General features: G+C 41.7%; 2 protein-coding genes and 1 long non-coding RNA gene across 3 annotated transcripts in view; 1 reads left to right on the forward strand and 2 right to left on the reverse strand.

Moving 5' to 3' along the window:
- The window catches only part of LOC102081876 (stonustoxin subunit beta), an 8,665-nt gene extending 2,793 nt beyond the window's left edge, over positions 1-5,872 (reverse strand). The window contains exons 1-3 of the mRNA XM_019356834.2: positions 5,857-5,872; positions 4,985-5,158; positions 1,650-1,823 (exon numbers count right to left, since the gene is read on the reverse strand). Of these exons, the coding sequence (XP_019212379.1) occupies positions 1,650-1,681 (32 nt within the window). The 5' untranslated portion in view covers positions 1,682-1,823; positions 4,985-5,158; positions 5,857-5,872. The remainder of the gene's footprint in view (positions 1-1,649; positions 1,824-4,984; positions 5,159-5,856) is intronic.
- A 20,866-nt stretch (positions 5,873-26,738) lies between these two features.
- On the forward strand, positions 26,739-35,664 carry LOC102081961 (E3 ubiquitin-protein ligase RNF135-like; the record flags this gene model as incomplete). Its single annotated transcript, XM_025905259.1, has 4 exons — positions 26,739-26,755; positions 29,044-29,217; positions 29,609-29,831; positions 35,089-35,664. Coding segments are annotated over 4 exons (990 nt in total), but the record flags the coding sequence as incomplete, so codon positions are not given.
- Positions 35,665-49,417: 13,753 nt separating this feature from the next.
- On the reverse strand, positions 49,418-50,338 carry LOC112846167 (uncharacterized). The gene is made up of 2 exons (XR_003219017.1): positions 50,160-50,338; positions 49,418-50,027 (listed from the first exon to the last, which is right to left on the reverse strand). It is a non-coding gene; the product is annotated as an uncharacterized LOC112846167 (long non-coding RNA).
- Between the last annotated feature and the right edge of the window lie 21,751 nt (positions 50,339-72,089).

Here is a 72,089-nt window from a genome sequence, read left to right on the forward strand (position 1 = left end):
ATCTTTTGGCAATATCACTGCCCACTTCCTTCAAAAAGATGCAGATCTTATCTTGTGGTTCAAAGACCATGGATAGCATCTTCCCACGGGACAGCCATTAGAATTGCTGTGATACAAAATGGCTGTGTGGTTCATCGCATCCGGGCTTTCACAGGTTGTGGTTTGATGTAGTTGACTGTTGCAATGGCATCAGTCATTATGTCATTCAGCTCAGGACTCAGCTGTTTAGACACCAGTGCTTCACAGTGTATCTTACAGTTCATCCACTGCACATTCGGGGAGACGTGCTTGATAAGTGATTGCAGCCCTCCTCTTTCCCAGCCATAACCTGCGCCCTGTTTCCCCACACAGTCCTCCTATTTCAGATAAGTGTCTTTCAAGTAAGAGTCTGTGATTTTAAACAGTTCTTCTGCAGTGGCTCTGCCAGGAACTTGTTTGCAGAAAAATTCCTCCCTCATCTCATCTTCATCAATGAATCTGAAATACATTATCAGTAAGCGGTCTTTGTTTGTGGCTTCATCCATCTGCACGAAAAAAGCGACTGTCACACACCTTATGATTAAGCTGCTCCTCTATGTCCTCAGACATATCATAAACGCACATGCCGACTGTATTATTGGACAGAGGACTGGCCCGTAGTTTACTGGCTGCTGTGTCATCATTCATAGTTAATAAACATAAACATATCCTCCGCAATTGTGTGCGGGTAGACGTTTTTGTCTGAAAAAGTCCACTGATTTGTCTTTGTGCTCTGGATGATTTGTCTCTAAGTGGCGTTTTAGCTTGTTATGCTTTAAACTGTCACAAGCTAGCACTTTAAGACAGACAACACACTGCGGCTTCTCTTCACTAACCACTGTTGTGCAGGTGAAGCCAAAGGCAAGATGTGCTTGATCATATTTTCTAGTCTTTGGCCTGGGAGGAAGTTGGATTGCAAGCATATTTGGGTATGCTTCAGCTTCTGCTTTGTGTTTGTGTGGAAGCTCCATCGGGTTTTCAAAGAAATGTATAAAACTTATGGTTGGCATGCATAACTGTGCCTAACAAAACTAGTGGTTCAGAGGTTGCTTTCAGTGAAACACTGGTTGTACACATTGTTAGATATGTTGTACCTAGAACTATTCTCAGCTAGAGTTATTCATGCAAAACCCTCAGGGACTTGTAGGGTTTGGAGTTGGGGTAATGTTCTTGTTAACCTACAGGTTAGATTTCTCTACATTTATGTCATACATTATACTACTTATGTATAAATATCTGTTGATGCACAGCTCTTGTTTTGCACTCTAATAATTCATACTAATGGGTAGTTCTGACCATTTTATGTTGCATTTTAACATCTTTATGGCCAGTGATGTGTAGAATGCAACAAGTTTGCAACTTTGGACCTTGTAATCATTCTAAATTATAGAAAGGAATAGTAATGGAGATGGAAGATAAGATCTGGGAAGGATACCCAGAAAGTTATGCAACTCATGGGTTGTACTTCATCGACGAGGGGTTGTTAGAGGCTCCTAACTCAATAAAAGACAGGGCCCAGAAGGGCAGTATCTTTCACTTTACTTGATAAACTGGACTAATGTTTCTTCTGTGAGCACAGGAACAATTGAAAGAAATGTTTCCAGCTCTTCTACCAGACATTCTCTCCATACCTGAGAGTGTCTAGTCTCCAGGATGGATCCATCAATCCTGCCGACAGCAGTTTTAGTCCCGAGTCTCCGGGCTGATTGTAGCTCAGATCCAGCTCTTTCAGATGAGAGGGATTGGAACTCAGAGCTGAAGCCAGAGAAGTACAGCCTTCCTCTGTGAGCAGACAGCCTGACAGACTGCAAACACACCACACAACAATTCATCCATAAACAATTGACTTATATGCTTAATTTTCTTCATTTTTTCAGTTTATTTCTGCTTTATTTATAGTGGGACAATTTTATTTTATTTTATTTTGTAATAATCCACATCTGTTTTTAAAAATTCTTGGAACTAGATGTGTGTGCAAAATTGTAAATTTTGGTATCGATCTGATATGAAGTAAACAGGCTTGTGTTGCCTGAACCGATACCAATAACAATACATATACCTTTAACTTGATGTATAAGTGCACGTTATACATCAATCAGGCACAATATTAGGACCACCTGCCTGACCTTGGGTTGTTTCCCCTGGCATACTGCTTAATGTCATCCACGTAGAAGAGGTGGTTAATAGTTGCTCCATTCCATGCCTGGCATCTGTAGCCAGTCATTGATAATCTGACTGAGGGGGTTCAGACCTATGCAGAACAGGAGTGAGCTGCTGTTCTCATATTGTTCCCCTGCCAGTAACAGCACACCTGATGGTTCACTGGAGAACAGCTGGTTTATTCTGCTGGCTTCTATCCCTCTTGTATAACTCTTTAGGCAGTTAGCCAAAGCTGTGAGTCTTTGCTCGGAGAGGCCATAGAAAAAGACTTTCAGACTGCCTCAAAGAGATTCTGGCAACCTGTCAAGTGTCATGGTCCTGGGTTATTCTACCCAGTGTTTTTGAGTTTTCTTGTATTTTCTGTCATTTTGTATTATCTTTAAGTCATGTTGTTATTCTATGGGTTTATTCTATTGTCCCTGGTTATTCTGCTTAGTTTGGTTTATTAGATTTCCCCTTGTGTCTTTGCCCTCAGTGTCTCCCCCTGTGTGTCTGTGTTTATACAGTGGTGTGAGTCCTTGTGCCTTGTTTCCCCGCCTTGTGTTTTATTCCATCTTGTTTTCCCAGCCCGTCATGTCTCTGTCTCATGCCTCTCTCCTTCGTTCCCTCTCGTCTGTCTCTCCTCCACTTGTATCTGGTTACCTGTTTTATTGTGAAGGTCTTGTGTTTCCATCTACGTTCTGTCTCGCTATGATTATCCGTGTCAGCTGTGTTCCCCGTGTGCTCCCACATCCCTTTTATCTTTCTGCGCATTTATGTCAGCGTCTCCCTCAGTTCCATGTCGCAGTCTCCTTCATACCAATCTGTGTATTCTGCCTGCTAAGCCTGCCAAGTTTATTTTGTATATTCAAGTTTAGTTTTTTCTCGTGTCCAGCAATAAAGCTGCCTTTTTGAGTTTAAGTTTCATCTCCGCGATTGAGTCTGAATTTTGAGTCCTTTCCTGCCTGCCTGCACAGCAGAATACTGGAAAGAATACTTCGAGGACCTCCTTAATCCCACTGACATGTCTTTCATAGAGGAAGCAGAGTCTGGGGATAAGGGGGACAACTCCTCCATCACGAGGCGTTAGGTCACTGAGGCAGTTAAACAGGCCACTGTACTGGATGAGATTTGCCCTCTACAATTTGCTTCTACAATGTTGCAGGCGATCGTGGCTCAAGAGTTGGGAGTTCGCCTTGTAATCGGAAGGTTACCGGTTCGAGCCCCGGCTCGGACAGTCTCGGTCGTTGTGTCCTTGGGCAAGACACTTCACCCGTTGCCTACTGGTGGTGGTCAGAGGGCCCGGTGGCGCCAGTGTCCGGCAGCCTCGCCTCTGTCAGTGCGCCCCAGGGTGGCTGTGGCTACAACGTAGCTTGCCATCACCAGTGTGTGAATGTGTGTGTGAATGGGTGAATGAGTGGATATGTAAAGCGCTTTGGGGTCCTTAGGGACTAGAAAGCGCTATATAAATACAGGCCATTTACCATTTACCATGCAGATCAGGGGCGGTACCTTTGGATTGGCAGCCTGGGGTACTGAACAAGTGGGATCGGAGGGTGTGCTCCAATTATAGAAGGATCACACCCCTCAGTCTCACTGGAAAAATCTATGCCAGGGTGCTGGAAAGGAGAGTCCATCTGGTAGTTGATTTTGAATACTGGAGTAACAATGTGGTTTTCTTCCTAGTTGCGGAACACTGGATCAGCTTTTTACCCTTTTAAGGATACTTGATGATGGATGGGAAAAGCATGGCTGTTTATCTATCTCTCTATCTATCATGATGATGATCAAGCAGGCAGGTATGACGAAAAGATTAAAGTTCATAAAGATAAGTAGCAAACTAAATCGACAAAGCATAAACTGTAAATGTGGCACCAGGGGACATGGATGAAACGGGAAGGAGAATGGGAGAATATAATCACCTGGGATGACATCTGGTATGCAGAACCTCAGGGCATGCAGTTCGTGCTCCGAGCTGTGTATGACATGCTACCCTGTCCAGAAAGCCTGCTTATCTGTGACAAGAGAAAGCATCCAACATGCCTTCTCCACCCAGGTAAGAGTACACTGCATATCTTCAACAGCTACCCAAAATCCCTTAGGGACAGTAAACAGGTCTGCAGTCAAAGAAAAATCTCCTTTTAATGGCTGGAGTGAAGTCTCAGCCAACCTGTGAACATTCAGCCAGCTCTCTTCATCTTTAGACTGGGACCAGCCAGTCTTACTGACGCCAGATATTCCTCTCTAAGACCTACAACTCTCTTGGCATCAGAGGAGCTGCAAAGAGGAAGGCCATAAAATCTGTCACTGAGGCTGCAAAAAGAGCCTTCAGGTGGATTTGGATTAATAGGTCCAAATCGTGGACCAGTGCAGCTGGGACATATGTCAAGGTCTGATCAGGCCTGACTGAGTCATCTAATCAAGGCTGTCCTAATGTTGCAAGGCCCAAAACACCCGATGACCTCAAGAAAAATCAATGACAATATATCTCAGCATATCTATGGATGTCTCTACAATATACTTTTTTTTGGTATTCTAACTAAATGCAAAATGTAGCTTTTCTCTTATGTATTATCAGATTCTGACTTGCTATCTAAAAATGTTTGATATGCAAATTTTGTGTTAGATTTGTTTGAATAAATCAAATTTATGCAATGATCATTTAGAGATCTATGTCTATTTTATGTTCATAGCATACCAATTTCCTTTCATTGTTATGAACTGTAGCTTTAGGAATTAGATTTAGGACTACAGAAAAGCTGTCTATGCAAAAATAATTATTCAGAAATTCAGATTATTTTAAATGAAAGTGGAAAAGTTTGCTTACCTGAGAGTTTCCAGTGTACAGCACAGACTCTTCAGTCCAGTAGAGAGAATCTTCACTCCTGAGTCCTGCAGGTTGTTGTTACTCAGATCCAGCTCTCTCAGATTAGAGGACTGAGAGCTGAGAACTGAGGACAGAGCTTTACAACTTCTCTCTGAGAGGTTACAGCCACCAAGTCTGAAACACAATAACATTTGTGATTTAAAAAAACAAAGCACTGTATGGTTTACCTAAGACCTATTGTCTGTGTGTTCAACTTGGCTATATGCAATATATCAAGATTTCTGGCTCAAAACACTTTGGATATCAAGGAGAAGGTGAGATATGCTATTATTGAAAATAAAACAATGTCTCATATCATGTTGCATCACCATTTACCTGCCCTTACCTTCAGTTACCTCTAGTAACTTAAGTAGTGAAGGTAGTTTGAAAGAGATGATAGGATGACTCCACCTCAGCAACAGGACCACTCTGAACATTAGCTTGCTGAGTGTGTCTGCTCTTGGAGCCATCTTCAGGTCACATATTACGCACTCCATGTGTGACTGCAACCATTCTCCATCTTTCTTTGAATTGTACTAATTACTAATGGATAAATAGTCATGAAAATTTCCATATTAATGGTCACGAAATTGACCTCATAACCCATTGTTAGTCCACTGTGATCATTTTGCTCATTATGGAAAAGTACTGTTTCTAAAATTGTGGAAATCTGTCAACTGAAACTGAGGAAGTCACTTGACTGACAAAACATCCCTTCCATGGAGAATTTTACATTCAGATGGACAGAATCAACTTTACAAGATTATTAAATGTTGATTCTATTAAGTAGAATCACATTTTAAAAATAAAGGGATGAGCACATATTTACTTACAGAGCTTTGTTGGAGGCTTTGACCACTGGTAGCAGCCTCAGAAGAGCCTCCTCTGAAGCAGAGTATTTCTTCAGGTCAAACACATCCAGATCTTCTTCTGATGACAGTAAGATGAAGACCAGAGCTGACCACTGAGCAGGAGACAGTTTATTTGTGGCGAGGCGTTCTGCTTTCAGGGACTGTTGGAGTTCCTCCACTAGAGAACAATCATTCAGTTCATTCAGACAGTGGAACAAATTGATGCTTTTTTCTGCAGGCAGATTCTCACTGAGCTTCTCCTTGATGTACTGGACTGTTTTCTTATTGGTCTGTAAGCTACTTCCTGTCTGTGTCAGCAGACCTCGTAGGAGAGTTTGGCTGGTCTGCAGTGAAAGACCCAGGAGGAAGCGGAGGAACAAGTCCAGGTGTCCATTTGGACTCTGTAAGGCCTTGTTTACAGCACTCTGGTAGAAGAATGTAGGATCTCTTGTTTCAGACTTCTGGGAGGTTGTTTGTTGTTCATCCAGCAGATTGAGTCCAGAGTTGATGAAGGTCATATGGACATGAAGAGCAGCCAGAAACTCCTGAACACTCAGATGGATGAAGCAGAACACCTTGTCCTGGTACAGTCCTCTCTCCTCTTTAAAGATCTGTGTGAACACTCCTGAGTACACTGAGGCTGCTCTGATATCGATGCCACACTCTGTCAGGTCTGATTCATAGAAGATCAGGTTTCCTTTCTGCAGCTGATCAAAAGCCAGTTTTCCCAGAGACTCAATCATCTTCCTGCTCTCTGGACTCCAGTGTGGATCTGTCTCAGCTCCTCCATCATACTTGACCTTCTTCACTTTGGCCTGAACCACCAGGAAGTGGATGTACATCTCAGTCAGGGTCTTGGGCAGCTGTCCTCCCTCTCTGGTTTCCAGCACATCCTCCAGAACTGTAGCAGTGATCCAACAGAAGACTGGGATGTGGCACATGATGTGGAGGCTTCGTGATGTCTTGATGTGTGAGAGGATTCTTTTGGCCTGCTTCTTATCCCTAAACCTCTTTTTGAAGTACTCCTCCTTCTGTGGATCAGTGAACCCTCTGACCTCTGTCACCATGTCAACACAGTCGGGAGGGATCTGATTGGCTGCTGCAGGTCGTGTGGTTATCCAGAAGCGAGCAGAGGGAAGCAGTTTCCCCCTGATGAGGTTTATCAGCAGCACATCCACTGAGGTGGACTTTCTAGGGTCAGTTAGGATTGTAGTTTTGTGGAAGTCCAGAGGAAGTCGACACTCATCCAGACCATCAAAGATGAACACAACCTGGAAGTCTTCAAAGCTGCAGATTCCTGCTTCTTTGGTTTCAGTAAAGAAGTGATGAACAAGTTCCACCAAGCTGAACTTTTCCTCTTTCAGCACATTCAGCTCTCTGAAAGTGAATGGAAATATGAACTGGATGTCCTGGTTGGCTTTGTCTTCAGCCCAGTCCAGGGTGTATTTCTGTGTTAAGACTGTTTTCCCAATGCCAGCCACTCCCTTTGTCAGCACTGTTCTGATTGGTTCATCTCTTCCAGGTGAGGCTTTAAAGATGTCTTCTTGTCTGATTGTAGACTCCAGATTGTCCAGCTTCTTGGATGCTGTTTCAATCTGTCTGACCTCATGTTCATCATTGACCTCTGCAGTCCCTCCCTCTGTGATGTAGAGCTCTGTGTAGATCTGATTCAGAAGGGTTGGGTTTCCTGCTTTAGCGATCCCCTCAAACACACACTGAAACTTCTTCTTTAGAATAGACTTAAGTTCATGCTGACTCCACTCAACGTCCCTAATTAAAGTTCCTAAAAGAGTCAGTAGACAAAAGCCTCACTATGAATTATTATATGCACATATTTTGAATATATATGTCCATTTAGTGAAACAATAGTAAAGATTCTATTCATCCAGCAGCTTAAATCTTTGAAGAAATCCTCTTACTGCTCTGTAATTCGTCAGCCAGCTCTTCCTGCTTTATTCTCCTCAGGATATGCAGTGTGATCTTCACAAATGATTCTCTGATGCTATTCGGCTCTTCATCCTCACCCGCTAATGCACAATTATTGTCCGTCTGACTTGCTAAGCATTCTGGGGAATCTGGACACAGAACCTTCTGGATCTTCTTAAGTTCTTTCTTCACAAAAGTGACCATTTTGTCCTCCAAGAGCTGCAATGGAATACTTTATGAATGAGGGCGGAGTGGGAGGGTGAGGTTGCTGTACCATAGATACTGAGAAAAAACAGAACAAAATGCAAGCAACAAGAGGAAGAAAACAGAGACATGCAATATTGTATGTGTCCATGAGAGTAACAGAAGAGAACAGCTTAAGCTCACCCCTGAACCTAACTACAAGTAAAAAGGAAATTTGGAAGCCTAGTCTTAAGTCAGGCATCTTGCTATTAAAAACTGGTATCTGATTTTAGAGGAGACGATCTTGACAGCTATTCCTCCCATTCTACAGTTAGAAACTTGAGGAATCACAAGTAAACCTGCAGTCTGACAGCGAAGTAACTGGTTGATATAATAAGGCAGTATGACCTCTGTAACAAAAGATATGATTTTCAGCTAACGTGAATATATAATATATATATGACATCTCACCTCTGCAGCCTTTTAATAACTCCCCAGTGCAAACCCTGGGTTGAACATTTTTACATCACTAAAATTGTCCGCAGTAAAGGCTTAATTCATAGAAATCAGTTCAGTGATGTGCAATACCAAGAGTCCTAATGAAATCCAAACCCTGCCCTGTCTTTAACAAAAAAAAAAGAATAAAAGAATCAGACGTATTTTTCGATCAGACCGGCACTGTTCAAAATGCCATAGATGCCATATTTCATGACAAGACCAAGTTTTTTCTGTAATGTTTTCTAATTATCTATCTAGGCAGATAGTTTATCGGACACTACCATTAAAGCCAGCAGTTGAAGGATGACATGTAACTGTTCAGGTCAAATTAGTCAGTGGTCAACAACACCACAGTTTTATGTTGTTTAGGTTTTCCCAGCTTCCGGCATTTATGCTTTCATTTAAACAGTGTTGAGTTGTACTTCTAATACAGTGAGCTTCCAGTAATTAAAAAAAAAAGTATGTTATATGGACAATAATTGCTAAGAGGGAAAAGGAATAACTACACATCTCAAAAATTATGTCATGCAGTTTAGAGGAAGCAGAGGTCTGTCAAGGACAATCGGATCTACCTTCTGAACTAAAACCCTTGCATGTAAAAGTAGTTGTTGTACATATACAGACCATAAATATGGAGTCCAGGTGTGTTTGATGCTGCTGCGCAGACTGACCACTGGGAACCTCTGAGCTCTCTTGGTCCACTCTGTGGAGGAATCATGAAGATCAAGAATAATACAAAATATAACCAAGTAGTTAAGATGCTGGTGTTCCACATCCCTAATAATAATAATGATAATAATAATGATGATACTTTTGTCTAATACCTTGTTAGTATCTTGCTCTCGACTATTCTATTATTGTCGTTTGCTTGTATTTCTTCTTTTTCTCTTATTTATTGCTGCTCTTTTTGGTAAACTACAAGCACAGTCTAACTCAAAATTACTATGGTTGTATATTATTATTAAATTTACTCAGGTATTTTCTTGTGATGTAGCTGAAGCTGCTGGACCTGCAGGAGTGTTGATGTGATCAGATCTAGTGTATGACTGGCTCAGGTCGACAGCTCTGAATTGAGTCCTTCTACACTATTACATGTGACACAGTGACAGGAAGTTCATTCATACATGAGTGGATCGAGATCTGGCAGGAAAAAGTGGAACCTCCTCTGTATGAATCCCGCACACCTCCTGATCTGTCCGATTGATCCAGAGAACAGCTGTCTGAAGATTATACACATCACTCTGGTAGGCATGCTGCCAACACCAGGCTGGATCACTGCTTCATGTTTTAAAGGAGGTTTCTTTATCACCCAGTTCATTATAGGAACAAGAACCTCATCAGATCACATCTCTGTTACACTGAAGGTGAAATTACATTTAAAACTGAAAAATGATGGAGATGAGTTTCAGAGAAATCAAAGTCCAAACGTCTTTCTTCTTCAGAGTCGCAGGGGGACTATAACCTATCCCAGCAGGAGACACACTGGATAGGTCGCCAGTCGTTCGCAGAGTTTAAAATGCAAATGGTTTAATAAAATCTATAAATATCTTTTTAAAATCCCAAACAAACAAATGAAATGAAATTAGAATAACATTTCCCCATCAAAAATTATTCAACTAACAATAAATTAGTTTATAAAATCTAGCCTAACCCTGATTAAATATTGAGTATTACTCTATGTTAGATAAGGTTTTTGATTCTACTCTATATCAAATATTTTGTGTTCCTATTCTGCACATGTTATAGATCAGCTGTAATATTAATATTAATTATTCCTTGGATGAACAGATGTCCAAAGTAGGGACACCTGAACAGGCAATGAAGTACAATACTGAAATTCAGAAAATGTAACAATGTTATCAATATCTTTTTCAGCACTGTTGGTATAGGGCCAGACAAGAAAACAAACGACAATCTTATACTGAAATAACTTTTCCACAACTGCAATATGAGACATGATCAATATAAAGCTGATATGCCTAATTCTGTCCATGTTTTGACAGACAACATAGGAGAACATCAGAATAGAGCTTCTCCGAACCAGTCATGGTTGGAACAGAGTTAAAGCCATGTCAGTTTACGCTGACTCACTCAGCATAGGAGGAACAGCCCACAGCCACACATCTGCTAACCTCTGGGCTGCTCCAGCCAAATACAGCACTATGTTATGAGTAACATACTGAGTAACAGCATCACCGAATGTGACACCAGAATGCACAAGCCTAAGGCTCAAATAACGAGATAACATAAACATTTTTTTTTTAAATTTTGTTCATATTCATCTGCAACACCTCAAGCTTTTTAATAGTCAGCTGTCTGTGAAGCTGGATTTAAGAAATAAGCCTTTAAAGTCAAAGTATATATAGCATGTTTAGCATTATCTTGCGCCGGTACAGAACATGATGTCACCTGTTTTTTGGTTCCTGATAACAGACTCTTCTTACTTTATATTTGCTGACAGTTAGGTGTGGGGGTGAGTGGTGGTGTACCCAGTACCCACTGTCATCAAGACAAGAAGTTCCTTACCATGCATTGAGAGTTGCACCTTAAATCCAGCACCCTCAGAGTGTACACTAAACATAAGGAAGGTGGCCGATGACTAGTGAGTGTCAGAACTATTGGAGGAAAACATGAGCACGAACATAACTTCCTGTTTGCTGAAGTGGATTTTCAGTAAACCAAAGGGTTGTTTATAAAAGAGAGTTTAAATGGGATTGAGGGAATGACGTGTTTGCACTGCAGTTTATATCCAACAACATCAGGCAGTTAAATCAAAGCTCACCTCTCTGCAGCAGACAGAGGCTGGGATTTAAAATCAATGGGCCGATCTGCAGAACGGTCACTCTTTAAAGACACACAGCTGGGTTCAGGTTCAGGTCCAGCAGCTCTCTCATAAATCCTATAAGAAGAAAAATGTGTTTTTTATTTGCACTGACAGAAGCTGATGAAGACTAAGAATACCTTCATCATCCCAAAGAGAAACTGGTTTGCAGGTTGAGCATGAGCAGAAGGAAACTCCAAACTAGTGTTGGCAGTGTGAGAACAGAGCGCCACCCAGAGGCAAACACAGTCATTTACAGAGTGCAGGACTATTGATGGTCCGACTGTGAGCAGGAGTTTAAATGTACATGTTCAACATGTTTTACAGAATAAAGGAACTCCTCACTCAATGACTTCCTTTGACCAGGAAACAACATCAAGAAGTTTATTTAAATCAAACTGACATCAGAGAAATCAAATGTTACTAACAGCTCACCTCTCTGCAGCAGACAACTGCTGGCTTTTAAAATCAATGGGACGATCTGCAGACCGGTCACTCTTTAAGGACACAGAGCTGGGTGGAGGTCCAGGTTGGTTCCTGTGAATAATGATGGGGCAGTGATGTGAGTGCTGAGCTGTGACATGGAGAAGAGTCATGGACAGTTAGAGATGGTCATCTCACCTCTGAGCTTTGGTCTGGCTCTCATGTTCCCCACACAGAGTGGTTTTAGAGGGAGGGACTCCCTCCTCTCTGTCCTCACACTGATCCATGCTGCTGAAATCAAATCAGCTAACACACACTTTTTACCTTCACCTGCAGAGGAAACACAAATCATTCATGTGCACATCAACTGAGAGCTGCAGATGTGATGTCTGATGTGTTGGACTAACATCCATCTGAGACACAGCTTTCATCATTCAGCCCTGTGTATACATGTGAATTTTTTTTTATTCAGAAAGATGGAGTTTGTGTTTCAGTCATGTAGTGACTCTTGCTGCTTAACTGTACGAGGTTAGTTAAACACTGTGAAACAGATCATACAGATCAAGAAGAAACTGTTAAAGACAGGGAGGCATCCTTTACAGCAATTGTTACAGTTATTGATTGTTCCATGTTTATTTCAGTATAGTAGTGTTCAATTCTTTACAGTTTTTAATGTCCTCTTAAAAGTATTCTGGTGTAAATCAATGAACAAATCAGTCCATGTTTACCGCAATCTTTCTGAGTGATTTCACAATGATGGTTCTTTTATACCCAAGCATTTTGCTAAAACAAAAAAATACTTTTTAAATAATATTTTTTTTTTTAAAGAACTCGAGTAATTGGGCATATCATGAACAAATTCCATCTTAAATATTAATCATTGGAATTAAGGGGATATGGTAACAAAAACACACTGGAGCTGAGCTTACCTTTGACGTCATCCTGTACACTCCCTTTACTGCTGAGCTACCGCGTTGTGTCCTCGGAAGTCTGCATTCCCGAGCGAACTTATAAGAACTAGAATTAGGGAAGTATGAACTTCCGTGTTGAGATTAGACTTGGTCAAACGGTCCGCACCAGCTGTAAACATAAAGAATGTCATGGAAGTTATGACGCCTCTCTGCATTTCTACACGGTGCTGAGCTACCAGCCAGGCTAAAGTAAGACCATTTGTCACTGGTCTCCTTACTGCAGTCAGCCGCCATCGCTATGCTAGAGATAACATCATCAGCAGATTTGTGCTGGAACTAAGCTGCACACAGTTGATCTTAGCCAGGAAAACATTGCAGACTGCTAACACTACCTTCACATGGAAACGATCAGCATCAGTCACAAACACCAAGTTCAGGAAGGAGGAGCCGTAGAAAGAAGGAAACACGCAGAGACATTAGCGTCATCTCGGGAATACCCAGCTGGAGCCCCGCCCCTTCTAATGACGTTAGTCAGCCTATGGAGACTACACATGAAAAACCATCATCACTCTGAATTTACAGCTCATTTTCACAGGTTTATTTTTTTCAAACTGTAGTTATGATACAGGATATTTAATTTTAGTTTTCGAAAGTTCAAATGCTTATAAAAACTACAAAGTGACAAGTTTGATTGTATATTATATTTAAATTAAATAATAATAATAATAATAATAAAAATAGACGCAGTACAGTTATTGCACGACTGTAACTTTGTTTTTTCTAAAGAGCAGACATTATATTTTAAGGATCTGAATGTTTTTTGTTTTGTTTTTTAGTTACAGGAAAAGGCAGCCAGGAATAACACAAGGTGTGTCTTTTTAATGCCAAGTCCACAACTGTAAAATATTCCAACAAGCCACAAACCAGGCAGGAACACATGAGAGAAGCTTACCAGACAGGGACAGACATGACAGGTGACAAAGGGAACCCGAAGCTTTATTTACAAAAGGATAATTAAGGAAATATTGAACAGCTGGTTGGGACAAATCAGGGATACCAAAATGCAAGGTCCATACATAATTCCAGAAAAGTTGGGATGTTCTTTAAATTTGAACAAAATGAAAACTAAGACTTTCAAATCATAAGAGCCAATATTTTATTCAGCAAAAAACAAATAATATAACAAAAGTTTAAACTGAGAAATCTTTTAATTTAATGCACAAAATGAGCTCCTTTGAAATTTGATGCTTGCTACAGCTCTTAAAATAGTTCGGACAGGGGCATGTTTACCCCTCTTCTAAAACACTATTCCATTTTTCTTTTATACCTTCTGTTTTGTCTATTATATTGTACTGTACTTTGGTAAACTCTTGTTGTTGTTTTTTAAAAAAAGTGCTATATAAATAAACGTGAACTTGGTGTAGCATTGGTGTTTCTGGAGTTTTGGTGTTGGAATTAAGTCCCATTCATTTTGCCTGGTTTCCAGGTTTCCAGCTGCTGAACAGTTTGCTGTCATCTTTGACATATTTTTCATCTAATGATGCGCCAAATAGGTGAAAGATCTGGACTGCAGACTGGCCAGTTCAGCACCTGGACTCTCCTCCAATGAAGCCATGCTGTTGTAATAGATGCAGTATGTGGTTTTGCATTGTCCTGCTGAAATATGCAGGGGCTTCCCTGAAATAGACATTGTATATGTTGTACATATATGTTGCTCTAAAGCCTTTATATGCCTTTTAGCATTCATAGTTCTTTTCAAAACATTTTTGATTGATAGTTGTTTATTGATGAGCATTCAAATCTCTCAGTTAATACAGAAAAAAACATGAGATAAGGCTAATCAAAAGGTATTGGCGAAAGCACATGCTTGTTATGCCAACCCTTTGAACAAAAGATCATTCAGCAAACAGCTCATTTACATAAGGCTTGGAACAAAATAGCAAAACAAAATAATAAAAAAAAAAACCTTCCATTTAGATAAGTAAATACAATTCATAAATTTTATAACAATAATCTAAGCCAAACAACCACGAGTTTCAGTATTGTCATTATTACTCTTCTTCATTCTTTATTTCTATATTTTTTCTAATATTCTAAATGTAAACATGTTTTTAAATGAGGGAAATGAACTGCACCTTTTTTAATCACTGTGATAACGATTCCACAAAGCATGTATAATGATTTCTTGTTTAAGACATCATTTGTTTTATGGAGAATAGCAATAGTTGTTGACATTTTTGTTTTCACATGGTTTATATGAGTGTTCCAACAAAACTTATCATCAATTATCACTTCAAGAAATGTATTTTCATACACTCTTTCAATTTCAACTCCATTTAACCTTAATTGTAGCCACATTTTTATTTCTCTTGGTTCAAAAATAATAAAAAAAAATTTGTTTATGTTTAATGATAACTTATTTATATCAAACCAATTTTTTAGTATATTTAACTCCTTTTCCACTGTAGTCAGAAGCTGTTCTAGATTTTTACCTGAGCAATACAGAGTGGTATCATCAGCAAACAAAACACATTTTAACAGTTTGGAAACATTACATATATCATAAAACGGAGCCCTGAGGAACCCCACAAGTTACCTTCAACTGATTTGAGTTTACATTATTGGGTAGCACTTTCCATTACAGCTCGGTAATAAACGGGTAATAGTAGGATAACAAGGGGAAACAAGAGGGTAATAATGTGATAATTCCTAAGTTATTACTATGCAAATACCAATGTAATAACCATGTAATATCCAAGTAAAATCATGGTAGTGACAGTGGTTACAGTTGAATAATATTACCCTGAAATGTATGTAATAGGATAATAGGGACCCCAAAACTGGGGGTAACAATGTGGACATACAACTTGGTAATAAAGTGGTAATAGTGGGGTAACAAGAAAGAAACAAGAACATAATATTGTGGTAATTCCTAAGTTACTCCCACTCTATGACCTGTGGTAGCTTCTATGTAAGCAGTCTGCCAGTAGGTGCACTTTCAATTTGCTATCTGGATAAAGACAAAGAAATGGGGTGCCAGCTTCTAGCTTTAGCCACTGTTTGCCTCCTTTTTGGCATGCCTCATAGATTTTAGTAGTATTTAGTGAATGTGAATGTGACATTTAGTGAAGATGATAACATTCAGACAGGGATTCAGTCCCAGTGATTGTGTCACTATAGATGAAGAACCTGTGACATTCAGGGCTATGTTCACATTTCTACAATACATATCAAACAAGTCCATCAACTACTGCTTAAAGATCTTCTGGGTTTGTGATGCACGCATCCCCTCTGAAACATCTGGAAAGGTTTCCACAGGGCAAACGGGGAAGAAGTTCAGAAGAATCTGAAGAAAAACATTGTCAGCCGTTGTGTAGTAGACTCACAAACACAAGATGCAACATAACCACAGATAACTGTTTTCCAGTGTGCCTCTTCCACAGTGTTGTACTACCCTTGAGTATGTTTGAAAATTGGAAACGTAAATTTTTTTTTTTTTGAAAATCTCAAAAATGCAGAAAAAATGAGAAATATGTGACAGATGAAATTGTTCTTGGGTGGACCAAAATATCTGGCTGTTTGGTTTCTCCCATGTAGAGGTCTGAGCACTCCTCGCTGTACTGCACAGCAAACAACGCGTTGTTGAGTTTGTGTTTGGGAGTTTTGTTCTTGGGATGAACCAGTCTGTGTCCGAGTGTAAGGCTGGCTCTGGAGTGAACTGGGACGTTGTGTTTGGAGAAAATTCTTGGGTTTCTCTGATTAATATCTGGGACTCTCCACCATTGGGTTTGAAAACTGAAGAATCTTCTCAGATGATAGGTGAAACATCTTCAAGGAACTTAAACAAGTCCAATCTCTCTTCTTTGCAGTCTCCTGAATGACAGACAACCTCCACAGACAAAGACTGATGGTGTGACAGATTCATCAGTTTCTATGTGGCTGCTAAAGTCCTGCCTCTCTGTCACCTGATACTGTTTCAGTCTCACCTGTGTCTCTGAAGCCTTTTTCAAACAGTCCTCACAATCAGCTTCACCCTCTGTTGCTGGCTAATCTCTAACCTCTCATTTCTTTGTGTTTCCAGATGTTGTCCAGCTGTTCTTACTGTTAGAACTCCCTATCAGATTTTTCTTCTTTTGGACCAAGGAAACCTGTCAGATCAGATGTCGTCAAGAAGGAAACCTGTGAATGCTGCAGCATTTCAGCTAAAATACTTACAGGAAGTTACAGCTCATCTGGACTTAGCAGCTCACCTGAAGGATAGAGCACCCTCTGCTGGTTGCTCCATGTCTTCTTTTTGATTAAACAGAAAAACGTTTTTTAAATTTTAAATTTTTATTTTCTTTTAACCTTTTATATTGTCTATATTGTCTTTGTTACTTAACTTTATGTTTATTTTAATATTTGTGTACAGCGCTTTGTGATGCCCTGTCTATGAAAAGTGCTTAATAAATAAACTTTACTTACTTACTTCTTCTCCTGATGCTCATTTGTAAAGAAGAAACGTTACTTTTACTCTGTTATATTTGGCAAAATTCGACTTGTTACTTTTTTTTTAAATAATAAATTTCACAAATTAGATAATACTACTCACAATGGATCATGCCAACAGTGGAGTTACCTGTTACTCTTTCACCCATCAGATTTAGCCATACAGTCACATGACCAGTTATAAACAGAGCGGCCCAAACCTTCCAAACTAGCGGACACTGAAAGATGAAACACATCAAAACATGACAGAGGCAACTGTCTACTCTAGAATTGAAGAGGATGAACACCCTTGGCCTCATATACAAAGCATGTTTCGTTTAAAAGTAGCACAAAACAATATATAACTCTGTGCCTTCAGTATGAGCCAAAACAAACCGACATTTCAGTGTGAAAAAACTCAACAGCTACCCTGAGGAAACATGTCGCGGTAAGTTTGCTCTAAATTTCTTCCTAGCTGTGGTTAAGTGGATGTCAGTCTTATGTTACAGCAGCTGTGTCCAGCTCGATTCCTCAACAGTCAGTGTACTGCAACTTTTTGATGTGTCCCTAGTCCAACATACATGCATTAAATGGCTGAAATGCCACCTCAGCATGCAGTCAATTACTATTACTACTACTGCAACCAACGCTGAAGGAGAGAGAAATAACATTGTGGAAGAGACATAAATTGAGGAAAAAATCACCCTTAATGCATTTATAATATATTTAGAACAACAAATTTAATTTCTTTTAGCAATTATAGTTTTGGGGGGGGGGGGGGTGGGGGGGGTTTAACGGCACAACGCCAACCCTCCTTATTTATCCAGGCTTGGGACTGGCAAAGTGACCAGAAATAGGCACTCTTTTTGTGTGTGTGTGTGTGTGTGTGTGTGTGTGTGTGTGTGTGTGTGTGTGTGTGTGTTTTAAATAGCTTGTGATTCACAAAAAGTAAATGTGAAAAGTAACAGTAAAAGAAGAACATTTCCCATCATAACATTGTTAATAAACTACATTAACAATCAAAATGGACAAAAAAAGAGACAAAAGAAAAAACTGTGGCAATTTGAAAAATGATGGGAACTTATCTGCTCCTATTTCAGGCAAATTGTTTTTTTGGTTTGTTTTTTCAGACATCCCTGCACACACACTGTGGTGGCTCACAAAAAGAATAGGTCATCCATATTCTGGTCAAGGTTTTCTATGCCAGGTTCAGGCATTTGTGGTAGGGTGAGCAACATAACTGCTTGCCTTTCTGTAGAAGTCACCACTCACCACTGCTGTGATGTTGGTCTGTGAATGCCTCACGTGTTGTTTCCGTCCTGCTCAAAGTATTTTCACCTTCCTGGACTTTGTGTTTGTTATGCTGAGTGTCTCTGTGTGAAGCTCCATGTAAAGGTAAGTGAAACAGTCTGTAATGTTTTCCTGGCTAATATCAGCTGTGTGCATCTTAGTTTCAACACAAATATGTCACTCCATAGTTCACAGTAGTGGACTCACAGCTGACCAAATCAAGCCAAGTGTTAAATGCTCCCCTGCCTTTTTGTGTGGATGTAATTTTGTGTTAAAATTAAATGAAAAGGTCTAAATGATGATTTCTATTATAGACTGTCTGATGCTTCAACACTGACCTAAACTCTTCACCTGGTGTTTGCAGGCATCTTTTATATACCAGCCAAGAGTTTTGTCTTCAATTCCTGGAAGTTTCAGCTGCTGTTTACATAAACATTTATTGTCCTGGATGTTTGTAGTTTGAACGACAAAGGACATCATGAATCAGTTTGAATTTTTTCGGAGATGCTGTGCAGAAAAATAATAGTGAAGACTGTTTGAGTTCTCAGCACATTGTGGAGTTTGTGGTTCAGCATGTGGGGCAGTTTGTAGATGAAGATAGCAGCTCTGTAGGTCAACAGTTTGATTTTTGAACCGTGTTTTTAAACCTGTTCAGTCTAGTAGTTGAATGAAGCAGAAGTCTGGTCTGAATGCTTTGTAGTGCTTGCCATATTTGCTTTCACAAGAATAGCATCATACTCTCTGTAGGCTTCTCTTCCAAATGTTTTTGTTTTATTTGTTTACTTTATTTTATTTTCACATCATTATCTAGTGGATACTGCTCCAGGGGCTAAAAGTCAGATTGGCAAAACATAAGCAGAAACCAGAGAAAAAGAGATGAGAATGGTGGTGGGTGAAGTAAACAAACACACTAGGTATCCAACTGCTGCTTATATATAAAAGAAAGCACACTCAAATGATACACAGCACCCAAAAAAAACAAAACAATGAAAAAACAATAATGCCAAATCCCCAGGAACTTGAGGTGGTTAAAGAAAGAACTGAATATAATAATAAAAGAGGACGGAGGAAAGTGGAGGTGTCAGGGGACCACAGTCAGCGGACAGCTGACGCCGCTGGGGGCCGGTTCCCCAGACCCTTTAGAATCACCTGAAACCAGGTAGAAACCCTATCACACCTCAGAGAAGCCCAAGCCAGCCTGGACCACAACCCCCAAGAGAGCAGGCCTGCTAGCACACTAACATGCCCACCCAGGCACCCCTGGCCCATGAAACGATCAAGTGCTGGACTGAGTGTGTGTGCAGCAGCGACCAGTGCAGAGCAGCAGGGGGTGATCCCCCAGCATTAATAACAGCTCATAACTAGAAGTGATCCCGGGACGCAGTTAACCAGCCACAGACCCAGCCAACCCCATCATCAGTTGTAAAATCATCCATCCATCCATCCATCCATCCATCCATCCATCCATCCACTTCCGCTTATCCTTCTCAGGTTCACGGTGGGTGCTGGAGCCTATCCCAGCGGTCGAAGGGCGGGAGGCAGGGTAGGGCTAACAGAAAGGGACAGACAACCATTCGCACTCACATTCACTCCCGCATTCACACCTATGGGCAATTTAGATTTTTCAATTAACCTATCCCCACAAAGGGCAATATTGTGGGGCTTAGGTTGTAAAATGATGCAATGCAAAAAATATTGTTGATGGTTTCTGTTGTCAAATAGTTGTTGCTGCAGCTAAACTAAATAAAGGTTGAAATTCAGTCTTTGTTAGCGTTGATTTTCTGATGTGATGAATGTGCAGCTAGAAACATTTGCAGTTGGTGAGGATGGGTTGAAATGTTGACACCATGATCAGCAGGTGAGCTGGAACAGCAGATTTCCTCTCTGTGTCAGGATTCAGAGACTTTTGTAGACTTCTGATCACTTCTTGTTAGACTGTAAAACTCTGACTAAAATGATCTTGCTGACTTCAGAGAGGATTCAGGCTTCACAGTAAAATAAAAGAGGAAAGTTGTAAGCGTTCCTGTGCAGTGACCTACCTCAGACAAACAGCAGCTTCGTTGCATTTAAAATGGCCTGGTAAATGGTAATCGGTATAGCGCTTTTACTAGTCCCCCCTAGGGACCCCAAAGCACTTTACACAACCAGTCATCCACCCATTCACACACTGGTGGAGGCAAGCTACAGTTGTGGCCACAGCTGCTCTGGGGCAGACTGACAGAAGCGAGGCTGCCATATCACGCCATCGGCCCTTCTGGCCAACACCAGTAGGCAACGGGTGAAGTGTCTTGCCCAAGGACACAACAACCGAGACTGTCCAAGCCGGGGCTCGAACCGGCAACCTTCCGATTACAAGGCGAACTCCCAACTCTTGAGCCACGATTGCCCACCATTTAGTTCATGTTTGTCTGTGTGGCAGGGCACGGTAGACGAATACATCTGCAGGGCATCCGCAATCACGTCTCGCCGGGTTAAAAGATTGAACTGGCTCCTATTATGCTGTTGTTGTTGATGTGTGTGGCTGGAAGTGCCAGAGCTGCACCCGAGTGCGCACAGCAACCAGTAATAAAGACATGCTGCAAACCATGAATGTGTACGCGGGTCTGCAGTAGGCTCATTACAGTCTGTTTAGACACAATCACTGCTGAATTTTAGTGTCTCGGCTCCACAAAACTCTTTCATTCACCATCCCAACACTGAGAGGGATGTCAGAGACATAGCCGCATCTTCACCTATCTCCCTAAAAAAGCCCCTGGAGCTGATAAAGTACCAGAACACAAACAGAAGAAAAGATGTCGTTTTAGGAGCTCAGAAGGAACCCACTTCAGTTTTCTTCCACAAAAGTCTTTGAGTAAAAGTTTCAGCAAAGCAAATATTGAAAGATCAGAAATGAAAAGATTAAATCAATCGCATAGATGACCTTTGACCTCCGAAGAAGCAAATAGACTGAGCTTCTTCTGTTTTATTCTTGAACTCATCCTATTCTGTGCAACAACAGCATGCATAGCAACAGCTTAGCAACCACACTTCTTGCTTTTAAAAATCTGAGCATGTAAGTGGGACACATACGAAACTGCTAACAATTGCAGGACTGATCACAGGAAGTGTATATATTTGATGAAACCATTTCCTTTTGTAACACAGGCAGACAGCTTTGCTCTCGGCTCTGTGGGTTTGCAGGTTTAGATCTGATTTGTCTGATTGTGACTTCCTGTCCAACATGTTTAGACCCAAATAAAAATTTAGCTGTTGCTTTATACAATATACAATACAGGTTCTATGAAACTGAACTCTTCCAAAATGTTCCTTAAATTCAACAAGTAACAAAATGTAACAGTAACAAAGACTAAAATTTATTTCAAACAGTTTCAGTAAAACATCCTATTAAAACTGACTCTGTGCATATTTACAAATATGCAAACCAGTGTAAAAAAGTAAATATGTAATGAGTGTTATACATATACAGTTGGGTTATTGGAATTTGGTATTGCACAGTGGTGGTTCATAGGGGAAATGAGAGCTGTGTTATCGGTGCATGTGTGAGTTAAGGGTGGTTATGGCCTTTTGGGAAGAAACTGTTTTTGAGTCTGTGGGTTTTTGTGCTGATGCACCTGTAGCGCTTCCCTGAGGGAAGCAGGCTGAACATGTTTTTTGGGGGTTTTTTGTTTTTGTTTTCGCCTGTCCCGTTTGGATCTTTTGCCATCAGAATTATTGCCTAAAGGCCAAGAAAAATGCCCAACGGATTTACTTTACCAAGTGGATCATCCCAGCCTTGACGTATTGGTCCATTGATTGACCTTTGTTTATATTGTTTATTTTATTTTCAGTTGTTACATATGGGCCAGACATGACTGGGGGAAGGGAAAGGGAAAAAGAAAGAGGGTGAGGGAAAGAAAAGCAGTGGGGAAGAGGAAACATGTTTTTTTTTCCACAATGATGCCTCTTGTACATCATCTTATTATCTTTTGGGAGACGCCTGTGTCATTTCCAGTCAAGAAATAACTTGCTGGTTGAATAAAAGTAACTTTAAGTCAAAATTTGCCAGGGGTATGAATAATTATGGGCTTGACTGTATATAAGGTAAGCAGTTTTAAAGTCCCTGCTGTAAGTAGCTCACACGAGAACAAGAACAGACGGTAATGAGAACGAACCATGTTCGCACAAAAATGAGAATGTAATCTGCTATGAAACAGAGAATAAATTATTAGTAGATGTGATGAGACTGTGACCATTTGCATGTTATCATGTTCTACAGATCAAAGATGGAGAAGGCCTTGCCACTGCAGCTTCTGGAAATGTTGAAGAAATTGGGTGAAGAAGAGCTCAAGCTTTTTCACTTTTACCTGCAGTATGAACCTGGAGATGATTTCCCCAAAATCTATAAGTGCCAGCTGGAGAACGCCAACAGACTGGAAACATTAGAAGTGATGGTGCAGGTGTATTCAGACCATGTGATGGATGTGGCGAGGTCGATTTTAGAGAAGATGAATGAAGGTCAGTCAGAGGAAAAATAAACATTAGACACTCAGTACAGTATGCAGACATTATATTGTCACAATTTATTTTATGAATGCATTAAACTTTTATTAAATTGTGTTTGACTATTTTTCTATTATTTAGTAGCCACACAGGTTTTAATGTTTAAAAAGACTGATCATTTAAGGCACACTTTACTCAAACAGGAAGTCCTTCAGCCCAGGCAGCTTCATCAGTTTTATCAGAAGGTAAGAATTCATCAGTTTGTCTGAAGAGGCATTGATAAGGCAGAAACACGTGAAGCCTGAGCTGACCAATCAGAGCTTAGATTGTTTCCATGTGGTATCTCTGTAGCCTCAGCTCTGTAGTTCGACTAAAGTTTGAGCTCTTATGAATGAACAGCTGGTTGGTCTAATATTCTCTAACTGTAGTTCACCGGCTATAACAGCAGTTACCTGACAAGCTCTGGAATTAAATCTACTTAAAACAGAGGATTGGTTACAAAACTATTGAGATGTGAAGATGGTTCATAGTAGGGGTGGGTTTCAATTATCAATTTTCCCATTAAAATCGATTTTAACTTGAAAAACGTGATATCCATTCATTAAAGTCCTGAATCGATTTTAAATATAAATGTATTTTGCCAGAAACGCCAGAACCTCAGGTTAAAGTTTTTATTTCAATGACCACCCAACAGCCAAAACAGCCAAAAAGAACCCTCATTCTGCACAAAGACATAAACACAAAGTACGGACCGAATGTATCAAAATCTGGGAGATGTCGGCTTTCTCACACAGACACGCCTTCAGGGCTGAAAGCCGACTTACAGATTCTGATGCTGCAGCTGGCAAAAGCTGCAGCATCAGAACCAGCAGCAAAAGAAGATCAAAACAACATTAAACTCATCATTAACCTTTAGCTTTACTGGAATACACATTAACAAGAGCCAATGAAGAGAAGCCAATATAGGAGAAATATGCTCTCTCTTTCTAGTCCCTGTCAGTAATCTTGCTGCAGCATTTTGGATTAACTGAAGGCTTTTCAGGGAGTTTTTAGGACATCCTGATAATAATGAATTACAGTAGTCCAGCCTGGAAGTAATAAATGCATGAACTAGTTTTTCAGCATCACTCTGAGACAGGTTATTTCTATGTCTAATTTTAATCAATCTAATTGTTAATTTTATATTGAATTTTAGAGATATTGCATAAATGGATGGAAGCAGTCCTACAATAGTTAGCAGTGTTACAACTACTCTTTCAATAAGTTTAGGAATAAAAGGAAAGTCGGAGGATGACCTATGACTAGCTAAAATAGCTGGGTCAAGTGGTGGCTTTTTAAGTAATGGTTTAATTACTGCAAGCATTAAGAGATGTGGTACACAGCCAATTAATAGGCAGAAGTTGATAAATTGTCTGTAATGGTTAAAATTTTATTTATGAAGAATGAATGAGAATTCATGAACTCACTACTAGATGAGGTTAAAGCTTGGCTCAACCAACATCTGGCATTTTGTCAGGATTCTTCCAGCAGCTGGTCCACTGGTTGAATTGATTTTTTAAAACAAAATGTATATAGTGCTAAATTACAGCAAAGCAAATTTATATTGTAAGGCGAAAATGCAATAATACTGCTCAAACTGAACAGTGAAGGAGAAGAGTGAGAGAGATGACTAAGAGAACATTAAACTCACTTTTACTGTCGCCAACATCACTCTGATACTGGTGTTGTGATCCACCAAGCAGGTCCTGAGTACCATTCCACCACGTGGCCAGGCCCTGTCTGTGAGGAGGTTGCATGTTATCCTCATGTTTGCATAGATTCTATCTGGATACTCCAGATTCCTACCACCATCCAAAAATATGCAGTTAGTTGGATTAGGTTAATTGGCAATTCTAAATGGCCCATAGGTGTGAATGTGAATGTGAATGGTTGTCTGTCTCTCTGTGTTAACCCTGTGAAAGACTGGCGACCTGACCAGGGTGTACCCTGCCACTTGCATTATGACATCTGGGATAGGCTCCAGTCTATCTAGTTTTTCACACTGTATGAACCACAAATGACACATCATTTTATCTTCTCTTTCTAATTAAGAATCTCTTCAAAAGTGTCAGCTTAAACTTAAATCTGCACTGAGGAAGAAGTTCCAGTGTGTGTTTGAGGGGATTGCTAAAGCAGGAAACCCAACCCTTCTGAATCAGATCTACACAGAGCTCTACATCACAGAGGGAGGGACTGCAGAGGTCAATGATGAACATGAGGTCAGACAGATTGAAACAGCATCCAGGAAACCAGACAGACCAGAAACAAGAATCAGACAAGAAGACATCTTTAAAGCCTCACCTGGAAGAGATGAACCAATCAGAACAGTGCTGACAAAGGGAGTGGCTGGCATTGGGAAAACAGTCTTAACACAGAAATACACCCTGGACTGGGCTGAAGATAAAACCAACCAGGACATCCAGTTCATATTTCCATTCACTTTCAGAGAGCTGAATGTGCTGAAAGAGGAAAAGTTCAGCTTGGTGGAACTTGTTCATCACTTCTTTAAAGAAACCAAAGAAGCAGGAATCTGCAGCTTTGAAGACTTCCAGGTTGTGTTCATCTTTGATGGTCTGGATGAGTGTCGACTTCCTCTGGACTTCCACAAAACTACAATCCTAACTGACCCTAGAAAGTCCACCTCAGTGGGTGTGCTGCTGATAAACCTCATCAGGGGGAAACTGCTTCCCTCTGCTCACCTCTGGATAACCACACGACCTGCAGCAGCCAATCAGATCCCTCCTGACTGTGTTGGCAGGGTAACAGAGGTCAGAGGATTCACTGACACACAGAAAAAGAAGTACTTCAAGAAGAGATTCAGAGATAAGGAGCAGGCCAGAAGGATCATCTCCCACATCAAGACATCACGAAGCCTCCACATCATGTGCCACATCCCAGTCTTCTGCTGGATCACTGCTACAGTTCTGGAGGATGTGCTGGAAACCAGAGAGGGAGGACAGCTGCCCAAGACCCTGACTGAGATATACATCCACTTCCTGGTGGTTCAGGCCAAAGTGAAGAAGGTCAAGTATGATGGAGGAGCTGAGACAGATCCACTCTGGAGTCCAGAGAGCAGGAAGATGATTGAGTCTCTGGGAAAACTGGCTTTTGATCAGCTGCAGAAAGGAAACCTGATCTTCTATGAATCAGACCTGACAGAGTGTGGCATCGATATCAGAGCAGCCTCAGTGTACTCAGGAGTGTTCACACAGATCTTTAGAGAGGAGAGAGGACTGTACCAGGACAAGGTGTTCTGCTTCATCCATCTGAGTGTGCAGGAGTTTCTGGCTGCTCTTCATGTCCATCTGACCTTCATTCACACTGGAAGCAATCTCCTGGATGAAGAGCAAATGTACTTCAAGTGGTCCAAATTATTTAAAAAGAAAAAGAGTTTAAAGTCACTCTACCGGAGTGCTGTGAACAAGGCCTTACAGAGTCCAAATGGACACTTGGACTTGTTCCTCCGCTTCCTCCTGGGTCTTTCACTGCAGACCAATCAGACTCTCCTACGAGATATGTTGCCAGAGAAAGGAAGTATCTCACAGATAAATCAGAAAACAGTCGAGTACATCAAGGAGAAACTCAGTAAGAATCTATTAGCAGAGAAAAGCATCAATCTGTTCCACTGTCTGAATGAACTGAATGATCGTTCTCTAGTGGAGGAAATCCAACTATACATGACATTAGGAATTGAAAACCTGTCTCCTGCTCAGTGGTCAGCTCTGGTTTTCATCTTACTGTCATCAGAAAAAGATCTGGATGTGTTTGACCTGAAGAAATACTCTGCTTCAGAAGATGCTCTTCTGAGGCTGCTGCCAGTGGTCAAAGCCTCCAACAAAGCTCTGTAAGTAAATTTGTAATCATCCTTTACTTTTAACATGCAATTGAGTCAGTAATTTATGACTTCAGACTTTCTGGGTTTGTATGACCTTTTTTTTTCATAAAGTATCAGAATTGCTCTAATACAACTTGAACCTTTTTATGGCTCAAGGACTCCAACTCCACCGTAAACTACGGCAGCATAATCATCAGTGCTGTTGTATTATCAATCTTTGTTTGAAAACTGGGGGACTGCATGTACGTAATGTTGTCATATTTATTATTCATATGCATGCTCCTAGATACAGTACATTTGTACTGCAAATCTATTTTTAGTCACAAATGTTGGTGTTGCATGTACATGGTGACAACTGAGCACTGCCGGTCATGCATTTAACAAAGCATTGCATTATGTCTGTGAAGGTTCTGTGAAGGCATTGCATTGAGAATTTTTTATACTCGAGTTTTTTAATTAGTCAATGAATCATTACAGCCATATAACCATCCGTAGTTACACTGTTTTGAATTTATTCATTAGTGATTACTAAAATAAGCCTTCCACAGTGTGTGTGTGTGTGTGTGTGTGTGTGTTTCGCTTGCTGGTGTTTTGGTAAATGGACTGATTCTTATATAGTGCTTTTCTACTCTCCCGGAGTACTCAAAGTGCTGTATACAACATGCCTCATTCACCCATTCACACGCACTCATACAAGCACTTTTAAACTCAAGTGCAACCAATAAACATTCATACTCCGATGAATGCATCGGGCAATTTGGGGTTGGTATCTTGCCCAAAGATATTTGGCATGCAGACTGGGGGGAGCCAGGAATCGAACCACCAACCTTCCAATGAGTAGCTGATCTGCTTTACCACCTGAGTCACAGCCACCCTCTTTGGCCTTTCCCCCCACCCAAAAGTGGTACAACGGATAGCTGTCTCTCCTTGAGCCCAGTTCTCCTGTTGGAAAGTGAGGATTCTCAAATTGTTGGTGCAGAATTTGATGCAGCATCTCAGTTCATCTTCTATCTAAACCAAGCAGTTTTTGTCATGTGCTGCTGTGGCAGGCAGAATGAAGATCCAGAGATGGACTCAATAAACTCAAAGAGGCAGCTTTAATTGCTGTGACAAAAACATTCAAAACCTAAACTGGGAACTATGAACTAAGAACTTGGGAAAAACTAGGACAAGCCAGGGACACAAGGAGTACAGGAGTATGCACAGCAATGTGGCACAACGTCACAATGGGCAGAGGGATACAGAGGGGCAACGAGGGAAGTGAAAACACATGGGGAACACAGCTGGGGTTGATCTAACATAATGAAATAGGAAGCAAAACTCAAGAAACTCAAAACTAATAGCCATTATTATCACTGTCTTTAAATTAAATGATAGACTGCTGCTATAGCTTACCTGGTTAACACTAGATTTACTAAACTTGAGCAAATTTGCGTAACTTCCCTCAACCCAACACCTACTAGAATTACTGACTTTTTTATTTTCTGGTGCAAGTCCCGAGGTGTTATTCACCCCTACTGAGATTTTCACAGGTCGTCAGCTCGTTTCTCCTCCTGCTTTTGTTGTGCAAACCACCCATTATCGTTGAGGCCTGGCACATTTGCATTTGTTTACTCAGAGTAGCTCAGATCCAAGGCAGGCCAATGCCTGCCCATGTACTGAAGGTTAGAGGCGTGAGTCCAGTGCCTGTGTTCGAGTCTGTTTGTTTGTGTCACTCTCCTTTTTCCTCCCAGCCTGTCTTCTCTGCCCTCTTCCCTATACAGTAAGTACAAAATGCCCAATATTCTGAAAACTCTCGCCTTTCCAATCTAAAATCACCAATGTTCTCTGAGTCAAAAATCTTTTCAAAATCTCAAATGATAAGGATCCACATTGGCAAAGTTATTTATTTGTTGTGTTCCACCGCTTATTTTTACAGCTGGAATAGAGTATGAAAATCTCTAGGCTGCCAAAATTACACCAACTTAGAGGATTTCCTTACAGCATCGATGTAATACTTACTGCAGAGAGATGTCTTCTGTAATCTTTGCTGTTAACGCTTGTGCGGTCCACTGCTATATTTCAGTATCAGGCTCTAAAATGTACAAATGGATCTGATAAGATTACATTTCCAATCATGAGCCAGAAATTATGTTTTTAGTAGATTCACAGTTTGTTTTCAGGTCTTCTGAATCAGAAGGTGGAGGACGTTTAACTCAGAAGTAGTATGTTGAGATAGAAGAACATTTTTTTAATCAAGTTATTTAGTTTACTAGCATTTTAGAAATAAAAATTCATTTCATTGATTTTTTTTTCAGACTGACTTACTCTAACCTCTCAGAGAGAAGCTGTGATGCTCTGTCTTCAGTTGTCAAGTCTCAGTCCTGTATTCTGAGAGACCTGGACGTGAGTAACAATGACCTACAGGATTCAGGAGTGAAGCTACTTTCAGCTGCACTGGAGAGTCCACATTGCATGCTGGAAACTCTCAGGTCAGGATTCAAACTTTTCTACTTCGCATCATTTAAACTTTGACTTGTAGTGACCCACTAGAGGGCTCCACTCACACCCAAGCTGGGAGGAAGGGTTCTGCTGTGTTTGGGCGCAATATGCTCAGTTCATGTTTGGAGGTGAATAAAGTTGGAGTGTAAAACCAGAGCTCCTGTGTCGTGTGTCACATGCCTCAATAGACTAATATTATTGCATAAACAAGTGGTCTTTATAGAATTGTCAAATGATCCTTTGGGTGGATTATACTCTTTAACTTTTTTCTCACATATTTCTTTGTTCTTTACTTAGGACTTAGGGTTTTCATCTGTTTTAGTAGCTTTCTTTTCAAACGTGGATTGAGAGAGTCTTGTTGCTTTTATTGTGTGTCTGCAGTCTGTCAGGCTGTCTCATCACAGAGGAAGGCTTTACTTCTCTGGCCTCAGCTCTGATCTCCAACCCCTCCCATCTGAGAGAGCTGGACCTGAGCTACAATCATCCAGGAGACTCAGGAATGAAGCTGCTGTCGGCTGGACTGAAGGATCCAGGCTGGAGACTGGACACTCTCAGGTATGGAGAGGAATGTCGAATAGAGGAGGAAGAGCTGGAAACCTTTCACGTGTCCTTCACTTATTTGCTGTTTTTTTTCCATGTAGATGTGTCATGAACAATCATACATGCAGGAATATTTTCATAAATAGAAAAACTAGTCTGGCTAGATAATAGACATTAGTGTAGGTTTATGTAGGGGGTCAGGATTAACAATGATAACTAACCACCACCTCACCATTTGGGTAAAAAGCTGTATGTTTATTGGGTCACTAATCTTCAGAAAAATCATCCTCCTCTGTTTGTACCTGATTCAGATCAGATTAAAATCTATGTAGAGACATCTTGAGGACATCTTTAGCCTAGGTTAGTACAAGGACTGTGCACATGGAAAAGGATACCCTATTTGGATCAAAACATGAAAAATAAATCTTTAGTAATTGAAGATAAATTATCTGAATTAGAGGAGGACAACCACACCTCCAAACACGCCCCTTCTGGTTCTTATCTATATATGACCCCCGATGTTCTACAAGCTGTTTGTTCTCATTTTCATCTGTTCTCGTTTTTATGCGAACACCTTTCAAGGAGGTCGTTAACACATCTCATCTTACAAGAGTAAAATAATCGTACTCACCCTTCATTTGCTTACAATGGCCCTCTTGTCCGTCAGCACATCAGACAAAGAACCATACAGCTCTGCTTCATCGGATTCCCTTCAAGCAATCCAAGAAACCCAAACACTCTGAACATCATGGCGGCACTTCAGAGAGACCGAATGCCGTTGCCCATTCTTTCTAGCAGCTTTCTCACCAGTCAACAATCTGGCTAAGTTGCTCCATCCAGTCATTTACTCTCCACTAAATGTAGTTATGAAGTGACTCCTACCCCTCACCACTTCTGCAAAATTTAGTATAGTAATAGCTCCACTCAAGTTGTTCTGAAACAGGCCCACAGGCCAGGCAAGTTAGCTGAAAAGCCGACGGACGTCAGTGAGAGACAGACTCATGACAAAGAAGAAGGAAAAACTGTCCTGGTCCATCCTGACTCAGATGGAGCAGAACAAAAGGAGTTATTTGTATTCATGAAGATGTGGCCTGTGAAAAATCAACCTTAGAATCTAAATCCACTGAATCCGAGATATTGGATACAGAGTTTATAAATACCGGGTAGACAGATTCAGAGTTAGCTACTTCTGCGATTAAAGGGAGGGCCTGAGTTAACAGTTACGGAGCTGAGCCACTGGTACCACTAAGGATAAGTCTTGTTAATGCTCGATCACTAGCAAACAAATCGTTTATTCTTAAGGACTTGTTCACTAATTGGGAACTGGATCTTATCCTTGTGACGGAAACCTGGCAGAGAGCCAGTTAGTCCACCTGTTTTACTGAACTTTTACCTTCAGACTGTAAATATCTTAACGTGCGGAGGATGAGTGGGTGTGGTGATGGAGTGGTGGCTGTTTTTAGGAAGAAGCTTGCATGCAAACAACTCCCAGCTGACTCTTATTCAAGTTTTGAACTTCTGATGTTTGAATTGGGGCATCCCAGCCCAACACTCATTGCAGCTGTATACAGACCTCCAAAATATCACAAGGATTTTATTCAAGATTTTTGAAACTTTTTGGCTGGTATCGTGCCAAGCTATCATCAAATTTTAATTGTTGGAAATTTTAATATTCATGTGCATTGTCCCTCCAATTGTCTGGCCATAGGCATTTGATAGACTTTGAGTTTGATAGACTCCTTCAGTTCTGCTCAGTTCGTGCCAGGGCCAACCCAGAATCAGGATAATATGCTGGATCTTATGCTTTCTTTAGGGTTACCATTCCTAAACACGGAAATTGGCTTGTCCCGGTAGCCGTGAGGAATACTGCTGATAGGACCACCTACTCGCTCCAACACTCCAGGGGTCTCCGACTTTAGAGTCTTCAGCCTGACAAAGTGCGATGTAATTACAGAACAAAAGCACCACCCCCCACCCCCCTTCCTGCTTCCGTTGCCACCATGTGCCCCCTTTACATTTCTCCCCCTCATACTTGCCTGTTTAGAACCGGCCCAGCCTCCATAGTGTGATGCAGGTGGTAGAAAGCAGGTAAAACCACTGAACATGAGACAAGTCTCACCTCCAAGAAGCTCAGTCACGAACCTGTAGTAGTCACCAGCTTTTGTTGTTTTATCAGCTCTAATGGAGTTAAAATGGTTCTTTAGTAAACAAGAAACCATATCCAGCATTGAATTCAACTGTGTGGAAACATCCTATATGAGTCTCTTTCTGTTGCCCCAGTCTGGTGTAGTCCTCCATTTTAGCAGGGCTGTCTGTAATGCATCTAAATTTGCTTGCTTTTTAGTGTCATAAAGCTGTAGAATTTGAAATAGTCTTTCGGCATGGCAGTTGGAAAGTTGGTTCATCACCTGATGATAACTGCTAGAGCTAACAGCTCCCATGGTTTCTGTGCTCTCTGCAACATGTATTGCATTTAGATGGTACCGTAAGGTTGAAGTTCACACAGTTTGCACAAAACCACGCTTTTATCAAGGCTTCCATCAGGTAGTCTTTTGAAATAAAATTTGCCTCTGATCAGTCCTTTATGGAAGTCCGTTTCCGCCATTAAAAAAAAGAAAAAGAAAAAGTATCCATAGTATCTGTACGTATCCATAACTCGAAATTTTGACTTATCTGTCTTGACTTTACTTTTCTCAAAATTTTGAGTTAATAACTCGAAATCTCGAGTTAGCTCTGCCAATCATTAATCTACTTGAATGAGGTCATTTTCTTGTTACCCGGAAGAATATGGCACACAGGAATGTGCACTCAAAACCGGATCGCAACAAATTGGTGCTTTCTAGAGTATGTTTGCTGATAGTAACGCCATTTGATTCAGCTAAAAGCACAAGGATTTCATAATTTGTGAAGCCACACTGAAAATACTCAGCAATTTGTGCATTCATGTCTGGCTGTAATACAGGTAGCTTAGCTGTAGCATTTGTAGCTGAGGGCTTCAGCTTCCAGGTAACAAGGCAATGACGTTATTCACGTAGATTACTGATTGGCAACACTAACTCAAAATTTAGAGTAAATTTTATGGGGCGATCGTGGCTTATGGGGCGATTGTGGCTCAAGAGTTGGCAGTTCGTCTTGTAATCGGTAGATTGCCGGTTCGAGCCCCAGCTCTGACAGTCTCAATCATTGTGTCCTTGGGCAAGACACTTCACCCGTTGCTTATTGGTGGTGGTCAGAGGGCCTGGAAGGCGCCAGTGTCCAGCAGCCTCGCCTCTGTCAGTGCGCCCCAGGGCGGCTGTGGCTACAATGTAGCTTGCCATCACCAGTGTGTGAATGGGCTGACGACTGAATGTGTAAAACGCTTTGGGGTCCTTAGGGACAGAGTAAAGCGCTATACAAATACAGGCCATTTACATTTGTATTCACTGGCTTTTAATATAGTATGTGAGTTATTTGGTATTTATTTAGTATTTGGTGTTTGGTACTAATATTATAAGATATTTGGTACTAATTTTTTTTTATTTATGTACAGCACTTTGGTCAACGTTGCTGTTGTAATTAAATGCGCTGTATCAATAAGTAAACAAATGATAAACGATATAGTCAAATTAACTGTGCTTTCGTGATTGCGTGACTTACATAAAACAACACAGTAACAACACATTAGTCCTAAGTAAAATGAACATTTTGTAGTCAATGTTCTAGACCAGGGGTCTCCAGCTCCAGTCTTCAAGAGCTACTGTCCTGCAGTTTTTAGACACATCCTTGTTCCAACACACCTGAATCATGTGTATGGCTTGTTACCAGGCCTTTGCCAGACTTATGGCATGCTGAAGAGATAATTTCACCATTCGATTCAGCTGTGCTGGAGTAGACTGTTCTAGACGTTGATCCTGAGTACTTAGAACTTGTCCTTTACACATGTGTTTCATTTCAGGACATCCACTGAGGTTTCATAAAAGGAAGAGGTCAGTGATAGGTCAGTTTGATAAACAGTTCAAGTAACATTTTTAAACCAAGGTATGCAGTGGGAGCAGCATATGTGCTGTTTTAACTAACGATTTGAAAATCAAGTTTGCTGAGTTAAATATCAGCAGTTACTGTTTCCTGTGCAGCAGTAGAAATACCGACAACTGTCACTGGATTCACTTAAAGCTGAAGAAACCTTTAAACCAGCGGATTCAACAACAAATTCTAAAGCGCTTGCAGTCTTTGTCAATTAGCCTTGAGCAACAGTAATGTACAAGGTCTCTGATGGAAACTTACCCGGGAGCATTTTAGTCACCAATTGTAGATATCTTACTATATGCAGTATTATGGGGGGGGAATTGACAGTAGAGCGTTTATTCTCCCAAATGCAAAAATGCAAAACGAGGAGCACAAAGTCCATAAAAGAGAAATCCAAAGCAGACACAGGAAAAGAGGACAGTATATCTACTGGCAGCTATCTGCAAACAAGAGACAGGTGGGAGCAAAGCACAGGTGCAGACAGTGGGCGAGTGTTTGGTTGGTGAGAGACGAGCTGATTGGACAGTACGTGCGTGTCAGGATTGGTGTTTTTTTTGTTTGTTTTTTTTAATTATTACTGAACAATATTACTTCTGTTGGTTGTTCTAAGATCAAGGATTGTGATTAAGGATGAAAGACTTTGGACTTGTGAAGGATCAATGGTTGGGGTACTGACCAACAGTATGTATAGATCAGGACACAGAGTTTATGTGGCCTTAATGCTGTTATCCTTGTATACAGTCTCTGTTGCTATGTACTTTGCTTCAGGGGGATGCTGCATTCACTCAGAGGTCAGAGGTCATGTAGAGTAACCACACTGACCCCAAGAAGGGAAAAACAGCTGAAAGCAAAGGCAGGGAGATGTCCTTTCGAGCTATACAGAAGAGAAATATAAAGATAATGAAGGTCACAGTTTGAATCAGTCATATTTCATTCAATACAGTGTTGTACTGACAGATCCAGGATCAGTCCAAATCATCAGCAGTTTGCGCCACGTATGGATTGAAGTGTACTTGTCAAAATGTTGGACTGTTCCTTTATCAGTGTCTAACAGTATATGTATGAGAGCCATGTAATGTCCATGTGTGCATGCTGACTGTGCTGCTCTGACCCCCCTCCTCCTTTCAGGGTGGAGCCTGCTGGAATCCGATGGTTGAGACCAGGTCTGAGGAAGTGTAAGTGTGTTTTTAATGTGATTCATGAAAACAAAGCAGCACACATTCAACCATCTTCAAACTGTCTCATCACTCATTCACATCTCTGATGTCAGGAGTCATCATCAAAGTGTCAATCAATGAACAGATGAATGATCAATAACTGCAGCTGGATTGTGTTTGTTCTCTCCATCAGATTCCTCTAAACCCAAAATCGACATAAACACAGTACACACAAACCTCAAACTTTCCAACAAGAAAAGGAAGGTGACACATGTGGAGGAGGTTCAGTCATATCCTGATCACCCAGACAGATTTGATGTTTATACTCAGCTTTTGTGTAGGAATGATCATACTGGCCGCTGTTACTGGGAGGTCGAGTGGAGAGGACACATTTATATATCAGTGAGTTACAGAAGAATCAGAAGGAAAGGAGACAGCAAAGACTGTTTGTTTGGATGGAATGACCAGTCCTGGAGTCTGTGCTGCTCTGATGATGGTCCTCATTCCGTCAGGCACAATAAGATAAAAACATCCATCTCCTCCTCCTCCTCTTCCTCCTCCTCATATTTCTTTAACAGAGTAGCAGTGTATGTGGACTGTCCTGCTGGCACTCTGTCCTTCTACAGAGTCTCCTCTGACACTCTGATCCACCTCCACACCTTCAACACCACATTCACTGAAACTGTTCATCCTGGATTTTGGTTGTATCCTGGTTCGTCAGTCTGTCTGTGCTGAGTTGAGTGTAAAGAGTGTCTCCTGTTAGAGAAACAGATAGTTCAGTCTGTATGTCTGTCTCTTTCACTCAGAAACACATTTTCAGATTCATGGATTCAATCAGTTGATGTATTAAACTGTTCTAAAGGATTCCTTGTAAACTTCTTCCTCTTCAGTCCTTTTAAGATGGAAGCTCCCATTATTCCAGGATCCACATGTTGTTTTTCTGTCTGTTCCACTCAAAGCTTCACAGTGAATATCAGTGTAAGAGCTTGAAGGACCTACAAAGACGGCATTGCACGTTGAAAGGTGTTTATTTACAGTGTATGCTAATAATATGTTTTTTTCCCAGCTATGGTCATCCACCCTGCTCACCACAGAAAGCTCCCCGTCAGGTTGTAGCAACTTACTGAAATAGGGAAAGCATTACCAGGCAATGAAGAACAGCTGTGTAGTTCAGCCTCCCCTGACACCACACCGTAAACCCACTGCTCCATCCCTTCCCTGCAGTTGGGCAATAAATCACATCCTGCCACATTGCAGCAGGGTGCGACCCAAACAGAGGGTTAAGGGGCAACCCAGGAGGTAATAATGAATAAAGTCAACTTCCCAATGGATGGCCAGGCACTCCTCCTTCACCTGCAGGAATGCCACTTGGCGATAAATAGCCAGGCAGCTCCAAGAACCGCCTCACCTCCCTTTTTGTCTTGGGATGTGGATAGTATGCAATTGCTACTCTTTTATCCATCTGTGAATGCACAGATACCTGCCTCGCAAGTGGTACACTAAATTCGTTACATCGCTCCATCCAATAGTTCACTTTATGGGGTGGCTGTGAGAGTCACCTGCCTCAGGGACTCCATTGCCATGGCCACTGATTCCACATGCTCTGCCCAGGTGTAACTGTCATCCAAATAGTCAGCAGCAAAAGCAGTGTGCGGACACAGCACCTGTGTCCTCCTCTTCAGTCCTTTAACCTCCTAAGACACGAACTCTTCCACGGCATGCATTTTTAATTTCTCTTTGATATTTGGGCATATTGGGACCTGATGAATGTAAAAATAAAGAATTCCCAGATTTTTTTTTTTTTACCTAATTTTGTGTTTCTAAGAAAAATCAGAGCCACATATGAGGATATTTGTTTAAAATTTCAGTAGAACAGTAGCTCTGTAATGTCCTTCAGGGCTCTAGACTAACTTTTTGACATGGGCGCACCGGTACGCCTAAATTTTTAAAGTTAGGCGTACCGGCACAAAAGTTAGGCGCACTCAAATTTTTCAACTGCATCGCTTAACACCGCAGTTTTACATGTGCACTTTCTTTGGGGGGGGTCCATACAGACAATATTCATTTCTGAATTATTAACTAACAAACTTGTGCTTAAAGCGCTTTGTCAAAATTGTAGAAAATGTTAAACTTAATCATCATCTTGGCTCCTCTGACGACCTGTTTGCTGCTGCCTGCTGCTGAAAGGCAGTGGGGAGAGGGGACACTTGGGCAGTGCATTTATCACAGCATATAATGTGTTTTCTGGATACACTGCTGCTTTTTCAGCATTCAAAGATTGATGGCACCGTGTCAGAGCTGGCTATGAATTTCAGACGGATCAGGCCTTAACAAAAAAGTTATCAATAGTTCTTTTCATCTTTTCTTATTACCCACAGCTACATCCACGTCTGTCAGGCCTAGGCTGCTCACTAGGGCTGGGTATCATCACTGATTTCTATAATCCATTTGATTCAGGTTCTCAAAGTCCTGATTCGATTCAGTTTAGCCTCAGACAGTCAGAAATATTATAATTCTGATCATTTATCAGTACTGATACATGTGAGACTTCATCAGAATTGTGAACATCACAGCAGATGCCTTTGTGTCAAAGTAACTGAGAATAAAACACAGAAAAACATGAAGGAGATTTTCCTGGTCTGGCTTTTTATAGCAGATAACCTTAAAAATATTCTGCAATTTTGCATAATTTTAAGAAGTTTAAATTTCTTCAGTATTGAACAGCAGAAATTAGGCTTTCTTGTCTGAGGTCATTTAAGTGAAAAAAGAAAAAGACAGCGCTGTAAACAACGGTAGACTGGTGGGTAATAAGCGAATGAATAATGCAGAAAACAGAGATTTGAGACGGGAAACTGTTCTTGAAGTACACAGAAAGAGAGCTGTGCATGAAGTGTAATTTTTATCGTGGTGGAAGCAAAACAGCAAAAGTCAGAGGGAATTCATGACGACATTGATCAAATGTGAAGCTGCTTCTTTTGCTGCTGGCTCGGCGAATTTTGGTTGGAGAGAGACAAAACCTGCAGCTCAGAATTTAGCGCAAAAAAGACGTAAACACAGCGCGGACGGTGGGCTCGGTTAGCTCTGACAGCGTGTCCGTCTACGTGCCGTCGGGTGAGAAAGCTGAGAAAGACAAAGCTGATTCTGATGCGTCGGGTCTGCTCTGTGTTTACATCTTTGTGTGGAATCCGTTAATGAATTGATATCGCTTTATTCAAGCTACTCACCTCTCTCTTCCTCCTGCACTTTCAACTGGACCACGGCCAATCAGAGAGGTCCCGCCCCTTACTATCTCTGATTGGTTTAGTCCACGATAGGGGCATAATATGTGTCTGTTGTTGACCACACGGAGAGTTGCAGAGATTTTTTTTTTTTTTTTGTTACCCGAACAGTTGGTCGCACAGGTGCGACCAAATATTTTTTTTTTAGTCGCACCACTGAAAAATTTGGTCGCACTCTAGAGCCCTGTCCTTGTAAGTGGATATCAGGCCCTTGTAGAGCAAAATTGAGTATTTTGGTCTAAATAACCCAAAATGTGATGTCCACATATGTGGACGCCAGGTCCTAGGAGGTTAAAAATGGAAGCTACGATTATTCCAGGATCCACATGTTGTTTTTCTGTCTTTTTCCACTCAAAGCTTCAGAGTAAATGTCAGTATGTTGTGTTTCTCTGAATTTGTCAAGGACCTGGGCCTGGGGACCCAAGGTTCTTGAATAGTTTATGGACATATGTGTATATTTGGTGTTGCTGTCCTGCCCTTGTTTTCCTTATGTGTGTGTGGACCACCGGTTTAAAGGCATCATCAGGCCCAATGGTTGTGTTCAGCTGGGAAGCTGGCCACACCTGAGGAAGATGATCACACATACCTACAGCTGATCAACCCTCCTCGAGGGAGCTACTTAGAAGTGTGGTAGCGCTCTCTCCGACGCTGGATCATTTTGTAAGACTTCCCGTCAGTTTCCAAGCAAGTTAGTCAGTGAGTCTATGCTTGTCACTGTCACATACTAACAAGCTGCCTCTGTAATTTTCCCAGGAGTATTGTGGGAACGAGAGGGCAGCGAGCACGGGGTACATGGACACTAAGGAGCAGAGAAACAGAGCATTCACACCGAAAGAAGACATTGCATGGGAGTCAGGGATGCACTGTCATGGTCTGCAGTGGGTGGCTGGAATTTCCATAAGGCTCCTGAACTTACCTGGGATCCGCCCTTGGGCAGGGCCAACTCCTCCAGCTCCTGCACACCTGGAGCCTATTGCAGGCAATCAAGCCAGAGGGATTTAAGCCACACGTTGATGTTCATTCACTGCCAGTTCGTCATCAACTCATGTTGGTAACAGGCCTGATGCGTCAAGTTCTTGCTGTGATTTATCTTACTAACAATACTTTCTTGTGCTGCAGTTGCTGTTTTCACCTTGCCTCATGCTCCACCTCTGGACTCAGGATACCAAGCAAACATTTTGAAAATCACTCTGTGCCTCACCTGCCTGCCCTCCTGCCATCACACTGAAGACCCCGGATCTCAGGTCAGCCTTGTCACACCACTCAGCCCCCCCGGATTCTCATCACCCCCCTCTCAACACTCTATGTCCCCAACTGCAATGTGACTGTTCCCTGCTCAGCTCCACTCTGCATCTCAGGCCCCGTTCCCTCGCCCTAGCCACGCCACGCCACGTCAAACTCCACGTCTTATTGTTTTTTGTCCTTGCTACGTTTCTTGCACTCCAGCCTAATAAATTATTGTTACATCATCTGCTGTCTCAGCTCTGGGTTTCTGCACCTGAGTCCTGTTCTGTATAGACCACTCGGTCACCTGACATGCACAGGGATTTATTGTTGTGTATTATTTTTCACCCTGTAAATAAATGTACTATCTGCATTGAAGACTCCTGTGTTTTGGTCCTATTGGTCCACTACTGGATCCACTACAGTTTGCTTACCAGCCTGGCATTTGGGTGGAGGACGCCATCATCTACCTCCTGCACCGAGCTCTGACTCACTTGGAGAAGCCTGGAAGCACTGTGAGGATCATGTTCTTTGATTTCTCCAGTGCTTTCAACACCATCCAGCCACGACTTCTGAGACAAGCTGGAGCTATCGGGAGTGGACCACCACATGTCCCAGTGGATACTGGACTACCTCACAGAACGTCCACAGTATGTGAGGTCACAGGGCTGTGTCTCTGATACACTGGTCTGCAGTACGGGGGCCCCACAGGGAACTGTGCTGGCACCGTTCCTCTTCACCCTCTACACTGCAGACTTCTCCATCAGCTCCCCACGCTGCCACCTATAGAAGTTCTCTGACGACTCTGCCATAGTCGGCCTCATCACAGGTGAGGACGACTCAGAGTACAGACAGTGGACTCTGGACTTTGTAGACTGGTGTCAGCAGAACCACCTGCTGATCAACGCTGGGAAAACCAAGGAGTTGGTGGTGGATTTCCGGAGACGCAGACCCACCACACTGACACCGGTGAACATCCAGGGAGTGGACATTGAGATAGTGGACTCTTATAGGTACCTGGGTGTTCACCTGAATAATAAACTGGGCTGGAGCCACAACACTGATGCTCTTTACAGGAAGGGTCAGAGCAGACTCTACCTGCTGAGGCGGCTGAGGTCATTTGGAGTACAGGGTGCGCTTTTAAAGACTTTCTATGACTCTGTGGTGGCATCTGTCATTTTTTACAGTGTGGTATGTTGGAGCAGCAGTTTATCGGCAGCTGAGAGGAAGAGGTTGGATAAACTCATCAGGAAGGCCAGCTCTGTTCTGGGATGCACCCTGGACCCAGTGCAGGTGGTGGGAGACAGAAGGACTCTGGCCAAAATAACATCTCTGATGGACAGAGTCTCCCACCCCATGCATGTAAATGTTGCTGAACTGCAGAGCTCCTTCAGTGACAGACTGCTGCATCCTAGATGCATGAAGGAGTGTTTCCGCAGGTCCTTCCTCCCTGCAGCTGTCAGACTGTACAATCAGAACTGCTCCCAACAATCATAGATGTTTACATCTGCGCTGTAACTGCTATAAGTTAATCAACCGATTCGCACTACAACCTGGTTTGCCTCTTATCTGTAGCTATTTATATTTAATTTAATAACTGTACAGTACTCTGTTTATAGTAACCATTGTCCATTGTAAATATGTAGGAAAAAAATGTGTATGTTTTTGTTCTGTGTCCTGTTTGTTTGTATATGTGTCTTTCTGGCTGCTGTTACAACCAAATTTCCCCTTGTGGGACAATTAAAGGATTATTCTATTCTATTATTCTATTCTATTCTATTTCCCCACATCCCCATGGTCTGCCAGCGCAGTCCGTGACCAAACTCAGTTCACAACCAGCTCCTCTGCATTTTCAACAAGTCTGAGCTCATTAAAATAAATCCAAATGTTTGATTTCTCTTTCTTAATGTAATTATTCCATCATGGCTGAAGTGAAAATCCAATGGTTCTCAGTGTACAAAACATTAAAGACAGAATGATGCATTCTCAATCATCCAGGAAAGTAAATCTCCAAAAGTTGAATCTGTTCATCTGGACGTAGCGTTTTGTGGGAGAATCCATTTCACGGATCACATTAACTCGGTGGACCAACACATCAAATTCACCAGGGAGGATATGAAAAGTGGCAGGTTAGCCTTCTTAGACTGTGAGATTTCCATCAGTAATGGGGGACATCTAAAAGCTGACGTGTACCGTAAACCTACGCATACGGATCAGTATCTAAGGTTTGACTCTCATCATCCACTGGAGCACAAACTGGGTGTCATCAGGATGCTACAACACAGAGCGAACACCATCCCCACTGACACAGCGGCCAGGGAGGCAGAAGAACAGCACATCAAGAAGGCCCTGAGTAAATGTGGTGGCCCTGACGAGTTTACTGTCAGCATTTTAATCGCTAGTTTAAAGGCTGTAGGTTGCAGCCATTGCTCTAACACTGTATAAACGTAACAGGCCTCAGAGCAGGTTCTAATAGTCTGAGCTGCTTCCAGCTTTATTTGTGAAGAGCACAGCAGCTTACAAAGCAGGTAGCTAGCTCATACAGCTGCGACGTAAAATTTTCATAAGCTAAAATGACCTTAAAATAACGGGGCTACGTGAGGTGATGCTAGCGTTAGCCACGTTAGCACGTTACCTTCAACAGGTGGTCAGACTGAGTAAACGGGCACTCAGTCAGAGGTTGAGCTCTCCGTTTCGCTGCAGGGTCCCTTCATTCTTCACATATCGGTGTTGAGCAGAGTGTAAATCCCGAGGCTGAACGGCCTTTGTACAAGCACACACACTTCGTAGCAGGGCGAAGCTATGAGCTAGAAAAATCCTGGCAGACAGCCTGTGTCTGACCAACCAATCAGAGAGCTCCTTACATCCCACGGTGTGGCTAATTTGAATAGCAGCAGGATTTTTAAAATGAAGTTGTTAATCCAACTGCTAATCCAACTGCTAATCCACATGTTAATCCCTGAGCGAACAGGAAAGGGAAATGGATTTTGAAAGGCAGTTTATTAAAGTGCAATTTGAAAATGTTTTTTGAAATGAAGACTGGAAAAGCATTTTAAAAATCAGTTTATTAAAATTAAGCACAGAATTTTTTATTTCGATGCGCGTGGCTCTTGTGGTCCTCCATATCCTGGAGAATAAATAACTTAACTATCAGTGCAGGCGATTCTAGAAAGTGACAGAGTATTGTGCATAGTGTGTAGGCTGCTGTTTGTGCTGGCCTCATCCAGCTCTGTGTCTAGGTGCTGTCTGATGAAGTTGGGACCGGTGGAAAGATGTATGGTTTTCAAAAGATTCAGGTCTAGGCATTATAGTGCTGTATAGTGTCACGACCGGGCGGTAAAAAGCAGGGAAGTGGACTCAAATGCAGACACCACACGGAGGCTCGGAAGGTACAGTGAAAACAAATGATTTATTTGGGCACTACAAGTAGCACATGGTGAAGGTGGAAAACAAAAATAAAACACTACACATGAACAAAGGACGAGAGGGAAACACTTGGCCTCTGAATTAAATCTACTAACGCCAGAACTTACGATTTAAGCACTAAGAACTTATAACTGAATTCACACTGTGACAGGTAAGAACTAAGAGACTAAACTACTACTAGTAATGCAGAGAACGAAAACAAAGCTATGAAGCACTCGGCTTGGCTAGGGCAGTCTCCACAAAAATAAAGGTCCAGCGTGAACACAAAAATCACACCGCATGTGCGGCGGTAGAGTCCTTAGTTAGTTGGGGAAATCACGGCCTGGGCTCGACACTAGGAATTACTCCGGAGCAGGCACACAAGGTACAGGGCTACGCTCTCAGAGTCTTTGTCAGGGTGGAAGGTGAGGCTTGGGGGGAGAATAGAGGTCTGGGTGATGCTAAAACAGTTCACGTTCACTAACAGTGAGGTGCTGGGCAGGGAGGCAGGCAGGTGTGTAGCGCTAAGTACAGGAAAGCAAACCAGCAACGGGAGTTGGGTGGTAAATGACAGCGAGTTCCAAACCTCAGTGAAGGTGGGTTAGTTGATGTTCAGGTAAGGAATGTTTGAGAACGCTGGTCTTAAGAGTCTGCCAGCTGATTACACACAGGTGCCACCAAGAGGGGGTGTGGTGACTGTGCCCAGTGATGGATTCACTGGCACGCAGGAAAAACCAGCACTCACCCGGACCGTGACAGTATAGACTGCCAAGCTGTGGATGCTTGGCATGAAAATTTGATCACACTGGAGATGTTTCTTACTAACTCTTGTTGAAAAACAAAATCTTGTCCTTCATATCCCACACAAACAATTTGCACTGAATTCCAGTTTAAGTTCAAAATAAGAACATGTGCAAGGCTAAGCAGTGCTAGTCAATAGATCTTCCTCGCACTGTTTGGCTGTTACTCTGGGGAAAGACGAGAAAGACAGTGATGAAAGCCGTGACTGGAGCTGCGATGTAGCCTCTAATCTCTTCATGGCTTTCGTGAGAAGGCAAACACCTCTGTCTGCCTGGCTGCAAAAAGATGAAACACGCCCCTTCCAACCACAGGGGAGGGAGTTGGATGGAGCTAGCCTCCTAAAGCTGGGCATGCACTGTGCGATTCTTTGGCCCATTTTGAGACGATTGTACATTGTACAAACATGAAAAGTATATTGTTAGAACAATAAACGTTTCACGTTATAAAGTGACATAGCTCTATTTTTCTTTTGCCCAGGTGGGAGCTCTACGCTTCCGTATCCGAGGCTTTTCAGTGTGGTCCCACAAAATTATCACGACTACAACAACCATGAAAAGAGTTGGATGGACATTGCTGCTCAACTGCAGCTGCATGGCCAATGTTTTTCATTAGTAATTTAGCAAAGTTGATGGTTGTTGTGTTTCGGTGTGTCTGTGTGAGTGAAAGACAGAGAGGGAGAGTGAGAGACAGATTTTGTGTTATAATCTTCATGTTATGGACGCACAGTGTGAGCACTCAGGTCGCATCAGAGCATCGGGCCGTATAGTGTGAGACCCTGCATCGTGACCTATGAACTTCTAACCCCTGAGATTCAATTGTGGAGTTTGAGCAGGAGCGGAATAACATGACTGAAAAATTGCACAGTGTATGCCCAGCTTAATGCAGACTAAACTAAACAAGCTGCTGTTTCACATAATACACCCATTTAACCGCAGTATTGCCTTTTGATTTAACAGTTAAAGCAGTAGAGACGAGCTGTTTGCATGTGCGTGGAACTCTAGCTTCATTAACAAGGCTAGCTGTTAACTTATAGCTCACGCTAGCTAACCAGCGAGCAGTTAAAAGCTGTGGAAACAACACCCACAAACTTATCTCACTACAACGTAGCGCCGAAAATATGACGTGATTCTAGTTTAATCAAACTCAGGGCTCGAGCTTGACACAGCTGGTTTAACATAAGACTGACATCCAACTAACCACAGGTAAAAAAAACATTTATTTTATTTGACTTACCACAACATGTTTCCTCAGGTTACATGAGTTGAGTTTTTTCACGCTCAAAAGTCTGTTTCTTTTGGCTCACACTGAAGAAACGAGACATAGCTGTTCTTTTGTACTGCTTTTAAGCGAAACAAGCTTTGTATATGAGGCCAAGGGTGTTCATCCTCTTCAGTTTTAGCGGAAACAGCTGACTCTGCCATGTTTTCATGTGTTTCTTCTTTACGTGTATCCGCTACTTTAAAACGCTTGGGCTGCTCTGCCCACCACAGTTTCAAACTGGTCATGTGACTGCATGGCCACATCTGCTTGGTAAAAGAGTTACAGGAAACTCCACTGGCGGTATGATCCATTATTAGCAGTATTATCTAATGTGTGAAATTAATCTTTTTTAATTTTAAGTAACGAGTCGAATATTGCCAAATGTAGCGGAGTAAAAGTACCATTTCTTATTCACAAATGTACTCAAGTAAAAGTAAAAAGTACTGTGCAAAGAAAGGTATTTTAAAAATACATTTTTTTCAAAAACATACTCAAGTAAATGCAACAGAATAAATGTAACTTGTTACTACCCACCTCTGAACTGAGTGATTCATTCATTTATTCCGCACTGGACATTAGCTCTCAGGAAGGGAGGAGGTAAGTAACCCAAATGTGCTGTTAGCTCATCAGTTCACAGTAGCATCACTCTGCTATTGTCTTGATGTGAGCTTTCTACTCAGAGTTTTTTCTTCCAGTCTAGAGCAGAAATGTTTTTGTTAAGAAACTGGCTGTTATTTTGTTCCACAATTTAGCTAGATCTATTTCTACTAATGAAATTAGTTTGCTAAACAGGGATGAGTCAGTGAATGAGTCAGCTGGGATTGTGAATCATGATTCAGGAGTCAGTAAAGTGATTTTCGAGTATTGAACGATTCGTTCATGACTCGCACATCACTACAGTGAAGTCATAGTCGGATACAAATAATATCAGACTGATCCTGCAACAATTTATTTCCCCTGTCTAAATCGCGGACACACAGTATCCCACATTCTTGACTTTTAGTTCACAAACACTTCTTATGACAACCAACTACTCCTGAAACTTTGGATGTTTTAGTGCTCTATACAGTAAAGTTACAGAAACAAATTAGGATATAATTATCAGTCAAAATGTCCTTCGTTCCTTAAAATAATCCTGTTCAATACCATGTGAGAACAATAAATCTATAATTTTCTGTTTTAATCAAAAAACTGAATGGTACTTGAGCGTACTTGGCTTGATGTGTACTTTGAATTGGAATAATACTGCAACTGATTGCATTCACAAGTCCACGAGAACACAAGTACGCACAAGCACATGCATTGATAAATGGCGTCAGTCTCATTTCTGAATTTATTTACTGATTGTTTGAAGGCATGTGCAATATTGGTACTCACGGCTCCTGATAGTTCAAAGGGACAGGTGGGAGAAGAGGGGTCAAGGCCGCCAGCAGGGCATGGCACACACAGTCCACCGGGTCACACAAAACTGACAGCTCATGTTGGAGTCAAATTGTTAAATGTTGTCATTGTGTTACTTAAATTTGTAAGTCTTAGTTCAACCAGCATGATCAAAGACATTCCTTTGTCTCTGACCACCTCTCCAGCCAGTTTGTTGGTGGGGGAGGCTGAAGTGTTTTATTATAGGGACATCCTATCTGTAGGTCCTGTTTTCTTGTGTAGTAAGCTGCTTTTATTATCCTTTTGGTGAGCAGCAGGTCACACAAACGCACCCCAAACACATTCTCGCCCTCACATACATACACACACACACACATTCTCGCACATACACACACACACACGTGCTTACACGTGCACACACATAGACACACAGTGCCTTATATTTTGTAACCACAGGGGGGGTTTACAATGGGAGGTGCTTGTGTGTACTCTAACTGTTTTCAATAAAAAGTGGCAAGCGGAGCCCTAAGTCTAAGTCAGTCTGCGGTTGGATACAGAGTGCTTTTCTGAGACACCGACCGGGGCCTCCCTTGCGCAAGTAAAATTGATCGATCGATGATTGTCTTGTTTCTTTCGTTAACGAGAATACGTTTCTAAACTACCAGGGCCTGTGGAAACGCAGACCCAACAGCTCACATGAGCAGAAGGACCGCTAGAGCTTTGCCTCTATGACACCAGCAAGACCTCCATCTCCTCCTCCTGAATTAAATGGTAAATGGTAAATGGCCTGTATTTATATAGCGCTTTTATGGTCCCTAAGGACCCCAAAGCGCTTTACATATCCAGCCATTCACCCATTCACGCACACATTCACACACTAGTGATGGCAAGCTACGTTGTAGCCACAGCCACCCTGGGGCGCACTGACTAGTCCCTAAGGACCCCAAAGCGCTTTACATATCCAGTCATCCACCCATTCACACACACATTCACACACTGGTGAATTAAATAAACCAGCTGAATACAACTCATTTGCTGTTTCACTTTGTCTCAGCAATAGCTAGCATTAGTTGAATACATCCATGTAGAACGCTAGGCTAAATGCTAGCGGCTAATTGCAGTTTGCGATATCGGCACACTTTAAAGGTTAACAGCCACCATTTTGGAAGAAGACTCTCAGAATTACCTCTTGGTAGGTTGCAACAGCTCCACACTTCAGGTAACTGGTCGTCACCCGTGAAACTAACAGCGTGTTGCTCGCCTATGGACTCAAATGTCCACTAGCAGTAGCTTGTCTCTCCTCCCTCTCACACACATCATGGGCCCAAGCATGGCCAATATTAAAGTTATTATATTAATCATTATTAGTTATTACAGCAGTGAACCTTAAATCTTCACTCAAAGACAAGTATCTTTGACAGTGTATATATAGATGTATTATATATTAGAGACAAATATTGTCCGTTTAATATGTTGGCATTACTAAATTTGGCACAATGCTTACATATATGTGTAGAAAGAAAATGTACGAGCTGTGATAACTGTTTCTGATAGAATGAAGATCAGACTGATATATTAAATATTCCTTTATTGGGTGAGAAAATCAGAGCATGTCATAACTGCTTTAAGTCATACAGAATAGATATCAGAGCCTTAAACAGGCTGACTTCTGCTAAATGGGTCAAACTGGGCAGAAAGTATACAAACACATAACATCCTTATAGAATATGATGTAACACTATAGATCAACTTACCTCAGAATATATAAAGCATATAAACAATTACAGCAATATGATGCAACAAACACAGCAGTACTACTAATCCAAAATACTCAAAGCTTCATGTAACTGAAACAAACATGGACATTTATTTTTAGGTCCATTCTGCTGCTGATGCATACTTTAGGTTTCTTGGATGTCACACCACCTAGCAGTGATTCGCAGCTCTCTGGTACAACATTAAATACATCATAATCTTTGTTTTTTATCTTCAATTTAAGTCTGCATTGACCACTGCTTTCAATGTTCTTCCCATTATAGTCTTCCTGAGGTACTCTTTCATTACTTTTTTAGGCTTTTGCTTCCTAGCATTAATCTTTGTCATGCTAATTTGTGCACCTGTATGAAGTGTCACCAAAGTTCCTTGTATTGGCAGTGAAACAATCCACGTGTCTTCATAATCTGAGCGCCTCTAACTTTCTTGTGCTTCATTGTGCTCAGTTTTTACAACCCCAATGTGACACTATCCCCACAAAGAAAGTCTCACTTAAGTCAGTCTCTTCAAATAAATGCGCTGACATTGTTTGGCAAAATTATTTGTTCCATTATATTTTAAGCATCTTGTGCCATAAGCAGGACGCTGTCTGGGTTCATGTCTGCCACCACATCACTTACAGAAGTACTTTGAATCATCTTTGCTGGAATTTTGTGACATATTCTTCCTCATTTTCTTTTTAACCACAGCTATATTTACACTCTCATATACTACACTGACACTTGTTTCATTAAATACCTTTGCATGTTGCAGGGCTAACTCACTTCCATGTTACAGTCTATCTGCTTCCTTCAGAGTTAGTTAGTTAGCATCTCTGAGCAGCCATTCTCTAGTCTGTTTGTCATGGATACCATACAAAATTTGATTACGGACCATAGAACCTTTTAGCTCTCCAAAATCACATGATTGTGCCTTTAGCTTTTAAATCAGTCACAAAGCGATCAAAAGTCTCTTCTGGTTGCTGTATCCGAGAAAACATACCTTTCATATACTGTGTTCTTCTTTGGTGAGCAGTGTGCATCAAACTTTTCAACCTCTTTGTCATACTTATTCCTTTCACCAACTTCCTCGAACTCAAATGCGTTGAAGACTTCAATGGCTTGAGGGCCAGCTACTGTGAGCAGCAATTAAATTTTCCTGGCATCGGGTTTGGAGTCCAGTCCCATGGCAGCCATATACAGCTCAAACTGCTGCTTAAAATCCCGCCAGTTGCTGTCTACATTCCCCACCAGTTTCAGTCCTTTCAATGGCTTTCTTCTCGAACAGAACTTTGAACTGCTAACGCTTTCACTTTTTAACTTTTACTCCTTGTACCATGTGTTGTTCTCGTAGTGCTTGGTAAAAACAATACAGCCTCCACTTATGGCTTGTGAGCTACTGCTCCAAATATTTTATTATACAACACCATAGGCCAGACTTCTTTTATGTGCTCCCATTGCCATCCATGAGCTTTCTTAAATACAGTGCCCCTGCTGGTCAACCTTATCATTACATCAGCATCATACTGCATGTCAACACAGTCAGAACACACCAAGGACAAGTCAAACATGCCTTCAGGAAAAAGATAATGATTAATGATTTATTTAAACTGATGTCAGGGTTTAGCAGCTGAGCTTTGACCTGTGAGCTGCAGATGTCCACAGTCAGGCTATACAGTTTTGAAATGTAATAGCAAGTTGCTATCTACAGTGTGGGTGTTATATCAGAGCATTGCATCTGATCTTTGATCTGTGAGGTAGACCTTCAGACTCTTTGATGGTGTGAAGTGTTTAATGTGCCTACAGACACAGAGGACTGATGACGGAGAAGAAGAAGAGGATTTTCTCTGTTTCTACACAGACCTGGTCCAAACAGCAGAGAGTTGCAGAGTGAAGAAGTTCATGTGAAGAAGCTGAGTAAGTGCAACTTTGATTCATTCCAGTCTCTGAGGTTTCCTCTTCATCACAGAGCAACTGCTCTTTGTTTGTTAGCGTGTTTCTGCAGAGAACACACACAGACTCATTTCATCACTGACGTTTGGATAAAGACTAAAAAACAACAACAAAGTCTCCAACTTCCAGCTCAGAGCCTTTCAAATAGAGTTTGCAGGTAGAGATTTGTTCTACTCACATCACATCAGACTAACTGTATGTGGGCGTCTTCATCAGACTGCTGCAGGTCGGTACCAACATCATGAAACGTTCCTCACACATCTGCCACTGTTTGATCCTCTTTAACGGAGGAAGTGTGACTGTGCTGTGATGTTTAGTCACACTCAGTTTTTATGTGAACTCTGAACAGGTTCACAATCAAACTATCAAACTGGAGTCCTGATATGAGAACCTGCTTCAGGTGCTGGACTCCAGTTTGACTCTGAAGTTGTTTTATAAAGGATCAGAGTTCATGTTTGTCTGTTAAATATTCTCTAGGATTCATGGAGAATATTTATCAGGTTCCCCTCTGAGTGCTGCTGTTGGTCCCCAATGATGCTGTAGGATAGATTAATGGAGGCTTGGCTGCAGTCCCGCTGTAGTTATTCCCTCACAGCTACACAACTACGCTTATATTTTTTCATTTCCAGCTCAGTGTCATTTGTGCAGCAACATTTCTTCATCTGGCACTTTTCCTTCATCTGATCTGTTTGATCTTCTAGTTTCAGATGGAAGCCGTCAGCAGTAAACTTTGTGTGTTTAAAGAGTTTGAATGCTGTGATTTCAGAGTCAGACTGTTGATAATGACAGCTCACACATGAAATCACATTTCAACATTTACCTCCCAAACTGCACAGAGACAACTTTGACTAGAAAGTTGTTTTTAGAAGGACTTTGGTTTGAGCGGTGGCTTTTTAATAACCTCAACACATAAATGGCAAGTCCAAGAGCTTGTATGCCATCTTGAAACCCCTCTGGGTGCTTATCTGAATAGTTATTCTGAAGCATGACTGAATTTAAAGTGTGGATCACTTCCTGACATGGTGTCTGACCTGCTGGCAGCCTTTCTTCATTACACTCAACACATCAGGCAGAGCTTTGCAGTTTTCAGTTGATGTGCACATGAATGATTTGTGTTTCCTCTGCAGGTGAAGGTAGAAAGTGTGTGTGAGCTGATGTGAATTGAGCAGCATGGATCAGTGTGAGGACAGAGAGGAGGGAGTCCCTCCCTCTAAAAGCACTCTGTGTGGGGAACATGAGAGCCAGACCAAAGATCAGGGGTGAGATGACCATCTCTAACTGTCCATGACTCTTCTCCATGTCACAGCTCAGCACTCACATCCCTGCTCCATCATTATTCACAGGGACCAACCTGGACCTCCACCCAGTTATAAGAGCAAGGAAGTGAAGGTCGTAATTAAGAAATTTGAAAATGTAATACAGAAGGAAAAAATGTAAGCTAATGTCACTGTTAAAGGGAATCAAATTTTATCAGTTAAGATCTGATGAGGCTTTTAATGAACATTTTAACTTTTTTTAGGACCCATCAGAGACTCAAACGTGGACCTCCACCCAGCTGTGTCTCCTTAAAGAGTGACCGGTCTAAAGATGGCCACATTAATTTTAAAGTCTCTGCTGCAGAGAGGTGAGCTGTTAGTAACATGGACTGATGTCAGTTTGGTGTCTGATTTAAATGATTTTCATGTTTCCTGGTTTCTAAAATGCATCTTTGTAGGAGAGCAGTGTCTCAAAGGACACACAGGCTCAGGTGTAACTGTCATTTTATCTGGTTTTAAGACACATTTGGTCAGAATTGGCTGTTTTTAACTATTTATTTTAATCACAGGTGTAAAGTTAGACATCACACATCTGGATCCTAAACTATGCTGCTAGCAGTGGGTAGTTTGACTTTAGCCTAGTGGCTAAGCTAACAGAAACATGCCAGCTGTGCTCTGTGAGGATGATAACCTGCTCTAGAAAGCAAACAAAAGGTTTGTGCAGCTCCTCTTCAGAAAAGTGTTCAGAGAGCAGCATTAGTTCTAATCTAAGAGGACTGTTACTGAGAGAAAACAGCTGCATGATCTGAACTCTGTGTTATAAAAGCTGCTTCAAGAACTTTCATTAGAGAATTTACTATTGAATAAAACATGTTTGTGTCTGCAGAGGTCAGAAGTCACAGTCTCCAGGATCAAGCTGTCCGCCTATGAAGAATGATGAATCTAAAGATTCACCTCCACTCTGCAGTGATGAACCTGGACCAAGGAGGTCAGAGACCTGTGATGAGCTCCTTTAGATGTTTGTATTTTCCTGGATAAATATGACATAAAAAATCCTAAAAATTTTACAAAGATTCATTAAAAAGATAAAAATATTAGACTTGGTCATTTGCTGTTTCAGGACAGTGATGCTCATACCTGTGAGGAAAGGATCTACTGAGTGGGTTCCATGTTTGTCTTTAAAGAAAAGAGCGGCTCTGTCATTGATTTTCATGTCTTTGTGTCTGATTTGTTTTTCGGGGGCTTTTTTTTGCCTGTCGTGTTTGGTTCCTTAGCCATCAGAATTGTTGCCTGAAGGCCAACAAAGATACCCAACGGATTTACTCTACCAAGTGGATCATCACGGCCTTGCTATATTGGTCCATTTGATCGACCTTTGTTGTTTTATTTTATTTTATTTTATTTTATTTTCAGTTGTTACAGATGGGACAGACATGGCTGGGGGATAGGAAAGGGAGAAAGAAAGAGAGGAAGGAAAAGAAAAACAGAGTGGAAGAGGGACAGTGAGAAAGGGCACTTATAGAAAAAGAAAAAATCTCCTGGATCACTTGTTAAGAAAAAAAAAAGAGAAAACAAGCAAAAATAAGAGAGCAGCATAATAACCACAACATCATCGTATTAATCTAGCTAAGTGTAAATAACAGTAAATACTGAGTATTGAATGTTGTTGTGCAGCACGCAGGACCGACAGCGCACAATGTGCTTTGAGGAAGCAGTCAAGAAAGGTGTAGTTTGTGTGAACAGTGAACACCCGTGTGCACACCTTTGTGGATCAGCGCGCTTTTATTCAAAAGGTTTCTCCTTGTAACGATCTGCCAGAGGGTGTGGAGGGCCATAGCTCTGTCCCCCAGGACATGAAGCAGGCATGAAGGAGATCCAGGCCCCAGACATTGAGAGGCCCCAGAGTGCGAGAGCCCAAGGAGGACCAACGGAGGGGCATCTGTGCCAACCTCCCGAGAAGAGCTGAGGAGAGCCCCAGACGAGGGATCACCTAGCAGCCACGGAGCAGAAGCCAGAAGGGCTTCAGTGACGTGCCCGCGGGCTCTGCTGGCAGCCAGCTGCACCAGAGTGAACCGAGTCACAGGATCAGAGGCCCAAGGTCCCCCTACCCCCGGAAGGGGCCTCACCAAGCCACGGGTGCCAGGCCCTGCCATGCAGCCACCAGGAGTGAGCGCCCAGCCCCAGCCCCAGACACCAAGAACCACTGACGCATCGACACCTGAGGGCATCAGCCACTTACCTCCTTCCGCCCGCTCATGTGTAGTGTTGCTTTGTTGTTTTGAAGTGCATTTAAAATAGTTAAACACTCTGAGAGGTCACAAAGAGACCCAGGTTAATCTCTAAGCAACTAAAATCTTTTTTTTTTTTCAGAGCAAACTTTCTCTGTGAAACTTGGTGAATTTGTATCCTCTGTTGTCTGTCTTCAATGTGGGGTCCCACAAGGTTCAGTTTTAGGCCCGCTTTCTTTTCTCCCTATACCTGCTACCCATTGGCTCTATTTTCAGGAAACACGGGATTTCTTTCCACTGTTATGCCAGTGACTGCAAGATTTATTTCCCTCTTAAAAAATGGAAATTATGATTTTTGGTGGCACTTCTGAGATCTGATCTGAGGGCTTCTTTGGATCTTGGTTCCTTGACACAGTATGTTAAAAATTATCATCACTAATCTGGGAGTTAGAATGGATGCAGATCTTAAACTTGAAGGCCAGGTCAGCCAATCAGCAGCTCCTTAGGGTGCCAAAAACCAAGCATAAACTTGGAGGTGTGCATGCGTTTGCTGTAGCTGCTCCAAAGCTGTGGAATGATCTGCCCTTGCACATTAGGCAGACCTCTTCTCTTTCTGAGTTTAAGGCTCTTCTTAAAACAGATTTATTCGCTGAAGCCTTTGGCACATTTTATGGGGTTGACTTTATTTTCTCTAATTCTTTATTTTTAACATGTTTGATTGTATTTTCTGTTTGTGCCATTTGTATATGTACAGCACTTTGTGAACCCTAGTTTATTTTAAAGTGCTTTATACATAAAGGTGGTATGGTATGGTATGGTATGGTATGGTAAAGCTGTGGTGAGTGAGAGACCACCGCCATCAGGATAACACTGAACAACAGTTTGTTGCCATGGCAGGGCTTTCCCATGTAAATGTTGGTTGATATCAGAAAGAGTTCAGTCCCGAAGTAGGACTCTGTTCTGTATTTTAAATAATCACAATCTCATGCTGTTGTTTTGGATTACACTGCAACTGCAAAAAAACAAAAAAAAAACAAACCCTTTACACAGGACAGAAGCTGCTGAAAAGAGTGAAGAGCAGGTACAGCACACAGCTCAAAGCCCAATAGTAATGCAGATGCAAGCAGACCAAATTGCTCAATATTTTCAGAATCTGAGACTTTAAAGCTTGACAAACCTGATTCAGATGAAGTTATTTGAGCAGAAAACTACTGGATCTTTACGCTGTGCTTAAACTAATTCTTCATGGTTCCTCCACAGAGTGGACCAGGAGAGCTCAGAGGGTCCCAGTGGTCAGTCTGCCCAGCAGCATCAAACACAGCTGGACTCCATATTTATGGTCTGTACATGTACAACAACTGCTTTTACATCTATTCTGTTCAATGTCATCTCCATGCTGCTCTTTGTAGATCACTGTGTCCAACATGGATCTGATGTTTGACTCCATGATTTCAGTCTGATTGGGTCATGCATAAAATATTCTGTTCCAGCTGCTGGAGGACAACATCATTGCTTTTGTGAAGAACGAGCTGAAGAAGATCCAGAAGGTTCTGAGTCCAGATTACCCAGAATGCTTAGAGAGTCAGAGGAACAGCAGTAGAGAGGCATTTGTGAAGATCACTCTGGACTTCATGAGGAGAATGAAGCAGCAGGACCTGGCTAACCGTCTGCAGAGCAGTAAGAAGATTTCTCTAAAGATTTAAGCTGCTAGTGATTAATGAAACATTTATTAACGTCTCTAGAGAAAGGGCAACATCTGTTCAGTCATTTTTTAGGATGAATTTTTGTAATGAGCATTTTGTAAACAACATGACCTGACTGTCAATGTTGTATTTTTATTATTCCCAAAAGGTTGATTCTGTTCTGGGAGAAACATTTCGTCACTCATCCAGGTGACTTCTTCAGTCTCAGCTGACTGCAGGTTTCACCTTATAAACCTTGTAAACAGTACATTTGCAAAATAACTGAAACCAGCCCACTCAATAAACAATGGGCTGTGAGGTCAGTCCCTTGATCATTAATATGCAAATTGTCATGACCATTGATCAACAACCACTGATCAAACCCCATTGATCTAAAATCATTGATCTAAGACCACTGATCAATGGCCACGAGTACCATTCACAGAGAGTTGGGGAATGGCTGCAATCACAGCATTGTAAGATGGTGACAGATGTACCCTTAGGGACCCTCCTCAATTCAGAGATGGTCTTTCCCTTTTCATGTAAATGGACTAAAAAAGTATTGAGCCAAGGCTAGATCCTTGAGGGACCCTAAATATAAGGTGGGTGGATGTGGATGAAAAGCCACCAATGCACCTTTCCTTAAACCTTAAATACTGATCCGCATGCATAGGTTTACGGTACACATCAACTCAAGTCCAGTGGAAATGTTACAGTCTGTGAACGCTAACCTGCCACTTTTCCTATCCTACCTGGTGAATTTGATGTGTTGGTCCACCAAGTTAATGTTAACAGTGAATTGTGGTATGTCCTGAGATTTAATTTTCACCAAGGTGCCATCCACATACCTGAACCAATGACTTGGTGGTGTTCCAGGGTAGGATAACAAAGCCCTCTTTTCCACTTCTTCCTGTCACAGCTGCAGCGGCAGTCGTGTGGTGTTTGTGAAGGAGGACCCAAAATGCAAGCAAAGGCTGTGCTGCAAGTGAGCTTTATTAACAGTGGGTGATGACAAACAAAAGCAAGGATGGCGAGGACAGAACTAAGAAATAACCTGAACTGAGTAAAATAGTAAACAAATCTGAAACCAGGGGTGTAATTTCCAGGGGGGTTATGACCTCCCCCAATAATCAGATCCAACCAATATTACTCCCCTAATTAAATTATGAATATTATCTTGCATAAATAGGCTGTTGATTTTCTTTACCAGTTTCAGGTATTACCAGCAAAATAGTTGCATGTTTAATCATCTGGGAATCAGATGGGGGTTGGGAAGCTCATTTGTAACCGGAAGGTTGCCGGTTCGATCCCCCTGCTCTCTTTCCTGGTCGTTGTGTCCTTGGGCAAGACACTTTACTCTACCGCCTACTGGTGTTGGCCAGAGGGGCAGAAGGCGCGATATAGCAGCCTCGCTTCTGTCAGTCTGCCCCAGGGCAGCTGTGGCTACAACTGTAGCTTGACTCCACCAGTGTGTGAATGTGAGAGCGAATGAATAGTGGAATTGTAAAGCACTTTGGGTGCCTAGAAAAGTGCTATATGAATGCAATCCATTATTATTATGTATGTATTTATTTAGACAGAGATCTTGACCCCCCCCCCCCTCCTCAATGTTCAGCACAAAGTTACGCCGATGCCTGAAACTATAACATGCAGGGAGAAACATGGGATGAGAAGCAGAGAGATGCAAAGAACACCAACTAACACAGACGGACCGACAATGAGCACAGGCAACCACACGCTATATATACACCTTCAAAGTAAAACAGGAAACACAGAACACAGGGAAGCCACATAACAAAACCTAAAACTAGAACTCAAGAAATACTAAAGGGCTAAGGAGCTAGACATAGAGTGAAAGAAACCAAAAACTAAAAGTACAAAACTCAAAAACACTGGGTCACCGACCCAGGACCATGACACTTCAATGTACAAGTAGGCCAAAATGGGTGAAGCTGAGGAACCCATGGCACATGCATGCTTCTGTCTGTAGTACTGACCTTAGTATGTGAAATAGGAGGAATTAAGACACACTTCCAAAAGAAAACACACTTGGTCAGTGCTGAGAGTGGTCCCTTTTGCTGAGGTTGGGGTCATCCTGTAATCTCTTATAAACTACCTCCAACACTTCAGGGACTGGAATGCAAGTGAATGCATGTCGTCCAAGACCATTGTTTCATTTGCCTCCATAATTACATCTCTCACCTTCTCAACAAAATCCAAGGTGCCCTGGATGTGGTGTTCACAGCTGCCTAACCAGAAAGTAAATATCGACAGCACCTGGACTCTGGAACCTCCCTGTTTTTATACGTAGTTCTTAGTCTGTTCAGTCTTTTAAAACTCATCTTAAAACTCACTTTTTTACTTTGGTTTTGAATCAAACTAGTTTGACTATCATCTGGCTTTTTTTATGTCTGTCACCTGTGATGTTTGTTGGTCTGTTTGTTGTTTGTTTGTTAATTTCTGTATTTGCTTTTTAATGTTTTTGCTGATTGTTAAGCACTTTGATCAACACTTTTGTTTTAAAATGTGCTATAGAAATAAAGTTTGATTTTATTTGATTTTACCAATGGTTGAGGATCAAAGCCAGAAACTTTCAGATGTTATAGGTGACCGTGTTGATCATACAGACAATTGGTCTTGAAGGTACAGCCTGTTTATGTATCTTTGGTAAACCATACAGACTTGGTGTAGATTCCCCTGTGGTATGAGGTCTGGTCAATAGCATTGTCTTGTGTAATGTCAAGTATAAAAAAAATCTGCAAACACCTCATGAGCATGATTTGAAGTGGTTTTAATAAAACCCATTGCAATGTGACACTCTGGTCAAACACCCAAGCATTTTTTGAGGGGCCACCGCCCTGAACTCTTTTATACACACACCGACACTCTCAAACAAAAAACATTCCACTGCTCTTACAAGCCAGCCCCATCTTACGATGGGGGGCCTATACCTTCAGTCCCATCCTTACAACCTTTCTCCTCTCAGAGGAAGAATTACAGCCTTGTTTCCTGCTTAGCCGTCACCTAGAGATTTACATCCCTGATAAGAAGAAGGAGCCCCACTATCTGCCTAATGTCTCCCATGAACTTACAATGGCCCAACTGTGCATGTGTGTGACAGAGCATAAGGCCTAGTCGTGAAGCTAACCTAAGTGAGAAAGTGATACAACTATTACTAAAGTAATATCGTTACAATTAGGGATGGGTACCGGTGTCCGGTGCCATGATGGCACCGGTTCTGACATAAACAGTAGTAACCAGACCGAAAAGCAGCGCACATTTCGGTGCTTTATTTCGGTGCTTTTTTTTTCCTGAGCCAATTCTAGCCAATCATTTTACGTTTCCGAGGATAGTAGGCGGGGCCAGGTACGTACGTTCTTTTAGAGCAGAGCTACAGATTAAAAATGCCCAAGGCGAAGCGGTCAAAAGTCTGGCTGTACTTCACAGCAAAAGATGCAAACTCAGCAGCCTGCAACAAGTGCTTTAAGCTGATACTGTGATACTGTCAAAGGAGGTAACACCTCAAATCTGATGAGACACCTGGCGACGCATAGCGTTTTTTTTTAAAGCCGAGAAATGCGCTGTGTTTGATAGCTTGCTGCCAGACCTCACACCGTGCACATCTACTGCGGGTGTGGTGCCTGTTATCGGACCCGGAGTTAGCAACATCCCCCCAAAACCGGAAGAGGAGAGTCCTGGCCCCTAGCCCTGTCAGCGTAGCAGAAATGATGATGGATGATGATGGCAGCAGCAGCCGTTCTCCTCTGCGTGAGTAGCTTCATGTTGTTCATGTGTAATTAATGTTGAGTACGCTAACCACATTATTACATTAATGCATGTAAGGTGAACTAGCAAACACCGTCGTAGTTACATGCGGCTGTCTTCTTGTTTGATGGCAGATACTCCCTTCACCCTGGCCAAAAAGACTAAAATGACCAAAGAAAAAGTGGAAAACAGTTAAACATGAGAGGTTTTTGGACAAAGTTTGTGTTTTTTCCATTGATTAAGCACTGCTTCCAGCCAAGAGTGATACCATATATGCCCTATAGCTGCAGAAAAGGCTAACATTGTTATCTTTTTACAAAAAGAACAGCTGAACATGAGAGGATTTTGGACCAATTTTGTGTTCTCCATTCTTTAAGCACCGGTTTGAGCACCGTTTAAGCACCGGCACCGTTTCAAAAGTACCGGTTTGGCACCGGTATCGGATAAAACCTAAACGATACCCATCCCTAGTTACAATATGTGATTAATACATAGAATGAAGAAATCTGCCAGTACACTTATTCTAATAGCTTTAGGCAATCTATCACCCTCTTCCTGTAACCACTTTCTGGGTCTCGTTTCAGGGCCTCATAAGTATTTTTGTCAGTGAGTAGTGACAAATTTTGTCATGATAGTCCTTCTGCACCTAACCTTGTCTGCTGGAAGGATGATAATGTTGTTTTCATTACTAAGGTATGTGAGTGCCTTCTTCTCCCCCATGCTGTTATGGGATGCTGGGGGGGGGTTGCATTACTGAGACAGGCCGAAACATTGAGGAGGGTCCCTAAGGGTACATCTTTCACCATCTTAAAATGCTGTGATTGCAGCCATTCCCCAACTCTCTTTTAATGGTACTCATTGCCATTGGACAATGGACTTTTATCAGTAGTTGTTGATGAATGGTCATGAATATTTGCATATTAATGATCAAGGAACTGACTTTACAGCCCATTGTTCATTGAGTGGGCTGGTTTCAGTCATTGTGCAAATGTAATGTTTATAAGGTTGTGGAAACCTGCAGTGCAAACTGAGACTGAAGAAGTCACTTGGATGAGTGAAGAAACGTTTCTCCCACAAAACGCTATGTCCAGATGAACAGAATCAACCTTTTGGGATTTACTTACCTGGATGATTGAGCACGCATCAAGATATTTTTACTATTGTTACTCAGAACTTCCAGCTGCAATTTGTGAACGGAAACTTAAATTTGCACTGAAGAAGAAGTTCCAGTGTGTGTTTGAGGGCATCGCTAAAGAAGGAAACCCAACCCTTCTGAATCAGATCTACACAGAGCTCTACATCACAGAGGGAGGGACTGCAGAGGTCAGTAAAGAACATGAGGTCAGACAGATTGAAACAGCATCCAGGAAACCAGACAGACCAGAAACAAGAATCAGACAAGAAGACATTTTTAAAGCCTCACCTGGAAGAGATGAACCAATCAGAACAGTGCTGACAAAGGGAGTGGCTGGCATTGGGAAAACAGTCTTAACACAGAAATACACCCTGGACTGGGCTGAAGACAAAGCCAACCAGGACATCCAGTTCATATTTCCATTCACTTTCAGAGAGCTGAATGTGCTGAAAGAGGAAAAGTTCAGCTTGGTGGAACTTGTTCATCACTTCTTTACTGAAACCAGAGAAGCAGGAATCTGCAGCTTTGAAGACTTCCAGGTTGTGTTCATCTTTGATGGTCTGGATGAGTGTCGACTTCCTCTGGACTTCCAAGAAACTACAATCCTAACTGACCCTAGAAAGTCCACCTCAGTGGATGTGCTGCTGATAAACCTCATCAGGGGGAAACTGCTTCCTTCTGCTCACGTCTGGATAACCACACGACCTGCAGCAGCCAATCAGATCCCTCCTTACTGTGTTGACATGGTAACTGAGGTCAGAGGGTTCACTGACCCACAGAAGGAGGAGTACTTCAGGAAGAGATTCAGAGATGAGGGGCAGGCCAGCAGGATCATCTCCCACATCAAGACATCACGAAGCCTCCACATCATGTGCCACATCCCAGTCTTCTGCTGGATCACTGCTACAGTTCTGGAGGATGTGCTGAAAACCAGAGAGGGAGGACAGCTGCCCAGGACCCTGACTGACATGTACATCCACTTCATTGTGGTTCAGGCCAAAGTGAAGAAGGTCAAGTATGATGGAGGAGCTGAGACAGATCCACACTGGAGTCCAGAGAGCAGGGAGATGATTGAGTCTCTGAGAAAACTGGCTTTTGATCAGCTGCAGAAAGGAAACCTGATCTTCTATGAATCAGACCTGACAGAGTGTGGCATCGATATCAGAGCAGCCTCAGTGTACTCAGGAGTGTTCACACAGATTTTTAAAGAGGAGAGAGGACTGTACCAGGACAAGGTGTTCTGCTTCATCCATCTGAGTGTTCAGGAGTTTTTGGCTGCTCTTCATGTCCATATGACCTTCATCAACTCTGGACTCAATCTGCTGGAAGAAGAAAAAAAACCCTCCCAGATGTCTGAAACAAAAGAATTTGCAGAGAGACACTTCTACCAGAGTGCAGTGGAAAAGGCCTTACAGAGTCCAAATGGACACCTGGACTTGTTCCTCCGCTTCCTCATGGGTCTTTCACTACAGACCAATCAGACTCTCCTACGAGGTCTGCTGACACAGACAGGAAGTAGCTCGCAGACCATTCAGGAAACAATCCAGTACATCAAGGAGAAGATCAGTTTGAATGTGTCTGCAGAGAAAAGCATCAATCTGTTCCACTGTCTGAATGAACTGAATGATCGTTCTCTAGTGGAGGAGATCCAACAATCCCTGAGATCAGGAAGTCTCTCCACAGATGAACTGTCTCCTGCTCAGTGGTCAGCTCTGGTCTTCATCTTACTGTCATCAGAAAAAGATCTGGATGTGTTTGACCTGAAGAAATACTCTGCATCAGAGGAGGCTCTTCTGAAGCTGCTGCCAGTGGTCAAAGCCTCCAACAAAGCTCTGTAAGTACATTTGCGATCATCCTTTACATTTAACATCTGTGTCAGTAATTTATTTCACCAGGCTTTCTATCTTTGTTTGAATTTGTATCCTAAAGTTTTAGAATTTCTCACAATACAACTGTAACCTCTTTGACGGATCAAAAACTCAGTGTACTAGAGACGCTGAGTCCACAATAAACAATGACAGCATCATCATCATTGCTGCCACTTATGGAAGATTATTAGGGCCACTGGAAAAAACAAAAGAGTGGGCAATTTTTTTTTCTTCTTTTCTTGAATTCTGAGAAAAAATAATTCTGACTTCTTTCTCAGAATTCTGGAAAAGATTAAAAAAAAGATCTGCCCACTCTTTTTTTTGTCTGGTGGCCCTAATCCTCTTCCGTATCCACTGCTGCCTGTTATCAGTTTTTGTTTAAAACCTGGGGTTGCATGTGCCTAATGTTGTGATACTTTATATTCACATGCATGCTCCTAGATACATTTCTACTTCAGGTCTATTTTTAGTCACAAATGTTGGTTAAACACATGCTTTTACATACATGGTGGCTAATGCATTAAACAAAACATTTGCATTGAGAATTTTTTAATAATCAAGTTATTTGAATCACTCAGTGAATCTTTGCAGCAACAAAAACATTCTTAGTTACACTTTTTCAAGCTTAGATTTATGGGCGCATCTCAGAATGTAGTGGGCATTACTTCTTGACCCACCTCTCCCCTTTTCATGTGTTCATGCACCACTGGTGAATTAAATTGATTATTAAACTCTGTGTCAGTCTTCCACAATGTGTTTTTTTTTTCTTTGTTGATTTTGCCCTGCTGTCTCCCCTCACTCCAAACTTGTTGTAGCAGATGGTTGTCCCTCCCTGAACCTGCTTTTCTTCCAGTTTTTCTTTCTCACTGTTGTCAAAATGTTGGTACAGACTTTGGTGCAGCACCTCGGTTCATCTTCAATCTGAAACGGGCTGTTTTAGCTACTTCCCCTTTAAGCACGCCTTCCTTGGTCATCTGTGCTAATGTTGCCATAAAATGTAATTTTTATTTTAAAAAAACAACAAACAAAAAAATCAATAACAACGACTGAAAAACCCAAGTCAGACTTCATGCCATTTATTGCCAGCATGGTGCCTTTTTGTCAGTCTTTGACGATAAACTGCACCACAGTCTAAAGCAAACCTTCTCATCACTATTAATAGTTACTTTATTGAGCTTAACTAGAAGTTAAACTGATTCATGTCAGTCTGTAGTTCAGCACCATTGAAAGAAGAACTTTTTCCTAGCAGCCTAAAAAACACATGATGGGCAGAGTTTTCCTCTGTGTGTTGCATATCTATTTTGTGGACTTTATGCATGTACAGTCATGGCCAAAAGTTTTGAGAATGACACAAATATTAGTTCTCACAAAGTTTGCTGCTAAACTGCTTTTAGATCTTTGTTTCAGTTGTTTCTGTGATGTACTGAAATATAATGACAAGCGCTTCATACGTTTCAAAGGCTTTTATCAACAATTACATGACATTTTTGCAAAGAGTCAGTATTTGCAGTGTTGGCCCTTCTTTTTCAGGACCTCTGCAATTTGACTGGGCATGCTCTCAATCAACTTCTGGGCCAAATCCTGACTGATAGCAACCCATTCTTTCATAATCACTTCTTGGAGTTTGTCAAAATTAGTGGGTTTTTGTTTGTCCACCCGCCTCTTGAGGATTGACCACAAGTTCTCAATGGGATTAAGATCTGGGGAGTTTCCAGGCCATGGACCCAAAATTTCAACGTTTTGGTCCCCGAGCCACTTAGTTATCACTTTTGCCTTATGGCACGGTGCTCCATCGTGCTGGAAAATGCATTGTTCTTCACCAAACTGTTGTTGGATTGTTGGAAGAAGTTGCTGTTGGAGGGTGTTTTGGTACCATTCTTTATTCATGGCTGTGTTTTTGGGCAAAATTGTGAGGTAGCCCACTCCCTTGGATGAGAAGCAACCCCACACATGAATGGTCTCAGGATGCTTTACTGTTGGCATGACACAGGACTGATGGTAGCGCTCACGTTTTCTTCTCCGGACAAGCTTTTTTCCAGATACCCCAAACAATCGGAATGAGGCTTCATCGGAGAATATGACTTTGCCCCAGTCCTCAGCAGTCCATTCACCATACCATCTGCACAAGATCTGTCCCTGATGGTTTTTTTTGGAGAGAAGTGGCTTCTTTGCTGCCCTTCTTGACACCAGGCCATCTTCCAAAAGTCTTCGCCTCACTGTGCGTGCAGATGCACTCACATCTGCCTGCTGCCATTCCTGAGCAAGCTCTGCACTGGTGGCACTCCGATCCTGCAGCTGAATCCTCTTTAGGAGACGATCCTGGACGCCCTGAAGCCTTCTTAACAAGAACTGAACCTCTTTCTTTGAAGTTCTTGATGATCCTATAAATTGTTGATTTAGGTGCAATCTTAGTAGCCACAATATCCTTGCCCATGAAGCCATTTTTATGCAACGCAATGATGGCTGCATGCGTTTCTTTGCAGGTCACCATGGTTAAGAATGGAAGAAAAGTGATTTCAAGCATCACCCTCCTTTTAACATGTCAAGTCTGCCATTCTAACACAATCAGCCTGACATAATGATCTCCAGCCTTGTTCTTGTCAACATTCTCACCTGAGTTAACAAGACGATTACTGAAATAATCTCAGCAGGTCCTTTAATGACAGCAATGAAATGCAGTGGAAAGGTTTTTTGGGGATTAAGTTAACTTTCATGGCAAAGAAGGACTATGCAATTCATCTGATCACTCTTCATAACATTCTGGAGTATATGCAAATTGCTATTATAAAAACAAAAGCAGCAACTTTTCCATTTTCCAATATTTATGTAAATCTCAAAACTTTTTGCCACAACTGTATATATTCTTCCTGTTCACCTTGGACACACACACAACAGCTCTGTTTTTGTTGTGTCTGGATCTAGAACATAATTCAGTTCAGGCAATATCCCTAATCTACTGTAGATTATTTTTAAAGTGGGATCTTGGATGAAAAGTTAAAAATAGGCTTGGATGGCCTGTATAATGATGTCTGTCTTTTATGATGGCCTTGGTTGCACCACATTGATAGCCATGCAGGCTGGCTAACTCCTTGGGCAAGAAGACCATTCAAGCTCTCTGTTTTTTCCCCCTTGTTAGCTGATGATAAGTTGTTTTTTGTTTTTTACCTGACTTATAGCCATTTTCATCATTGTCTTCAAATTGACTCACAGACTGCTGATTGCTGCTATAGCTTACCTGGCTGAGCAGGTCACCATCAACTGAAGGTTAGAGTCATGACTACAGGGCCTGCATTTGAGTTTCCCCATGACCGTTTCCTGTGTGTCATTCTCCTCACTTCTCCCTCACTTCCTGTCTTCTCTGTCCTATGCAGTGAATACAAAAGGCCTCAAGTTCTGAAAACCCTTCCCCTTCATCATCTACCAAATCATCTCTCTCATCTAAAATCATCAGTATTCTCTGAGTAGACAATATTTTCACAATCTTGAATGATAAGGATCCAAGAAGGTAAAGTTATTTACTTGTTGTGTTCCCGCCTGATTTGCAGCTGGGATAGAGTGTTACTGCCAAAATTACATCCAGTTTAGAAGAAAAACATGGACCGAAGTGTTCGTTTCATCATCCTTCACAACTCATCCACCAGGTGTCCCAAACTACAGCACAAACTGACAAAGCATGTCTTACTTACCTACCTTTGGTATTTCTTGACAGCACGAGTGTAATATTTACTGAACAGAGTTGTCTTCTGTAATCTTTACTGCTGTGAATGTCCATGCTGTCCACTGCTTTATTTCAGTCTCAGGCTCTAAAATGAATGGATCTGAGAAGAATACATTTCCAATCATAAGTCAGAAATTATGTTTCTACTAGATTTACAGTTTGTCTTCATGTCTTCTGAATTAGAAGGTGGAGCAGGTGGAGCTTACAAGTGCTGATGTAGAAGGCCAGTTGTGTTTCAATGAAGCTATTTAGTTAGCCATTGATTGAATTGCATGCTGGCATTTAAAAAATGTCTCATTTGACTGTTTTTATTTATTTGTTTGTTTTTCAGACTGAGTCGCTGTAAACTCTCAGGGAGAAGCTGTGATGCTCTTTCCTCAATTCTAAACTCCCAGTCCTCTTGTCTGAAAGACCTGGACCTGAGTTACAATAACCTGCAGGATTCAGGAGTGAAGCTTCTGTCTGCTGCACTGCAGAGTCCACGTTGTTTACTGGAGACTCTCAGGTCAGGATCCAAATGTTCCCACTGCTGATCATTTAATGTCTGAATGATATTATTCTATAAACAACCAAGCTTTTGAGAATTGGCAAGTGGCCTTTTATCTTTGGATGACTTGGGAGTGCTAGGACCAATTCTGTTTAGATTATACATGCTTCCCTTAGGCAGTATCATTAGAAGACATAGCATACATTTTTACTGCTATGCAGATGACACCCGACTCCATCTGTCCATGAAGCCAGATATGTAAGCCAGATTTGTAAGGGTGCTGTTTGTGAGTAGCTAATATCGGCCGAAGGGATGGTAAATGGCCTGTATTTGTATAGCGCTTTCAAGTCCCTAAGGACCCCAAAGCGCTTTACACAACCTGTCATCCACCCATTCACACACACATTCACACACTGAATGGATGTTCGACTAATGCCACTCTCCAGTGACATGCGGCGAGTGCTACGCTGTGGGCTCTTGCTGAATGAAGCTTGGACAGCCACTGATGTTTCTTCATTAGTGACAGTTTTCTTGCGTCCACATTTTGGCAAATCCAACACTGAACCAGAGGCCATCTATGTCCACTGTGAGTGACCATCTTTGAACAGAGGCGGTGGTTTACGACACCAACTGTCTGCTATCTATAATCCAGTTTTGAGATCCCTCCCCAGACGCCTTAACGCCCACTCACATCCTGGGCCATCTGACCTCAGGAATTCACATGACAACGTGGGGCCAGGTTTCACAATGAGCTCACCCGAAACCCTGGCTGATTAGGTCCCACACCCGCTTTCACACCTTGGCTCATGTGATTAGAGGATCACCAGGGGGTCCTTTGTCCCTCTTTGGGGGGATACTCCCACTGGGTTTAAATCTGGGACTCTCGGCCATTTGACCTTAGAACTGAAGAAGCTTCTCGGATGAGAGGTGAAACGTCTTCAAGCAACTTAAAGAAGTCCACACGCTTTTCTTTGCAAACTCCTTTGACAACACTGAACCAGTTTCACGAAACTTAGCAAGCAGTTTGCTAACGGTAGCATGGGATATGGGTGGTCTCGTAGGGTGTCTTGCATTGAAATCTGCTGCAATGACCTGGTTACTGCGATATCAACACAATTTCGATCCGCTCCTCACCTGTTAACCTCTTCGACATGTCAATGGCTGTGAACAAAGAGAAACTTGTAAATAACTCATGAAAGAATAAAGTTACGTTGAAACCAAGCACACCATTGTTTTTCTTGTGACATTACCAATAAGTTTGATGTGTCACATGGCCCTCTTCCTATTGAAAAAACAAAAGCTGTATCCAAGATGGCCGACTTCTAAATGGCCACCATGGTCACCACCCATCTTGAGGAGTTTGCCCCCTCACATATACTAATGTCCCACAAACAGGACTTTAATATCACCAACCATTCCCATGTTATTACGGTGTATCCATATAAATGGCCCACCCTGTATATAACTATAGTTATAGTTAAATAGTCTATGCTATTTATTTAACTACTATATAAGAAAACATGAAGCCCACTTGTGCATGCAACTGGTGACAAAGTGATATTACCACTGCTAAAGTGATATCATTAAAATATGTGATTAATACATAGAATAAAGAAATTTGCCAGTACAATCATTTATTTGGTAGCTTGTTTTGGTTTTCATTTGGGTTTTCATTTGTATTAAATCATCTGTAATTTTAGAGCGCACATTTTTAAAGTCTGATTTCTTAAAATTATGTCTGCAACATTTCCATGAAAGTTTAAGTTTCTTGTCTCTATTTTTTTACAGGGCTGTTTGTTCATATATCAGACTCTGATTTATGTCATTTTCTTGTTCAAATTTATCAAGAGGTCAGATAGCATTGCCAACTGAAAAAAAACAAAAACACAACAAAACAAAACTGATCAACTGTTGTTGTGTTCCAAGGAGAAGTATTTAATATGTCCCAGAAGTTCTTACTAAAACAACATTTCTGTCACAGCTGTGGCAGCAGTCCTGTGGTATTTGTGAAAGAAGGACACAAGATGCAAGCAAAGGCTGTGATACGAGTGAACGTTTTTTTTGTTGTTGTTTTTGTACATTGCTGGCAAAGTGACAAAAAGTATTTAGAATAAATTCTAAATCATGTTTAATTAGGTTCAGTCATATCTTCCTCCTGTTTGCCCTTTCTTGACAAAGGAGACAAGGAGGAAACAAACAACAAAAAAAATAACAAGACATGGACCTTCAAAGTAAAACAGGAAACACAGAACACAGGGAAGCCTAAACAAAACCTAAAACTAGAACTCAAGAAATACTAAAGGGCTAAGGAGCTAGACACACTGAGAAAGAAACCAAAACACTAGAGTGATACGCCATGATGGAATCAAAAACTAAAAGTACAAAACTCAAAAACACTGGGTCACCGACCTAGGACCATGACAAACAATGTATATATCAAGACATCAGTTAAATAGAACAACATAAAGAGAGTTTAATAAACCTAAAATGTAAATATTAAAAAAAGGAAATATTTTCTGTATCTGTCCTCGTAACAGCAGAACTGAAACAGATAAAAGGCTCTCCTGTCTGCCCAGATATTGGTCCAGGTTATTCATTTGTCATCCATAGCCAGTAACCATGGTGTAGCCCAGTCTTTAAGTGACTATGGCTAATGAATAAATACTTTTAAATGTTTCAAAAGCTAAAAATTGTTTATTTCTGGCACTTTTGTTTTGTACACAGTCTAGTATGTCTCCCACCGAGCATCACACTGTGAACCTGAACTTTGTTTATTATTGTTGCTGAATTTTCTGACCAATCAGAGGAATGTGGGGGTGGGGTGTAGAAACAAACCTGACAGAGTACAGCAAACATTCAGGGTGATAACCATTAAACTACTGAAGAATAAGTGCCTGTTACCATGGTGACTGAAAAGCCACAGTTCTCTCTTTAGCTGTAAACCAAAACCTAGGCGACATCCTTCGGAGGACCCAGCCATCGCAGTCGACATGGGCAAGGTCCTTCGAAGTCCGAGAAGGCCGGAAGTGCGAGGCTTGTCTACCGTACTTTCTGGACAATAGAGCGCACCTGTAAATAAGCCGCATCCGCTCTATTTTTTAAAAAAGATATACAAGCCGCACCCGGCTATAAGCCGCAGATATCTATGATGAAAAATTAGATATTTACTGCATGTACAGAACGATTTTGTACTGTAAATGTACATGTATGTACTTGAACAGATTCTTTCCGAACAATGCCTTTTAACACGGCAGCAACTTTGCTGATTAAAACAGAACAGAACCAAGAGAAAATAACCGCTATTTATTTACCTTCATTTTTCCTGTATTTGAAACCACAAGTCACTTTAATCATCTTCGCTGAAACCCATGAAGTCGTCTTCTTCAGTGTTGGAGTTGAGCAGGTTCAGAAGCGCTTCATCACATCTGTCTCCATCAGTCTCGCTCTCCGTGTCACTGTCATCCTCCGGTGAAGTTGGCTCTGAAGGTGCGCCGCTCTCTTCGCGCAGCAGTCCAGCCTTTCGGAACCTGTTGCTGATGGTGGATTCTTTCACAGCACTCTGTTAGGATCCACTGACAGACATCAGAAAAGGATGCTTTTCGCATGCGGCCAGTTTTTGTGAATGACTTTTCACCGCTTGTCATCCAACTCTCCCACTCAACCCATAGTGCAGCTTTAAATGCCCGATTTACACTGATGTCAAGTGGCTGCAAATACTTTGTTGTACCTCCAGGAATCACAGCTGGAATGGAGTTTGTTTTCTTGATCGCTGCTTTCACAGAATCTGTGATGTGGGCCCTCATGCTATCCAAAACAAGCAGTGCTTTTTTCCGGTGAAAAAATCCTCCCGGGCACTTCCCATAGCACTCCGTTAACCATTCCTTCATGAGGCCTTCTATCATCCACCCTTTGGTGTTAACTTTGACCACTATGCCTTTCGGGAGTTGTTCTTTCGGCATAGTTACGTGCTTAAAAATCACCATTGGTGGAAGTTTTTGTCTGGATGCCGTGCATGCCAGAACGCAGGTGAAGTGCTTCCTCTCGTGGCCTGTTGTTTTCAACAACACGGATGATGCACCTGTCTTGTTAACGGTCCTGGTCAGAGGCAGATCAAACGTTAAAGGTACTTCATCCATATTGATTATGTTGTCTGGTCCGATGGAGTTTTCTTGTATCTTTTTTTCAACGAATTTGTGGAAGTTTTCAACTTTTTCCTGATAGTCAGGGGGGAGTTGCTGACAGAGAGTGGTCCGTGCCCTGATGGACAGGTTTTTACGTCTCATAAATCTGAAACACCATGAAGGCCCACCTTCGAAATCTTCAATATTCATTCCGCGGGTGTGGAGAAGGAAGTAGTATGTTTTGTTATTTTGATTTATTATTTTGTTATTATTGGTATTACTGTCATTACTGTTGCATCATAAACATATAGCAAGCATATGTATACAAGAGGTATTGATATTGCATTCAAATGTTCAAATATATTGGTATCATATTAGTCTTTATTACAGGTCCAGTAAGAACCACTTTAAACTGTTGAGTTGAATTTATAAACCGAAATGAGACAGGAAGTTATAGGCTTTTGAAGTTGCAGGTTTTGCAGAAGTGAAACCGAAAGCAGAGTGAGCGCAAGCCAAAGAGTAGGGTGTTTATTATGCATTTATCTTTGATTTAAGCTTTTAGTAGAGGCTTTTGATTAAAACATTTATTCAGTAGATTACATATATATTTCCAGTTAGGTTATTATATGTAAGGATGAGCCTCTGTTCTGGTGAAAGGTCAGAAGTGTAACGGGTGAGATGTGAGAGCATTTAAGGGCGAGACACACATACAGACACAAATAGTGAGAGGTCATGACACGTACGCAGTACACAGCATGCACGCGCCCTCGCACGTGTACGCACACACACATACACACCATAGTAGATCTATTTTGGTAGGGCAGAAGTGAAGATGTATTTTTGCTGCAAGTGCAGAATTGTGCCGACGTACTTAGAGGAAGTGCACCAGATGTCCCATAAGATAAGCGACAGCGAAGGCGGGCGGACAGGAAACACCTGGCGTTGACCCGAAGAAGATGTTGTTTTAGACTATGTTAAGAGTCATTGTGGTTTTGGAGTGACGTATGCTTTGTTTAAGTCTGCCTGGTAACAGGAAGACTGCAAACCCTATAAAGCCTTTGTCTAATGATTGTAAGTTCAGTTCGACGCTGAAATCTGCACAGCGGTCGGACTCACACATGTGTTTATTAAAATGCTGTCTAATTGCACACCGGACCGGATCTGTGGTTATTTTTGGATTCCTCTCTCAACATTGAACCTTAACACGGGCGATTGTTTTGGCTTTCACTCGGATCTGTACAGTGGATACACCTCGGCCACCTGCTCTCTGTGTGTTCACCCATACCTCCAGGACATTTTCAAGTTCAGGCCACCTGCTTTTATGTCCTCTGAAAGCTTTTCTCGACTTTTGGCATTGCATGAGCTCTTCCCGCTGCCGCCTCCAACGTCTCACCATAGACTCATTGACACTAAGCTTGCGTGCAGCAGCGCGGTTTCCCTCCTGGATAGCAAGATTGATGGCCTTCAACTTAAAACTTGCATCATAAAAATTTCTTTGTGTGGTTTCCATGATGAAGGGGCGAGGATTTGAAATAATTACCAGTTAGTAATTTGTTGTGCGTCTTCTATCTGCTAAAGAAAAAGTAGCGTATTCTTCTTTGCATTGATTTTTCATCTACAGTGGCTTGCAAAAGTATTCGACCCCCTTGAACTTTTCCACATTTTGTCGCATTACAGCCACAAACATGAATCAATTTTATTGGAATTCCACGTGAAAGACCAATACAAAGTGGTGTACACGTGAGAAGTGGAACGAAAATCATACATGATTCCAAACATTTTTTACAAATAAATAACTGAAAAGTGGGGTGTGCATAATTATTCAGCCCCCTGAGTCAATACTTTGTA

The sequence above is a fragment of the Oreochromis niloticus genome, linkage group LG3 (assembly GCF_001858045.2).
Source record: "Oreochromis niloticus isolate F11D_XX linkage group LG3, O_niloticus_UMD_NMBU, whole genome shotgun sequence".
Taxonomy (NCBI): Eukaryota; Metazoa; Chordata; class Actinopteri; order Cichliformes; family Cichlidae; genus Oreochromis; species Oreochromis niloticus.